General features: G+C 38.9%; 3 protein-coding genes and 1 long non-coding RNA gene across 4 annotated transcripts; 1 reads left to right on the top strand and 3 right to left on the bottom strand.

The window, feature by feature from the left end:
* Window positions 1-29904: 29904 nt before the first annotated feature.
* Window positions 29905-32818, top strand: LOC108957349. Its single transcript, XR_001983905.2, has 2 exons — window positions 29905-31077; window positions 32535-32818. It is a non-coding gene; the product is annotated as an uncharacterized LOC108957349 (long non-coding RNA).
* A 2120-nt stretch (window positions 32819-34938) lies between these two features.
* Window positions 34939-35546, bottom strand: LOC120292544 (ankyrin repeat-containing protein BDA1-like). The gene is made up of 2 exons (XM_039310790.1): window positions 35250-35546; window positions 34939-35184 (listed from the first exon to the last, which is right to left on the bottom strand). The coding sequence occupies exons 1-2, from the start codon at window positions 35544-35546 to the stop codon at window positions 34939-34941; spliced, it is 543 nt and encodes a 180-aa protein (XP_039166724.1).
* A 6277-nt stretch (window positions 35547-41823) lies between these two features.
* Window positions 41824-51110, bottom strand: LOC104428163. Its single transcript, XM_039310791.1, has 3 exons — window positions 50709-51110; window positions 49842-50132; window positions 41824-42747 (listed from the first exon to the last, which is right to left on the bottom strand). The coding sequence occupies exons 1-3, from the start codon at window positions 51108-51110 to the stop codon at window positions 42019-42021; spliced, it is 1422 nt and encodes a 473-aa protein (XP_039166725.1). The 3' UTR covers window positions 41824-42018.
* A 5089-nt stretch (window positions 51111-56199) lies between these two features.
* On the bottom strand, window positions 56200-60974 carry LOC120292545 (ankyrin repeat-containing protein BDA1-like). Its single transcript, XM_039310792.1, has 5 exons — window positions 60677-60974; window positions 60371-60519; window positions 58019-58489; window positions 56495-56607; window positions 56200-56299 (listed from the first exon to the last, which is right to left on the bottom strand). The coding sequence occupies exons 1-5, from the start codon at window positions 60972-60974 to the stop codon at window positions 56200-56202; spliced, it is 1131 nt and encodes a 376-aa protein (XP_039166726.1).
* Window positions 60975-67247: the final 6273 nt, after the last annotated feature.

Below are 67247 nucleotides of genomic sequence, written 5' to 3' on the forward strand. Positions count from 1 at the left end.
TGTGGATCAAAAGCCCCATCAAAATTAACCTTGATTGTGTCTGATTCGGGTGGTCTCCATAGTTCGCCACCGCTGATCCCCTGTTGTGCTTGTGTTGCAGAACAAGGAGAAGATAACATAATTGATCGGGCATGTATAAGAGCTGAGTCCACAATCCGACTAGGATCCAGTTGCTGATGACGGAAAATAAAGTGATTCCTCGCCTTCTAGAGATTCCAAAGAACATAAGCAAGTGTAGCGGAATCAGGTGAGTTCTGTTGTTTAATTATCTGAGCTGCTACCCAATGTTCTATACTGTGCGTAGTGTGTATGTGAATGGGCATATGTTGAGCTAGCATGGACCAAACAGGGACTGTTTTTGGACAGAATAGGAACAAGTGGGTTGCTATTTTAGGTAGGGTATCCTGATAGAGTGGGCAAATCGGATCTGAAGTAATATGCCGATGAAACAGGTTGTCTCTAGTGGGTAAAACATTATGGCATAAGGCCTAAATAAAAAAATTTAACTTTAGGGGCTACTTGCAGTTTCCAAAGATGTTTCCACAATGCTTGAGGGAGAGTGTGAGCAGGCGAAACTTGAGGCTGACTTTGGTGTATTGCAGTTTGCCTCAGAGATTGGTAACCACTTCTAACCATGTAGTCTCCATGAATAGATTTTGTCCAAATCAGCTTATCCTCAGTATGTGAGGGGCTAACGTGGATTGCGAGTATCTCTTGCATTGTATGATAATCATATAGTTCATGAATAACAAAGAAATTCCAGTCATTGGTCTGGGGATCAATCAGATCAACAACCTTAAAAGGTTCATTTTGGTTAGGTGGACCTCCTAGAACTCCTTTGGGCAGCCAGCAGTCTTCTCTTATTCTGATTTTTCAGCCATCATCTACTGACCAACGGAAGCCGTGACTAATGGAATCTCGACCTAGTAAAAGACCCTGCCATCCCCAAGAAGGCCTAGAACCTCTAGCAGTAGTAAGAAAATCCGTAGAGTGAAAGTAAATACCTCTGAGAAGCTGGCTCCATAAAGCCGTTGGATTTTGATGTAGTCGCCAAGCCTGTTTACCCAGTAGGGCTTTATTGAATTGCAATAGGTCCCGAAAGCCGAGACCACCTTTAGATTTGCTACCCTTAAGGTACTCCCATCGTGTCCAGTGAATGCCTGATTTAGAAGAGTCATTCTGCCACCAGAAGCGTGCAATTCTCTTTTCAATGGCTATACAAATGGAAACCGGGATTTTGAAGATAGACATAGCGAACTGTGGGATCGCCTGGACCACAGCTTTAATAAGAACTTCCTTCCCCCCCTTAGATATAAGTCTTTCTTTCCAACCCTCTAAGAACCTAACGGAACTTTGGCAAGAGTAGGTGAATAGGAGTTGTAGTTAGGATTAAGACCTGCTTGCCAACCCCCCCGGTAGTGAGATGCGATCAACTCTTTCATTCGAGTGGGTTGGAGCATCAGTAGCATGGGTCATTAGGGATGTGCTGTCACCCAATGGCCACAGATCCCTTCGAACTTCTTGCCGGCGGTTAAGGGGGGATTGACGTGAGTAAGGCATGGCCGTGGTTACTGGAACATTCCATCCCCAACAAAACGGTGGGTCTTGGATTCCATTGGACTGGCCTTTCATTCCCAATTCCCCCTTTTTATTGGTTGGCCATTACATATGTATTTTACCACCCTTTCAACATAGGGCTTGGGGGATCTCAATAACCAACTTTGATCCCCTTTCTTGATTCATTAATAGAAAATGAATAGGGGTCGATGGGTTGTTCAGATTACTATGAGAGAAGGTCCAGTGAAAGGCTAATTCTTGTTAATGTCAATAAGGCTCCCAACCTTCTTTTCTAAAGTGCTTATATAGAAAGCCTTGACCAATCTTATTGAAAAGGAATAGAACCCGGCTAACTGCCTCTTCCAAAGCTGGGCAATAGAAAAGGGGGCTAGATCGTAGGTTGAGTGATTTCCCTTGCTCGCCTAATCTCGTCTTTCATATGTATATAATAGACTCGCCAAAGTTAGGGCATCCCATTAGTAAATCGACCTAGGCTGATTCATCATATTCTGATATTATCGACCGTTTTTTGCGTATATCCAGAAATCTTTCTCATTATCACAGCGGATCCTAAAAAAAAAAAAGAGTTTATATCGAGTAAAATACATATTTCGACTTTCTTGTGTTAAAACTTTGGCTCGCAAACACAAAAAGATTGTACGTACTTTTAAAAAAGATTAGGTTAGGAATTTTTGGAAGAATTCCTTACGGAGGAAGAAGTTGTTCTTTCTTTGATCTTCCCAAGAACTTATTCTATTTCACGAAGGTTATATAGAGGGCGGATTTGGTATTTGTAAATTACTTCTATCAATGATCTAGTCAATTATGAATGATTGTCTATGAGATCATGGAAATGTAAATTATCCCTAAATAATGAAGAGATAACAAAAAAAATTCATTCATTTTTTTATGAAATATTTATGTAGTAAGAGTTAAGTTAGGGTTGATCGACTGAGTATTCCATTTTTCTTAGAGTCCTTTTTAGGGAAGACACTGAGTTTTCGATGTATATTTAGGGAAAGCCGTGTGCAATGAAAAATGCAAGCACGGTTTGGGGAGGGATTTTTGTTACGTATTTTAACAAAGAAATTATCTACTCCATCCGACTAGTTCTAGGTTCGAGTCCCGGGCAACCCATTTTATATAGAATATCGAAATTCTATATATCCGCATTATCTTTTTGTAACTCACTTCATTGATATTCATTCAGATTCAAAAAATTCGGATGAATCTCCATAGATAGTATCATAGATAGATATCTATGGATATCGATATTGGTTGACACGGGTATATAAGTCATATTATACTGTTGAATAACAAGCCCTCAATTATCTATTTCTATTCTATTTAGAGAGAATTCGTGAGTTCAAATGGAAGAAAAAAATCTGTTGATAAATGAATTCCAATTTGTTGACTATTACCTATCAAATCTTGCTCGATAATCTGGTTTGACTTTGTCGTCCAGATAATCCCGTACCAAGACGTATCTAAAATAGTAGTCATTAGTGAAACCAAAATACTTGTACAAACCAACGAAGTAATCCCATCTCCAACAGTCCAAAGATTCAAATCTTTGTAATATTCTGAACCATTCATGAACATCACAGCAAATAGAATTAAAACGTTTATAGCTCCTACATAAATAAGGAGCTGCGCAGCCGCTACAAAATGGGAGTTTGATAGAATATAAAATAAGGATATACAAACAAGAACCAATCCCAAGGAAAAGCCAGAATAAATTGGATTGGTAAGTAATACCACCCCTAGACTTCCTAATATAAGACCTGATCCCAGAAAAACTAAAAGAAAATCATGTATTGGTCCAGGCAAATCCATTATTATATGTAAAAGAAAAATAAATTGAAATGTTTTTCATGATTTTATTGACTCGACAAGGAATTTTTTTAGGATATGCTCCTAATTGCATTTAATTCAAATCGAATGGATTAAAAATGGGTCTAGGTCCAATTAGTGGACCAATATAATATGGTTTTCTCTTTACCCAAAAAATGGAAAAAGGGTAATTTAGCTCAAAACTGAAATTATATTATTAGATTCAATTTTCAATCTAACTTTAATCGTACTTTTTACCAACTAATCAACAGTTAATTGGAGTTTGCCTAGTTGTTTTAGCGAGTTGCAATAATCGCCAATCTGGAGGAACTTGACTGCACCTTTCCTTTTCTTTCATTTGAATAGAGATTGCCGCGACCCTCCCCAACTAGTGGACTTTTTTAAGATTTGATTAATGAATTACTAAATTTAGACCTAATTTGGGCTCTCCTAAGTTCATACCAATTTGCAACTTAGGTTTAATATTTAACATGTAAATCATTTTGATTTGGGAGGCGTTACTAATATATTTTTGGTGGGTCGATTGGAAACCCAAGTAAAGTATGGGAGAATACTTTACTTTTCCGAATCAAAGATTAAATGAATTCAAAAGCTTGATTACACTAAATTAATCTAATGCCCTTATGGTATCTTCTTTATATTCAACAAAAGCTTTTTTTTAGGTAACCTGGATTAATTTGAAGCCACTAACATGTGGGGCAATCATTTGAGCATGTAATCAAGAAATTCATGCTCAATAAATCAAAGCTATAAATAAGTTGCAAGAAAGAAAGTGAAGATCTAAACATCACTTATTATCACTTTGTTTTTTTTTTTTTTTTTTTTTTTTTTGGGGGGTGCGGTTTCTATTTATCTAACAACAAAGAGTAACCTATATGCAATGTATGTAATGAGAGCCTTTTTTTCAGAAATATAGAAAACTAAGAGATTTCCCTCTGTGCGTTTGGTGTGTGTACATTTCGCGCGGTCATCTTTGCGAGTTGCGACTCGGTGCTTTTCATTCCACCGTGTCATTTTATAAAATTACGTTAGGAAAGAGGCTATTCGAAGTCCCAAATTCAAGCAAAATTAAAGGTCTTCAGTGACCGAGGAATTAATAGACCAGTCTACTACACGCAACCAATATAAAGAGTCCCTTTCCTGCAAACCTTAAGATAAGAAACAAAGATTGGATGCACACGTGACAAGAATTGTCAAAGTAAATAATACTTGCGAAGTACTTTCAATCCTTCAGTCCTAGAAAGTTGCGACGCGCCTCCCTAGGGCATCGATTCGCGGTCGAGCCACTATGTGCTTCATCCTCATGCCCATGGAATGACAAAACCCGGCGATCATAAAGAACACACAAAGCGCAAGTAGGGAATATACTGTTGCCTCATTGTTTTTGTGAATTTGGATGAAAGAAGACATACCGAAAGCACTGCAGAGAAAGGTTAGAGCGGCGAAAAACAAAGGATTGGCCTCTACCGTAAAAGTGGTGACCCAGATTGTAAGAATGGAGATGAAAAAAGCCAAGCTATTGCAGATCTCGTATACATATAGTTTCAAACCGCTCAGGATAATTTCTCCGGCTTGATGTGGTTTTTCAAGAGCAATGCTGCTGGAATTGGCTGCGATGGCAATGAAATTGGGTGGGGGATTTGAAGAGGAATCCTGCCAATATCCTCCCGGAGGAGAGAGAGCAGCCTGGTAAGTGGCAGCCGCAGTCAAGGTTGACACTACAAGGATTGCATTGCGGGCGGATTCATCTGGGACTCTGTATAAATTTGCACACTTCTCGGAGACACTTAGTTCCCTGCTAAAAAACTCTGACAGAGAGAGGTTAGGAGTAATAAGTCTTTTTGGACGTCCTGCACTACGAAACCTCTTCGCAATATCCGGACTGCCACTAGGATTCAGTTCGAAGATTTCCAAAGCCGTATGACCCTGGAAGTTATTTTCATTTACATCCATGTAACCAAGCAATAGGTCGATGATCTGGAAGAAATGCAAAGGCTACAGAATGAAATATGCATCCCTTCAATTTCATTCACTACTTTGTCACAAGCTTTACTATTGTGCACAAAATGAGCTTGCGCCATATAAATTTGAATGATGATAATGATGTCACAATTGATGTAGAAGGGGAAAAGTTTAATAAATTTTATTTATCAAATGCAATCATTGAAAAATGTAATGAAGTCCAAAATCTTTTCAAAAATTACGATTTAGTCCTTTTCACCTGAAATTATTTATCTAATAGGGTGAATCCACAGAAGTAATGAATGCAGTAACTATGATTTCTCATAAATGTTTAGGACTAAACCACGGCAAATTGATAGGTCTATAATTAAATTAAATATTTTTAGGTTTTTTTTTTTTTTTTTTCATTTCGTTATGAAGAGAAAGACTATCTTAGACAAGCACATTTATATCCTTTATGCATAAGATTCAACTGATCAGCGAGCAATTGTTCTATCCACAAAGTGATGATTTTTTGGTTGTGTTGATTGTCCTTGTTAGCTTCCATTGTTTTTTTTTTTTTTGGTTGAATGTTAGCTTCCATTTCACTAGCTTCTATCTTGTATCATATGGTTGGGTGGACTGATTTCAAAGAAATTTTACTAATCAATTGAAAAATTAAAAGAATAGAAAAAATGAATTAAGTTATTTAGGTGGAAGTGTCTACGATGGAAAGAGTTGAAAGGAAATTATTCTTCCAAAACCGTCCAACTTAGATTTAGAGCTCACAAAAAATCGAATTTTATTGGGGTTCAATGGGAGACAAATTTTATCATACCTTCTCTCCGCTACAACTATCTCCTCTAGTCTAAACATTGTTAGGCCAATTAAAATGAACTCAAATTAGAAGCATCACCACCTTAAAATAATTTTCGCACTAGTAGTTTTAAAATGAAAATATGGGTTTATTTTGAAAAAACTGAAAAAATCACGTTAGTGTTGATAATTCTAAGTGCTCAAAATAGAAACAAAAAAATCTTTTGCAAACTCAATATTGAATATGATTAATTTCTTAGCAAATATAACTGTGATTACTATTGTTGATAGGTTTATACCAATTGATGGGGAAGATTTTAATTACTATCAATTATATTGATTACTAGATTAATTGAATGTTTTGGTTAGATTGGGTCGTTTGAGTCAAATACTTAATAAATTTATCATACAAGTTTAATCTCATCCACCGCTAAATTTTTAATTTCAATAATTAATTGGATTTTCAAAAATGCGAATCTGTATATATTAAATTAAAATAAAAAAATCAAAAAACAATCTGCATGCTCATATAATCACTATCTTCATATGAGTATTTGACTTCTTCTTTTTTTTAATTATAAAAAGCACTAATTGTTGACCTAATTTTTATAACCCATCTGAATGGCACGAAGACTATTACATGTTTGGATGGCGAGTGATTTGGAGAGAAATTAAATGATTAGAATAATCACTAAGGAACCTAATGAAGATAAAATAATGGATCCACCTGTGTAAAAACTGCGATCAATACTAGGGTGGAGCCTACCCCCGTGACAAAGTGCACGGGGAATTTGTCAGGAGAGAAATGGAAGTAATAAGATTGGGAGGGAAGGACTAAGGAGCGACATCCAGCCCTCCTAATTCCTTTTCTTCTCTCCTACGAAAGAAACCAAACAAGGTGGTGCCGTTCAAATCTACTCATTCTGAATGATTTCTAAAAAACCGCATTTTTTTAAACATTACATTTGTTTTTGGATAAGATTGTGTCGAATTGAGAAAGATTGAACAATAAAAGCATGAATAACCATAAAACCGATGAACTATACCTTAGATTTCCATTCAAATGCAGCAATATGTAAGACAGTGTTGCCATCTTGGTCTTTCCAATTCAAAATTTGTGTAAGGCAAGCCCGCTTGAGCCATCCAAGCAAAACCTTAAATGCTCCAATGTTGCCTGTTCTAAGGGGAATGTGAACTGCAGTCTTGCATTGGCTTGTCAAGTCTTCGATGGACAATTTGCAGCAGATAGGAATTCAACCAGGAGTTCCAAGAGATCCATATTCTCCTTCTCACTCTTTCCTCTTTCGCCGGCTACAAAATGCAAAGGGGTGGTCCCGCCTCATCCACGCACTCGGATTAACTCGAGGTTAAGGCTCATTAGTGCTCTCGCTATGTGATAATGCTTCTGGTGCAAAGCCAAGTGCATGGGGCTGAAACCTTCTTGATTAAGTTTTCGAGCAAACAATGACTTCAAGATAGCTATCTCCATGGCCACTTTAATTCTCCCCTTGTTTGCGTGGCATTGTGTAGTGGGGTATGTTGGAATATAATCCAAAAGAAAACACAAACTGTTTGTTGCAATCAGAACATGAAATTGGAGGTGAGGTACGGATATCCAAATCTCCTTAAGGCAATTAGTTCCCGCCAATGGTGCTCCGCAGATTCACGAATTATGCCTCCCAAGATACAACACCTCGAACCTGTTTGGATTAGCACTATGCAAACAGACTCGTCGAACCGTTCAATTGAACCAGACACTCGGAAAATTCAGAAGAGTAGAAAAGTGTATCAGAGCCTTTTTGGAATCGAGTCGGAAAAACCAAAAAACCATTATGAAGCTCTATGCTCCCATCTATTTATAGATATTTTTAGTTCATGTACAGAAGAGATACATGAATTAAATAGACGCATGTATCCACGAAATTCATGAATCAAGAGATACATGAATTCAAGAGATTCACAAATCCAGAGATACGTGAATTCAAGAGATTCGTGAACTCAATAAATACATAAACTAAAAGATACATGGATCTAGAAAATTCATGAATTCAATAGATACATGAACGGAAAAGTTTAAGAAATTCATGAATCCAAAAGAGATACGTGAATAGAAAAGACGTATCTTAATTTATTGGCATTCGTCGATCCATTAACCATAATTATAACCATAATTATAACAGGGTATTTGGGAAGGGGCCCTCGTGTCCGTGATCTAAGAGATTTTCGTTTCCCTTAATTAAGCTGTATAATTCATCAACATTATCAGCTGCTATTGCTTCTTGAAGGGTCATTGTTGGAGGAGGGAAATGAGGAGCAGAGGGGGGTTTGCTTGTTGATGATGGATTGAAGAAATAGTGGCAAACTTGCAAAATCATAAATAGTGTCCTAGTCGATCAAAATATGATTAGGTGAGTCATTGTTAATGATAGATCCCAAAGAAATTATTTAATTGGTCGGGGAATCTTTCTCTATAGAGAACTTGCATGCTAAGTTTCGTTATGCGGGAGCCAAGACAGCAAGAAAATCTAAATTAATCGAAAAAGTCTAATTGATAGTAATACTCACCCAGTAATTTGCTGTCTGATTCTTTTTTTTTATTTTTTATTTTTATTTTTTTATAGTATGGTTGGGTGTCATGTCTCCGGTACTGCATGAAGTTGTGGGGAGTAGCAGCTGAGGCTGTCTTGATAAATCATAATCACATCCACCGGTTGGCATAAATGCATAAGAGTTTCGATCCTTGAATTTCACTAACAGCGAACTTCGATAATTCGATGAGAGCTTCTTTTCTTCTTCTTCTTCTTCTTAAATAAATATTTTAAGTCATCGAGTGGCCAAAATAAGAATTTGACTCTTCAATCTACTAAATGCCCACACTTAAGCCCATTTCTACACTTATCTCTATCACATCAAGAAGATTAAATCAATATCTGTAAGCCGGTGTGTGTTCTTCATCACCTGTTCCTCTTTAATGTAATTGGCAATTGAGTTTTCCATAATCGTAAATCGGACGGATGATATTAGGAGTGAGCAATTAGGCCAATTCAATCCGAGATCTAGCACGAGCTGGCCTTATCAGTTTCAAACTCGTTCACAAGGGAATCGGTTCGATTTCCGGATAAAAAAATTGAGAACTGGTGTTGATCAATTCGGTTCCTGATTCTATACCCTCAACCGATCAATTTTATCGAGAGAAAAAAAAAAAACACAACCGGCCTTACAAGACAAAGTTCTAGGTTGAACCGGTATTCAACGGGTTCACTGTTAATCCCAAGTTATTTTTTAACTCTTTTATTAGAAGCCTTGCTGCCTCTCTCTCTCCCTGTCTCGGTTTCTCGCTCTCCCTCTTCAGTGGCTCGATCTTGACTTCCTTCATGATTTGCCACTCTCTTCTCCACTCTGAGTTACCCTCTACGTTGGGTCTCGTTTTCGATTTCTTCATGGAATGGCGTCTGAATCCCCTGAATCCTGTGAGGAGCACCAATGTGGTGGGGTAAGGTCAAGATTTTATTCATTTAGTGTCGATTTTATAGGCCGAAAGGTATCTTGGAAAGCTGAAGAACTCTTTTGAGGATAGAAAATAGGCTTTTCTTACCTCTCAGTGCTCTCTCTTTTCTTTTACTTTTCTGTTTCTCTTTACATTTTTTACATGTGAGGTGGGTCACAAGAAGGGGTGAGCAAATTGGAATTCAGATTTTTTTTTTAATGTGAAATTCAGATCTATGATCTATCTGTAGTTGACACAATGTGGTCTATATGAAAATGTTAACAACGTTCTTTTTTTCTTTCTTGAATGCTTTCACCGATAGTTTAATGTTTTGATATGATATTTGAGGAACTTGTTCTTGTTCTTAAGTCAGTGCATTGAATCACTTTTTATAACCCTTCAGCCTCTGGACTTTGGATCTACTTTTTAAAAATCATTTCATGATCTCCATTGGAATCTTGACTACTTTCACCTGTAGTTTGATCCTGTGATAGGTGACTCATGCTTTTCACCTCCACTGTGGGTCAGCTGGTGTTAGAATCATGGGAACTTGATGTTTAGGGGAAAATTGTCCAAAAAGACCAAATCACCATTTGGTCAATTTAATTATAAACCTTTCACTTGTGCCAATTAAGTTTTAAAACTTTTCATGTTTAGCCAAATGAGTCAATTTTAACTTGAAATCACTAACATGGACATTGGTAGTATGACGTAGCACAATTGACACCGGCATATATAATTTTTTTAAATATTTTTTAGATTAATTTTTTATTTTTATTTAATTTTTTTCTTTCTTTTCCTTTCTTTTCTTACCAAGTTCAATTGACCCTTACCTCTGAATGACGAGTGTTGGCTAGTGGCCCTTGTTGGGCTTGGAAGGAAAAAAAAAGAAAAAGAAAGAAAAAAAAATTATAAAAATTGTTTATGTTGACGTTGACCATGTCACGTAAGATGGCCAGCGTTTACATTAATAGTTTTCGGCTAATCTTGGCCCGATGTACTATATTGGCAAAATGTAAAAAAATTTAGAACTCAATTGGTAAAAGTGAAAATTTTAGGGCCAAAGTGCAATATTGAGCGCCATAATTTGGACATGTTGAGGAAGACATTCTAATCCTACACTCTCTCTATCACGGTTTTTTTAGAATGGAACTAACTTTGTTTGCGAAGTACGTAGGTTGTATCGACATGGAAGATGAATCCGCTCTCGAAGTAATATTTGTAGTGTTGACCTTAATTGTAGTTGCAACTTGTCAAGCTGCTCTCACTCCTCCGGAAGGATACTGGCAGGATTCCCCTTCAAATCCCACGCCCAATTCCACTGTCATTTCCGCCAATTCCAGCAGCATTACTCTTGGAAAACCACGTCAAGCTGGAAACATTATTCTGAGCAGTTCGAATCTATTTTTTTACGCGATCTGACAGGAAAATGAAGGTGAAAAATGGCTTTCATGTTCAGTTGGAAAGACACAGTGTGCCAAAAAAGGAAATGAGCTGCAGAAGAACCTCACTTAGTGAACTCTTCCATTGACATTGTCGTTGGGTACAGTGAACGAAGTGCTCGCGGCGTCAACATCAGGCTTAGAACGATGCTCGTTGGTCCTGTAATTAGAGAGACAGCAGAAAAGCAGAGATGAACGACCTCCACAAAATCAAGAACCATGTTCATGCTCCTTTATTTCGTGTTGGGAATAACAGATCCCCGAAAACCGAACTCGACACTAAATCGAACCCCTAAAGCAATGCGAAAGACGAAACCCGGGAAAAACACGTATCACTGATCGTAAAGCACACCACGGATTCGAGCGTACTTTGTTAGCCACAGATTAGACACCGATGCCGAAGATCAAGGAAGAAATTCTAATCCGATGATGTCAATTTGCCTTGAAAGGAAAACGGCGTCGCCTTAAGCGTTTGGAGGGAAAGAGAGAATGAGGAACGTACGTTAAAGTGGCCAAAGGGTGCATTCTCTCTCTCTCTCTCTCTCTCTCTCTCTCATCCCTTTTATACGTTACCTTATCAATGGGCCATAATTTCGTGGGTCGGGCTTTTAGGCCCAACATGGGCGGACGGGCCTTAAGCCCATCTCATATAAAACCATCATCTCCCACTCACACATGGTGGGCCGAACAGAATTCTCTTTACCTCTCTTCAAACATTCATACTGGTGAATAATCCGTGCGACCAGCATACTTTGAGAGCTTGTTGCCATACATATGTTAGGAATATATAGCAGCTCATAATGGGAATCACACTCTGAGTAGATTTAGTATGCAGTACCCTAGATCGATCGATCACATTCATATCTCTCTTGATCTCTTTCAAATAATGATATATATTGTATTTACAATTATGATTATCACAAAGACGGTCATAATTGGTTAACCGGTGAATACAAAAACTACAATGTGATTCTCCAAATTCGATCTTCCTCTTCCCTTCAAACTCTCAATTTCAGTTCAGCTTGCCTTTCTAGAAATGCCCCATTAGATCAAATCAACTCATAACCATTGGCAACATCCTAAGATAGCAAACACTAAATAGAAATCTTGAGAATAAGTAAGAGTCATGAGGGGACTAAAAATTGAGGAACTCTTTTCCTCAAGAGTCTCACACGACATAAAAGTTAAGATCAAACTTTTGCCACTCTTATTGGTCGTTTCATGCATACGTAGTATAAAATACGTATTATGGTATTAACTCATTTCCCATGGAGCGAATGTCTATACCTTTCAATATCGCACATATGATAGTTCCGACATACCCAATGTCTAACTTGAGTTCACGTATCTACTCATTTACAAATTCATCAGAACTCACATCTGGCATCTTAGACAGATAAAGTAAAATATGTGGGGTATTTTATTTTCGGACATAGTAAGTATTATGTCCTCATCGACATACGTATTTTAAGCTTGAGCTCTCGATTATCACCTAGATAATAAGCTTAAAAACAATCTCATATCTATTTATCACACAATAAATAGAGGCGATTACCCGTGTGAGTGGGCTAATCTTATATCTGTCCGACATACTTTCTCAACTTAAAATAATACACTAAGCATTAAGATGCATAAAGATCAAATAAAGATACATAGGCATTAATGATAAAAAAAACACAAATTCATCAAATGTGAACACTTTTGTGAAATTACAATCCAGTACATCAGACTCTACGCAATCCTAGAGATTTTACATGGCCACAAAACACATCTCTAGATTTTTGTTTTATTATAGGATCTACTACCATTCTATATGTAACATGTACTGTAAGTTCACATCTTTTCATGCAATCATATTCTTGACAAAATTATACTTGGTATCTATAGATTTGGTCTTGTAATGATATTTTGGATATTTTGTGTACACTTTTGCTGCTTGACTATCACAGTTAACCAACAATGAATCTGTAGCACTTCCAATAACACCTAAATGATCCAATAATCTCTTAAGCCAAATATCTTCTTATATTGCTTCTGATAATACCACGAACTTAGTTTCCATCGTGGACAAGGCTATACACTTTTGTTTCTTACTGCTCCAACATATGGTACCATTATTCAATAAGAAAACAAACCCAGAGGTAGATTTCCTTTCATTTAAATCTCCTCTCCAATCAGCATCAGAATAGCCTTTGAGTTGCAGATCCTTTCCATAATAACTCAACGTATAATCAGCAGTCCCCTTTAGATACCTTAGTATTTATTTAACGGCTTTCCAACGTGCTTGATCTGGATTGGATTGGTATCTACTCACCATTCCAATTGCATAACATATGTCAGGTCTTGTACACATCACAGCGTACATAAAGCTTCCAACAGCACTAGCATAAAGAACATGTTTAATTTGTTCCTTCTTTTGTGGAGTCCTTGGACACAGTCTGTGGCTCAATTCCTCGCCTTCAGTAATATGAGTATCTATGGGTTTACAATCCCATATCATTCATCTCAAAGTTGGAAGACAACCGACTCTTGACATTATTAACAAACTCCATATTACTTCCGGCAATTAGTATATCATCAACATATAATGATATGATCACAAATTGTTCTTTAGATTTTTTGATATATATACAATGATCCTCATCTATCATTGTAAAATCATATGCCATTATGGCATTATGAAATCGTATATACCATTATTTTGACGATTGCTTAAGGCCATATATCGACCTCAAAAGTTGACATACATTTTCTTCTTGGCCTTTCACTGAAACCAGCAGGTTGTTCCATATATATTTCTTCCTCTAATTCTCCATTGAGGAAAGCAGTTCTTACATCCATTTGATGTAACTCAAGATCCATACTAACCATTATTGCCAGAATTATGCGAATCGAGGTAAATCTCACTACAGGAGAAAATGTTTCTTCACAATCAATCCATTCCTGTTGATTATACCTATTCGCCACAAGGCGAGCCTTATGCCTTTATATCGAGCCATCAACTTTACGCTTTATTTTGAGAACCCACTTGTTCCCAATAGCTCTGCGTCCTTTTGGAAGGTCAACCAGTTCCCAGACTTGGTTTGATTTCATTGACTCTATTTCCTCTTTCATTGCATAAATCCATTTTTCCTTACTAGGGTAATTTAGAGCCTCATTAATATTTCTTGGCTCATTCTTATCTTGCGGAGCAATCATAAAAGTTTCCCCTTTAATGTCAAAAACGTCGACGGGGAAAACTTTGGCGACTTGTTCGCCATATGGAAGATTGTACACTTAGCACATCATTCCCCATTATGCTCCCACTTGGATTAGATAATGATGACGTCATCTCATCATGTGGTTGCAATTGAGAATGAGTTGAATCCAATTCATCACTTCTCATATTACTCCCACTTGGATGAACTCCATTAATATCATTATCTTGATCCAAGGTTTCAAATAGGGGTAATCTTCCCCTATTTCGCCCTTCTTAGGAAATTCATCTACTAAGAATGTGACATCCCGTGATTCAAATTCAGTTATACTCCCACTTTCCTACTCACATATGAACACATACCCTTTTTGAGTATTCAGAGTATCTCATGAAAATACTCTTATTTCCTTTGGGACCCAATTTCCCAAACTTGTGAGAGGACTCATGAGTATAGGCAGCACAACCCCATGGCTTAAGAAAACTTAAGTCCGGTTTTCTACCTGTCCATAACTTATATAGAGTGGAAGCAACTGATTTGGAAGGCATCTGGTTAAGTATATAGGCAGCAGTTAACAACGCATTACTCAAAAAAGTGATAGGCAAGTTAGCATGCGCCATCATGAACCTAACCATTTCTAGTAGGGTTATGTTTCTTCTCTTTGCAACACCATTTTGTTGAGGAGTATTTGAAATAGTCAACTGTCTTTCTTTTCCTTTTTCATCACATAATTTTCTGAATTCATCAGATAAATATTCTCGACCTCGATTGGATCTCAATGCTTTTATTTTCTTGTCTAATTGATTTTCTTCCAAGTTCATAAACCTTTTGAAACAACTTAATGCTTCATATTTATGAGAAATCAAATAGACATATCCGAATCGAGTATAATCATCTATAAAAGTGATGAAATAAACAACCCCATGCCTTCTTCTCACATTCATTGAACCACAGACATTATAATGGATTAAATGCAGAGAAAATTCAGCTCTTTATCTTTTCCAAATAGTTTCATTGTCGTTTTCCTTACTAGGCAATGCTCACATCTGGGCAAATCAACTTTTTCAATGTTGCCCATTAAGCCCTTTTTTGGCTAGTCTATTTACACGTTGTTGGCCAATATGACAAAGTCCAGCATGCCACATAATCACATCATTATCATATGAAGTAGAAGACGTGAAACAAGGGAATAACAAATATTGACATCACCATAGTCAACATTTAGTACAATTAAAACCATCCAGAAAATGACCACAACTATAGTAGTTTGTATCCAAATACAAATCTACATCGCTATTATGAAAGTTCACATTAAAAACAAGCTTAACCAATATCAAAACAAACACTTAAATTTCGACGAATCTCCGGAGCATATAGAATATCATGTAGGAACAAGGTGCGTCCACCACGCATATTCAATTGGTAGGTGCCAATTCCTTTAACTTCATCTCTTGAGTTATTTCCTACATAGATCCACTTAGTTCTAGTTGGCACTCGTCGGAATTCCATGAAGGATTCTCTATCCTTTGCTGCATGGTCTGTTATTCCTGAATCTATAGTCCACAAAGGATTGGATTCAGCCAATAATACTGAACTTGACACATAAGCAAAGTTCTCAAATGTACAAGAGGTGTTTACCTTCTTTGGCTCACAACAATCGCGAGCATAGTGACCTTTCTTGTCACAATTGTAACACCTCACCCTTGACATTTTCTTCACTTGAGGACGTTTTCCTCTCTTGTGTTGGTTAACTCTTGATCTTTTGCAATAAGGACTTGATCCTTTGCATTCCCACATATTGAACGAATCAATACGCTTGCGCTTAGAGCTCAAAATCCTTTCTAAACTAGAACCATCATTGCAAATATCTATTTTCGGATCACATGCCGTCAAGTGGTCCTCTACCAGCTCAAGGTGGCGCACAGCATCCTCAAGATCTTTCATAACATGATCAAGAGCTTCTAGTGTTTCTTGCTTTTCCAGCACATATTGAATCTTCATATTCAATATTTCACAATTATTGCCGTTCACATCAGCAATTACGTTCTTAGTTGCTGAAACCATCAATCTGAACACTTCAGACATATATGCATGAATAATTAATGCATATCATTTATGCATCTACTTTTGTTGACACCTAAATTTTGCCTAATCATTTAGTAATTAATTGCATAAAAATTTAGGGATTAATCTTTAACCCCTAAGAAAAAAAATAGTAAAATTGCATTTCATGTAGTCGCATTTGCATCGGTACTAAAAGCGCGACAAGACGCAGCGGCTCGCAGTCGATTAGATGCACAAAGGGAGGGTCTCTCTCCACTGGTCTGAACATGCGAAAGAGCTAAAGTCAAAAAAAAGAGGAAGGAAGTTCTTGCACGTCCGTTGTCTCTCCCTCATTAATGCATGCGCATGCACGCACAAATTCGGCGGACGAGAGGAATCCTCAGAGAAGCAAAATGAGCCCATGATATAATATTATATAATATGCTCTCTCTCAAGTGTGGGTTGTCAGGAGAAGCAACGAGAAATTTGCTGAAGGAGGAAGCAAATAACAAGCAAGAAAAGTCAAAAGTTGTGGCTGTCCTATAGAAGGGAGAGACAAGTAGCCGTATAAGAAACCCCCAAGCATGCAGAAGAAAGAAGAATCCAACGTCCATTTTCTTCCCCCTCATTAATGCATGCACATGCACGTATGGAATGGGGGACGTGAAAATTCTACAAACGCTCGCAAGAAGATTGGACTAACATTTTTATAATATTTTCCTTGCTGGAGAGAAGAAAGAAAGAGGTCTGGAGAAGAAAGAAAGCAAAGTTCAACTTGGATTTTGGAAAAGTTGCGGCTGGATCTTTTCACACTAAAGTCGGCTATCTTCAAGAGGTGATGGAACGCCTATAAATAAGACCACGGGAGGAGTGTGATCGGGGGGAGAGGAGGCCAGAGAACACAAAAATCCATGAAAAAGGCCCGTTGAGAGACATACAGACGAGTGAAAAAAAAAAGAAGAAGAAGAAGAAGAGATTAAGAGAGATAGAGTCTCATTAGAGAAAAGCAAGAGGGTGAAGTTAGAGTGGGGGAGCGGAACGAAAAAATTCATTTTGAGAGGTTTGTTAGAGAAAAAAAGAAAATGAAAAGAGGTAGAGAGTCCGTCAGAGAGAAACCCAAAAGGTGAAGCAAGAGGGAAAGAACGTGAGAGAAAAAAAATAAAAATAAAAAAGGGAGGGGTTGTCTTCTTCAAGTGGGGGCTTGAGCCACGCCGCACCTCCGCCCGGCGTCCATTGCAGCCCGCACCACCGCGCCGGTCCGAGACCGTCGCTGCTCGTGACCTCACAGCCCTGCCCTTCGCCGGAGCTCCGAACGCCGTCGCTGTTGCGGTCCTCAGCTCGAGCTCCACCCTGCTCGTCGCGCCTGCAACTCAGCGCCTGACGCCCTCAGATCCAACCTGCGACGCCCGCGTCTCTGCTCGAGCACCACCCTCCGACAACCGCGCCCCGCAATGCGTCGCCCTTCCCCCCGTCGTCCGACGCCGCGAGCACCTGCCTCTGAGTGCCATCTACGCACCTGTCACCGTCGCCTCCGCTCACTCGCCTCTTGCAGCTCGAAGCCACGAGCGATGCCCGCAAGCTGCAACACCCGTTGCTGAGTCCTGCCAGTCGCTGCGCCCACTGTCGCACCACCGAGTCCTGTCCGTCGCTGCTGCCCTCCGCCCGACGCCTACACCCGTAGCCACGCCTCTGCTCGCCCGTCACAGCTCCTGCGGCCGCCGCTGCCCGTGTCCCACACCAACAACGCCGCCCGCCTGCACGCCTGGCTTCAAGTTCCAGCCTTACGAGCCATCTTTAGAGCCACGGCAATCTGTTGCAGCTGTAACATGCCCCCGAGTCCGAGCTGTCATTCCTAGACGTGAACCACATCCATACGGCCTGTTAAGCCATCCGCGGAATCCCCGGCAATAACGGCGAGCTGCTGTCTAAGCTCGAGCCAGATCATTCTAAACTGAGAAGTCGCAGTACCGGTGAATCACTGTTCTTCTGAAGTCCACCAACGTAGAGAAAGGAGGGGGGGGGCACATAAAGAGAAAATTAAAAAGGGGAATAAAAGACCACTTTCCTTTCCTTTGCAGGACATTCACGTTGACTGGTGAAGTCCTGTAGTTATGCTTTCAACGAGGACTTTCCTTCCTCGTAAATTTTGTGTTGCAGGTCATCCCTTGCCTTTTGGAGAAAGACGTTTCCTGCTCGAACCAAACACTGCAGCTTATCCCAAGCCACCCGTAGAGCCTCTGGCGAGCAACTGAATCGCAGGTCCCCAAGCTTCGTGGCCGTGTAATCGCTGTCGTTCGTGAGTCCCTTGTTGCCGGTCCCGTTTTGGAAACAAATCATCAAAAACTAGGTAGTTTTCTTGAACCAAATTAGATAGATTTATTTTATCTCTTTATTTGAAATATTTCTAGATGCATGATTGAAATCCCCGACTATCACCTAATTCGCAACCGCACAATGATTTTTTATTTCATCTATAAGGCCTTAGATGAAATAATTAATCATGCGGGAATAAAATTGATATCTTGGTCTTTAAGGCTTAAGATCAATTTATTGATTTTATTAGCGAAGCAACCATGGAGGATTTTGTTTTTTTTTATTGCTTTATTTATTTCAAAAAAATACAAAAAAAATTGCATTTGCATTTCATGTAGATTAGAATTGATTTTCCTAGATAAAATTACATGATAAAATAGATAGCTTTTTTTAAAAATGCATGTTTAGATGGCATTTAGGTTAGATAAAATCTTTTGAATTAAATTGCATGATGAGATAATTTTCTAAGTTGAGATAGGAGTTAGATTAGTCTAATCCTAACTTAAAATAGATAATGTCTCGCTTTAGTTAGATTTTTTTATATTTTAGCAATTTTAATTACAAATCTTCATTATAAAAGAAAAATCATGCGCATGTTATGTAGAATTAGGTTCATGAAATGCAAGTCATTTAGTGATTATCGCTAGGTTCATTTAATTAGAAATTGATCGTCATTAGAATTAGGCCATTTGGTTAATTTAGATTGCACATTTAATTATTGGACAATTTTCATTTCGAATTTCATGAAAAATACCAAAAGGAATTGTCTTAGAATTAATTTATTCTCTAGGATATATTGCATGCTTATTAAGAAAACACAAAAACATCGCATTTGCATCATATAGTTTAGGCCATATTATCATGTCATATTATTCCATGTTAGATTAGTAGCATGCATTGCATATTCCATGATTTTTATTAAACAAGTGAAAACAAAAACAAAAAATTACGTGTTAATTATAAATCATATCTAGATCTGTTGATGTGAATTATGATCTAATAATGCAGATGCTTTCGTTGCTACGAGATAAGTCTCCGCATTTTATTTATTTGCTTTCCTCGGGTGTTAAATTGGTGGATTGCGGATCCGTATGATCACATTACATGTTAGGGAAATTGATTTAAAATCAATCCAAAACTGCCTGCAAAAAAACATTTTTGAAAATAAAAGAATGGTACCGAAAGGGCATTAGAGAAATCTAATGTAACCAAGTCCCTGAACTCACAATCTCTGGTTCGTAGGAGTGAAGTAATTATCCCATTACTTTACTTGGGTTTCTAATCGACCCACCAAAAATAGATTAGTGGCGACTCCATGATAAACATCATTTGCATATTAAGAACTTGAACCTAAGTCGCGAATCGGTATAGGCTTGAGAGAGCCCGAGTTAAGTCTAGGCTTAACAATCCATTAGCCGAACCCTTAGGTGGTCAGACCCACTTCGAGGAGGTCGCGACAACTTTACACAGACCCATCATATCAATGAATAGTTTCAAGTAAGGTTTTAGAATCAAAAGATCACTAAGTTTCTAATCATCCTCCAAAAATCCTAACTTAAAACTATCATTAATATAATTGTCTTATGCAAAATAAATTCTATGAAGTTACAAAAACTTCTATAACTACCCACAGCTAACTACCTACAGCAATCAGCAATAACAGAAAGCAACAGATAATTGACATCCAATAAAATAATAATGCTTTCAACTAATACAACAATCCATTACACTAAGTAATATATCCAAAAAGAAATATCAACATAGAAAGAGATATTCAACACTAAAAAACATCTCAAACTAATCTAAGAAATAAATAGGGAAAGTCCCTTCTAATCTATCAGTCAAAATATCTGGAAAAATTGAAGGCACATTTGCCAAACATGGAAAAACTTTTGGAGAGCTCTCATGTCGCCTCCAAGGCGCATTCACTTTGCGCCATGTGGCGCTCAATCTAAGGGTTGAAGTTTTGGTTAACTCAACCCTATAGTACTCTCTAACAAAAGCTACAATTAGCCTCCCATAATCCGGGACCACGTTGACCTCCCATAGACGATCCAACACTGCTTTCCATTCAGGTGGAAGAGTGTTCATCAAAGCCAGCACCTTCTCAAAATCCGGCATAAGATAACCATTCCTGATGATTTCCTGTATCATCTGATTGACCTTGACCATGTGTGATACTAAATCACCATCAAGCCACCGATAATCAGCTAACTCTTTCATCAGCCTTTTTAGTCTAGCTCTTCTTTCGTCCGTTCTCGGGATTGCAGGTATCCGTGCATGACGCGTCATAGTTCCTGCAACGAATGCATAACTTAAATGGATCACTTATAATCCACAATAAACAAAATGGAAAATACATAATTTTCCATGATTCATGTAACAAATGTAGAATAAAAAATGGATTACCTCTAACTCACACAGACATTTTTTAAAAAGAAACAAATCCTTTTCTTTTTTTTTTTCGAGTCAACGGTAAACGGTCAACGGTCGTCGGTTAACGATCAACGGTCAGGTCGTCGGACCGGTCGGACCGGTTGGACCGATCGGGCCGGGTCGGACAAACCGACCGCACGTGCCGCGTGCGTGCGTGAGCTGACGTCACGCAGACGTCAGCCCGGCACGTGTCGCGCGTGCCCGCGCGTCTATGGTTGGGTCGGGTCGGATCGCCGGCCGGGTCGTCGGCGGTGACCGCCAGCCAACCATCGTCGCACGCGCGTCGCACGCGTCGGTCCGTTGACCGGCACGTGCCAGTTCGCCACTGGCGTCGTGCACATGCCAGTTCACCGACTGGCACGTGGCACGCACGTGCTGGCTGATGCTAGCGCTTCAGGCGCGTCGCGCCCATGCGCAGCGGCTTCTGGCCGCGTGGGTGGGCGTGTCACGCCCATGCGCAACGGCTTCGACCACGCATGTGGGCGCGTGTGGCGTCGCCCGATGGCGCACGACATGTCGTCGGACTCGCCTCGACGACCCCTTTCTCCCTATGCTATCAAAATTTGATTTTGACTTACGAAAACTCGGAAAAATGGGCGAACAGTGCTCGGGTGTCGGGATTTCTCGCCCCGATCCGTACGGCCGAATTACTTTCGTGAAAAATCAATCAAAAAACATCAAACAGGTTGGGAAAACATGAACTAGGGCTCTGATACCAATGTTGGGAACAACGGATCCCCGAAAACTGGATTCGACACTAAATCGAACTCTTAAGGCAATGCGGAAGACAAAGCCCGTGAAAAACACGTATCACCGATCGTAAAGCATACCACGGATTCGAGCGTACTTTGTTAGCCACATATTAGACACCGATGCCGAAGATTAAGGAAGAAATTCTAATCCGATGATGTCAATTTGCCTTGAAAGGAAACGGCGTCGCCTTAAGCGTTTGAGGGAAAGAGAATGAGAACGTACGTTAAAGTGGCCAAGGGTGCGTTCTCTCTCTCTCTCATCCCTTTATACGTTACCTTATCAACGGGCCCTAATTCCGTGGGCCGAGCTTTTAGGCCCAACATGGGCGGACGGGCCTTAAGCCCATCTCATATAAAACCATCACTTCGGAACTAGGCAACAGTCAAAGCGAATGCCAGCTTATTTTGTGAGTTAAATAATGAAATCTGACCGCGAATTATGAAAACAGAACAAGTTTTAAAAGACACATCTAACAGATGTGTTCAGAGACGATTCGGGGAGGCTTGTAGATGGGTTCACGAAATTGGCAAGGGCTTCTACGGTTTTGCAAGTAGAAACCCCAGCAACCTTGGAGGCTCTGAACTTTCTCAGCAAACAAACTGAACTCACTTTAAGTATGGAGTCAGATAGCTTGTCTTTGGTTATCTTCCTCATAGATTGCGATAAGCCACGATGGGATGTACTTCCTCTAATCTCAATTGCAAAGCTTTGTAGGGCAATTTTAAACAAACCCCGCTAGAGCATCGTGTAGGAGAGGCCAACCAAATAGTGGATTGGATCATTAAAATCCATTAAATTAAGGCCGTGCCATGTAATAGGGTTTCTAAGCCTTCTATGGGACCTATTATGTATGGAGGCCCATCTGCCTTATGATGAAAATTTATTTTAAAGAAATGATACTTTTTCGACCCAAAAAAAGAAAAAAAATACTATTCAATTAGGCTCGCATGCTACTCAAAGTCTAATCAAGCTTGAGCTGTATTTACTCAAACCCCTAAATCTAAGCTAAGCTTGAAATCCTTCATTTAAGTTCAAGTAGCCTCATCCGTCCTACTGAGGAACTCCTTCAGTCTCACTAAATATGTTTTGCAATGTAACCATTATTGTGGTACGCGGTGTTTGCTTTATGTCATTCAAACGACAAGCATATATTATCTGTTTTTACGCAACTTTCTGAAAATCTGTAGATTTTCAATTAAAGAAGTTCCTTTTGTTTAATAAGAAATTTTGTGACATCCCTTGGCATTCAAAAATATACTTTGATTTTCTTGTTTTGACAATGTTAAAGCCTGTCAAGATGATTATACTCTATGCCTAGATATGATATTGTTCTCGATTGACGTTCTGGATAATTGAATTTGTGCAATGCATCTAGTTCATGCCACATGAACTGACGTACTCTAGAAATAATCGAATCCTTGCGATGCATCTAGTTCAATGCCAGAACAAGTTGAAGTGAATGGAGTGAGGCAGAATTGGAGCGAACTGAGTAAAGTACAAGAAATTACTTACTTAAAGTGATACTGTAATTATTTTTTCCTTGGGGAAAGTCCTGAGGATTCCTGCATGTTCCGCTAGGTGAAGCTATACAGACGATCTGATCCACCGAACTACTCTGCCCAGTCCGACAGCAGCGAATACAGCAAAAGTCATAAAGAAAAAACCTGCAGTCGGATCAGCATCGAGGAAAACCAAGAGTGGAGAAGCCATGCCAGTCGTTCAGCAACTGCGGCATCTTACTGCAGATCTTTACTAGATTCACGTTGTTTGTTTGAGATTTCTGATTTTGTCGGATGAAGGCTAATTTGTGGAATTTTGAGTTATTTTTTCAATAACAGTTACCACGAGTGTTTTCAATAGGAAGTAGAGATATTAATAGTCAGAGAAACTAAATTCGATATCACAATTAATTTTACGATTACATTAGGCGTACAATACGGCCAGGAAAATCATTAAGTTAAAGATAAAAAAGGAAGGTCAGGTCAAACTGCTTGTGATTTCAAGATTTTAATCTTCCCAGACCATAAAAATAAATGAAAAATATTTTAATCTTTTAATCTCCATGTATGAACTCCAGGGTGCTGTTAGAGAGGCTTCCCATTAATAAAACATGTATTTTTTTTGTTAATTATAAAAATTCTCATTATATTAGTCAGGACATTATACCGAAAGCATCAAAAGACCACGGCCTAATTGTGGAATTAATTTGATGTTGGCAAAACAACAAGCGGTTTCGCATGTTGTGCATTTCAATTGATTTGCTCCTATTTGGCAAGAGGCAGCTTATTTAATTACATTCGGTACTTTCCTTTTAAAGGTATACTTCTCTTTAGAAGAATAGATCAATATATAGGTAACTTCAAAATGGAGAGATGATTTCGGAGAAGAAGCCCCTTTCATGTTGATCTGAATTTAAATACAGGTGAGATTCAGGCGGAAATATTCGAAGCGACGGAAAATGAAAAGATGCCACATTTTTACTTGAAACAATAATTTAAGAAGAATTTATAAAAATAAATAAAAGAAACGCATTTTTTTTAATTGTAAAAATTCTCATTAGTCAGAGCGTTATATCGAAAGCATGAAAAGAAGACGGCCTGATGGGTGAAACTCATTTACTATTAGCCAAAAAGAAAAAAAAACCGAGTGTTCTTGTAAGTTGTGCATATCTTTTGGTTTGCTCCTATTGGTACGGGGCTGCTTACTAAGAGAAAATGACAAAGAATTCTTGAATTTTGGTCAAATGTACAATGTTGTCATGAACGTTAAATTAGTTCAATGTGGTCCCGGAAGTATTAATAAATGTTAAATCTAGTCCCTATATTACATGAAAATATTTAGTGTTGCCATTTTGTTAAGTCAAGTTGAATGGAATATGTTGATATGGCTTCCAATTCATTAAGTTTGAATGGTAGACAAAAATAAAAGTAACATGTAGATTATTTTACGTAAGATATTCATATATATATTTAAAATATAATAATCGACATTATAAAATAATGATGGAAATTTTAATGCCCTAATATTTTTTCCCTTTCTAAAGTAGTGGATAAAAAAAATGGATATGTTGATTTATCATTTTTAAAAATCCAACTCAACATATAATAATACACATTTCTAAATAATGTTTGATTTATTGTTTGAGCAAATGGAAATATTGCATTGAGCATTTATCAATGGTTCAAGGATCACATTGAACAAAGTAAACTTAGAGATTATATTACATTTGAACCAAAGTTCTTGTTCAAAAAAAAAAAAAAAAAACCAAAGTTTCTAGTATCATTTGTGTCATTTTCCCACTTATTTAATTACATTGGGCACTTTTTTTTCCCTAAGATCTATAGACTCAATATGTTCCATTAGGTCATTATATGGGGGTAAAATCATCAAGACTTTATCGATGGCAATTATTCTTCTATTGTTGTAGATATTTGGTTAATAGGTTTCCATGTCATAAATGTGTGGTAATAATACTATAAATATTTTAGTAATTCTTATTCTCTTTAGAAAGGACATCAATATATACGAAACTTCAAATAAAATACAACATAATTTCATTTATAAAATTCGTCAATAGCACGGGCAATATAACTAGTTTTTATCTATACAAATGTCCTTGACCTTATTTAAAAGCCCAAGAATGAAGAAATTTTTTTGGAGATGTTAGTTCTACTAGCACAAGGATGCTATTAGCTAGAGGCTAGGAACCTTTACATTATAACTTACTAGATTATTGCAGTGTGTAGAATAAACTCATGTTAGCATTCCCAACACTTTTTGTTAAGAAACTAGAAAATGCAACATGTTTTCAACAAAAAGTCCAAAATATTGACCTTACATCTCTCACTAGATATATTTAGAATTATAGAACTTGATATTCTAAGTATTTCTTTTCTGTTATGTTATTGAGTTGTAATTTCTAGAAAAGGCTTGCATCCATATTTATTTGTTGTGCTTTATCGGATCCCATAGTTAGCCTCCTTCCATAAATAAAGAAAATCAAGAGATTTCCCTATGTTTGTTTTGTACGTGTACGTTTTAGGTATTCATGTTTGCGAGTTGCGACTCGCTGCCTTTTGTTTCCACTGCATCAATTTATGAAGTTGAATTAAGAAAAAAAGCTGTTAGAAGTCCACACTTTAAGCAATATTAAAGGTTCTCAGGGATTATGGATAAATAGATAAGTCCATTACACGCAACTAATCAAAAGAGTCTAGTTCTTGCAAGCCTCAAGACTAGAAACATAGATTACATTGTACACACGAGAAGAATACTTAGAAAGTACATAATCCTTGCAAACTATTTCCCATCCTTCGGTTCTAGGAAGTCACCACGCATTTTTGTGGCATCGATGCGTTTCCGAGCTCGAATGTGCATTCCATGCACGCACCAGGGGAGCAACAGCACGGAGATCAGCGAGCACCCAAAGAATGCCCATAAGAGAATTGCCGCGACCTCATTCTGTTCTGGGAATTCGACCATAAGGGAAATAATGTAGGCACAGCTGAGAATGGATACAGAGAAGTAAACCATGAAGGGTTTGGACATTAATGAAATGCCTATGACATCCCAGATTTTCGACCCTGTTTTCTGCTGAATAAATCGGGCATTTCATTGACGCGCCTATAGGACTGTTCTCAGAGCTGATCACTCTCGAGATAACTAGACTATTTGGGGAAGCCATTAAGAATTTTAAAGCAAATGGACTTGAGAATTCGACCATGAATTGACTTCTCAACCGTGCTCATCTGTCGAGACCATTACGGCACATATATAAATTGATTTGAGATCATATACAGGTTGGTTCGATTAAGATGTGTGGCTAATCGTGGGTGACACCACTAAATTGGAAAGTTCTCGTCGATAAACACTAGACTGATTTTCTTATCGTTTTGGTACCCTGTGTCCGTACTTGAATTCTCGAGATTTTCACGACAATCGAAAGTCGCCAATGAGTCGAGTGGGTTCATTGTGGCTCGAAGAAAATCGACCACGGGTCATTTGCATTGAAAAGTTCTGAAAGTTAGCCGGTAGTCTAGGTCACGCTAAAAATGCGCCGAATGGAAATTAACCGTGAATTCGAACCCGATTTCAGAAATTAAAAGTTCTGTGGTGTCACGAGCTATTTTAGGAACGTTGATTCAGTCTCAGAAGATTTTTCGAAGATTTTGAGATTTTTACGGAAAAATCGAATCGGACGTCGCGGAAAATTATCGGAAATTCGGATGGACTCATTTGAAAGAAATTTGGACTTCCATACTGGGCTATGTGCTGATAGGGATTTGTATAAATTCTATGGGCTTTTTCCACGATGAAATTGGACGTCGATTTGAGAAATTTCATGAAGATTTGAAGCTCAAGTTGTGAAATTCGTATGATAGGATGAGGGCAGCAATCTCTCTCTCTCCAAGATAATATTCTCGTTGTACAAGAAGTCCTCCATCATTTTCGCACACACCAGACAACAACCAATTTCAAAGCTATTTGAAAACTGATATGAAAAAAGCCTATGACCGCATTGAATGGGATTTCCTAAGAGATTACCTCCTCAAGCTAGGTTTTCACCCAAAATGGGTAGGGTGGATCATGCTTTGTGTTACTACTTCAACACTTGGCGTGAAATTTAATGGCGAAATCCTACCTTATTTCTCTCCAACTCGAGGCCTGCGCCAAGGTGACCCCATTTCACCCTACCTATTCATTCTTGTTGCAAATGTTTTATCCTTGTTAATCCATCAAGCAATCGGTTCTGGTCATATCAAAGGCTTACGTTTGAACAGATGGTGTCCTACGTTATCACATTTATTTTTTGCTGACGATGCCCTATTCTTCTTATCTGGAACGACTTCTGAATGTCACAATCTAGCAGAACTTTTAAACATCTATTGTATGGCAACTGGTCAGTTGATAAATCGCAACAAATCTGGCCTGATTTTCTCCAAGAACTGTCCTATTACTTTACAGCATAACATGGCTCAGGAGTTTCGGGTTCCAATTCTACAAAGGTTTGGAAAATATCTAGGCCTACCATCGGATTGGGGACGATCAAGGAAGGACATGTTCTCATGGATTATTGCTCGAGTCAATGCAAAGCTTGAGGGATGGAAGGAGAAATTCATTTCTAAGGGGGGTAAGGAAGTCCTAATTAAATCTGTTATTCAGGCTATTCCACAGTATGCGATGATGATATTTCAGTTGCCTATTTCCATTTGTTCAACTATTGAGAAATGTATAGCGCGTTTCTGGTGGAGAACTAATCAACAAAAAGGAGGGCTGTATTGGAAGAGTTGGGATGTTATGAAAACTCAGAAAATTCAAGGGGGGATGGGCTTTCGTGATTTGTTATCTATGAATAGAGCACTTTTAGGAAAGCAGGCTTGGCGGCTGTTGACTAATCCTGATTCACTTTGGGGCACTCTTTTTAAAGCATTGTATTTTAGATCTTCCACTTTTCTGTCGGTTGTCCGAGGAAATAGGCCTTCATGGGGGTGGCAGAGCATTCTTAAAGGACGGGATACAATTCTACCTAATCTGCTACGGTCCTGTTGGGAATGGCACTTCTATCAGAATTCGGGGGGATCACTGGCTTCCAATGGGAATTATCTATGGACCTACAGCTCGTGAGGAACCACTTAAAGTAGCAGACATTATGGATCAACAAACACAATCATGGAAGATGGCTTTTATTAACCAATTTTTTGAAGAACAGGTTGCTCAACAAATCCAATCGTTACCTATCCGGCCACTATTTTCCGAGGATAAACTTATATGGTCAGCAACATTGACTGGCATATACTCGGTTAAAAGTAATTATCATGCACTTCAACAATCATACCACCCTCATCAAGAGTTACAGGATTTAAGCTCTTACCGGATGAATAAGCAGCTCTGGCGCCAGCTATGGATGATGAAGATTACCCCCAGAGTCCGTATCTTTCTCTGGTCTATCTGCCATAATGCTCTTGCAACTCGTGCTAATCTCTTCCACCGTCGAATTATTCCGGACCCTTTCTGCTCTATATGCTGCCAGTCTACTCCTGAAACAATAGAACATTTGTTAATCCAGTGTCCATGGACAAAACCCATCTGGTCCCACTCTGACTTACTTTAGCCTCAAAGAACCAATTCGGTTACTAGCATAAAACAAAGGGTTACCGGAGTATGTCCTTTTACCTGCTCATTCTCCCCGGCTTGAGGTCGTTGCCACCATCTTCTGGCAGATCTGGAAGAAACGAAACAACTCTGTTTTTCGGAATCAGAGTCCGAATTCATCCATGGTTGTGGAATCGGCACTGGCTCAGGTATTAGCATACCAGTCCTCGTGCTTGCTACCTCTCAATCACGTTCACGCCCGGTATTGCCACTGTACCACCCGATCAGCTATGGCGACCTCCGGCGACTGGTGTTCTAAAATGCAATATCGATGGCAGTTATAAAGAGGGCTCCTCCGAAGGCTCTATGGCAAGTATTTGCAGAGATGATCGAGGTAACCTTACCGATCTCTTTTCCAAAGGTTTCCCAGCACATTCACCCTTTGAATCGGAGCTTCAGGCGCTGAATCTATCCCTCCAACATCTATTTCACCGAGGACTCCATCTCTCCTGGATCGTTCTTCATACAGACTGTCTTCATCTTGTTGAAATTGTGAAGGGGCTTCGCCTGCCGCCATGGGAGCTGCGTCCAGTGCTTGACGAAACCCTACATTGGCTCTCCAATTTCCCTTTCCTCTCTTTGCGACACTGTCGTCGCTCGGCCAACCTAGTGGCGATCGGGGCCGCCAAAGCCCAGTTGGCTTTCCCGGCCCAACGCCTATCTCTTTCTTTTCCTCTTCCGCAGGACCTACTACATCTTATGTATTCGGAAGCTATAGCTGCAGGATGTAATCTTCCTCTTTAATCAATATATATGTGTTTCCTTGTCAAAAAAAAAAAATTGGTTTATTTGTGAGTTAATAAGCTTGAAAGTGATTGGGGGGGACAAAGAGGATAACATTGTGGGCTTGTGGGGCCAAGGTATTAATGTATTGGCTAAGGATTGAGGAGTTTTATTTCATCTTAGCTGGCTTCCTTCCATCGCACGCCTGTCCACCGCCTCCCTCCATTTGTGCGACGTCTCCTGCTTCTGCCTCACTTTTCTTTTCATCTCGTCAAAGCAAACAGCGGTTCCACGATCATTCCCTCTCCATCTTTGCGGTTCTGCTTCGCTTTCATTCCTCTTTGCAAAGAACCGCCATCTCTACCGAAACCTTCTGCCCCTTTTTGTTCTTTTTCTTCGACGTATCTTCATCCAACTTCATGAAGACGAGCCGCTGAAGCAACCCCAACTCAACCGAAGCTGACTTCGGTTTGCAGACCCCTCCATCTTACAGCCACGCGTCCCCACAGTCAACACCAGTTAAACCCCATGTTCGAGTGTTGACTCCAGCAACATAGACCGTAGCTGCTACTTCCTTCGTCCGCGTCTCCCGGCCCAGCATCATCGAAGACCACAGCCCCGTGATCTCTCTCCCCCTCTTGCTGTCTCTCCACCGAAATTCCTTGAAGCTGTCAGCGAAGCCGAAGTCCATCCAGCTTGTTCGGTCAAGCTTATTTCAACGAAAGAAGTCCACCGAAGCTGTCGGTTGTTGACCAGCAAACCGCTCGAAGCTCCCACCTCCGCTCGTCTCTGCGCACGTCTCTCTCTCCCCCACCGATCTTCACTCCACGCGGTCAAGAATCCAGCTGCTTTCCTCGCCGTTGACCCCGCATCCGTGGATTTCCTTGCCGAAGCAATCTGCCAGCGAAACTGCCTACTCCAGTAACGTTGGTCTTCAGTTTTCGTGGCCCAACAGCAGCCTTTGCTGCTTCTTCGATCGGTCATCTCGTCCGAGTCCATCTCATCCGAAGACAAGCGTACAGCAGCCCACACGAAATTGTCGCAGCCCAAGTGAACAGCAGCTTCATTGAGCCCACGCCATTTGAAGCCCAAGCAAAGTCAGGCCCTCAAGAAATCAGCCCAACAGTTTCTTTAAAGCAAGATCAGCCCAGTAATTTGAGGCCCAATTCAGCAGCCCAATCTTGAAGCCCAAGCCCGCTAAGCAAGTCAACCCAAGCTCAGGCCCAAGTTCAGTCCAAGCCCAGAATTTTCTGTGGGCTTGCGAGGCTTTTAGGCCCGGTCCGTGTGCCCGTCGATATCGCCGAAAACCCGAGTTTCAGCTGTTGTCGCGTTGCCATCGTGGTGATTCGGTCTCCGCTTTTACCAAGTGAGTTTTACTCACTAATGCTTTCTTAGTTTGCTATTTATGCTTAGGGGTTGGTTAGATTTAATTAAGTGCAATTAGGTGGTTAGATTAGTTTAGGACAATTAAATTAGTGACTTAATGATGCATGTTAGGTGGTTAGACTTAGTTATTAGCAAGTAGAGACGTACTTCTATTTATTGAATGCATCTCGGGATTTTTCTCGATCCGTTCTGGCGTCCAATTAGGCATTATGGGCCTAAATTGGATTTTTAGTATTTAATTATTAATTTTCGAAATTAATTTAATAAATTATTTATTTTCCGGAAATTAGGCAAGGATAGCCGACGACTGGAATTTTATGCTGATGATCGTGGTGCAGTCCATTTATTTAATTGAGCTTTATATTGTGCTAAATTGAATTTATTGTATTTATTTATTTATTTTCCGAAATTAATTATTTAATTATTTATTTCCCAGAAATTCAACTAGGATGACCAGCGACCGGAATTTTATGCTGATGATCGTGGTGCAGTCTGTTTATTTAATTGAGCTCTCTTTCATGCTGAATTGAATTATTTGTGAAAGAGGGAATTATTCTTTAATTGGATAATCATTGGTTATTAATTGAAAAATAACCGGGCATCGATTAATAATGCCAAAAATATTTGAGTGGACTATAGAAAATGTGGGAGTTATGGAAAGGAAAATATTATATTTTAGCTAAAGCCAACCGTGTCCCCACACACGGCTATTTTATCGATAAGGATAAAAGATGGAATGGATTGAATGGTCGGATAGTATACTATATCATCCTACGGGCTCTGATATGTCAGCTTAGAGAGAGCAGTATACTGGTGTACTATATCAGCTTACGGACGATATGTCAGCTTAGCGCGAGCAGTAAATTTTATCAGCTTAGTGTGAGCATCGGGGGTATACCATATCAGCCCGTGGGCAATATGTCAGCTTAGTGAGAGCAGTATATCGGTACACTATATCAGCCTACGGGCGATATGTCAGCTTAGCGAGAGCAGTATACCTTAACCCTATCAGCTTAGTGCGAGCTATACTACCTATATATCAGCTTAGAGTGAGCAGTCCTGAACTATGGTCAGACTTATAGATAGTATTAAATGTGCCGACCAAGCATAGGTCATGATGACATGTAATCGACTAGGTCGATTGATCATTGCTTTGATATGATGTTGTGAATTGACTGATTGATCGGAAATGACCATAAGATGGTCTAATTAACATGTAATCGACTAGGTCGATTTGATCGATGCTTCGATCAGTAATGTGATTACTTGGGTGCCTACTGAACTGTGCTAATATGCAGGTGGAATCTGAGGCCAAGGTAAGTCCTCTGACTCGTATGTGTATAGGTAGCCCGGTTAGCATATTAGTTTACTAATCGAGTCTTAGGGGGTAGAACTTGCTGAGACGTGGTCTCAATGGTTATTGAATAACCATTTCAGGACCCTGATGAAGAGCCTGAGGAGAAGGAACCTGAAGAGGAGAACCCTGATCTGGAACCAAATGAGGAGGAACATTTTGGAGAAGAAGATGACCACGAGGAGGATCCTGAGTACAACCCGGATGAGGACTGAGATCCCATCTTGTTTTGTCAGACCTTGATTATATGTGGAGAAGTGTTAGATCAGACCCCTGTGAATAGTATTACATTATATATTATGAGGTGCTTTGTCTAAAAGAGTGGTTGTGAAGTTCAGTATGGAAATTATGGCCCTACTTTTTTATCCCATTGTTTTGTTGTCTGGGGATTAATAACTGCTTCCGCATGTGCTTAATAAATGAAAGGGTCGGCGATACGTAGTCCTGGGATATCGCAAGTTTAAAATCGACCGAATAAAATAAGGATGGGCACGTGACCAAGGATCGGGGCGTGACAATGCCAGTAGCCCAGATTGTGCCGATGGAGGTGAAAAAGGCCACGTTGTTGAGGACCGTGAACAAATATAGCTTCCAGCCGTCCAGGATCATGTTTCCTGCGTGATGTGGTTTTCCATTAGCAGCGCCACTGGGATGGGCGGTAATGGCGGTGGAATTGGCTGGGGGACTTGAAGAGGAATCCACCCAGTATCCTCCCGGAGGAGTGAGGGCGGCCTAGTAAGTGGCAGTTGCGATTAAGGTCGACACTAGAAGGATTATTTTGTGAGTGGATTTATCTTGGATGCCAAAGAAAGATGCATGCGTCTCGAAGAAGGTTAGTTCCGTGCTAAAAAACTGTGATAGAGAGAGGGTAGGAGTAAAAAGTCTTGCCAAGCATCTTTGACGGCATAACATCTTCACAACATCTTGATTGCCAATAGGATTTGCTTGGAAGATTTCTAGGGCTGTCTCATCCTGGAAGTTCTTTGCATTTATCTTCGTATACCCAATCAACAGCTTGATGATCTACAAGAAATGCAAAGAAAACGAAATGAAGTATGTACCCATTCAATTGCAATCATTGCTCTGTTACTAGCTTTACTATCATGCACAAAGTGAGCTCATGCCATATTAAGTATGAATGATGCTAGGAATGCAACGACAGATGTAGAAAGGAAATTAAACCTTATTTATCAAATGCAATCATTTTAACCAATGTTACAAAGTTCAGAATCTTTTCAAAAAGTGCGATTTAGTCCTTTCACCAAAATAATTTGCATGATACTTAGGAATTGCCCATGCGAGTTGTGACATAGGTGAATCCATAGAAGTGATGATATGAATGACTATGATTATTTATAAAAGTTTAGGACTTAACCACGTCAACTAAAAGATTCATAATTCAATTATATGTTGTATATGAGTTTGTTTTTTTTTTTTGGCTATGAAGAGAAAGACTACCTTAGACATGTATACTTATATCCTTTCTACATCAGATTCAACTGATCAGAGAGTGATTTCATTTTTTTTTTTGTTCTTCTCTAAATCCTCCAACCAATACTTTTTCATGCCAATAAAAATAAACACAAATTTAAAGCTTAATAGTTGTCCAGTAGCAAATTTTGAAATAAAGCTATAGACTTGTTTTGATAAAATTGAACAATAAGTGCTGGTGTTGATAATCTTAAGTGTTGAAAAGAGAAGTAAAATATTGTTTGATAATAATTAAAAATACATCACTGAATATAATTAATTTGTCACCAAACATGGAACTGTGAGAGTAGGTTTTAACAATATAATCGGGAATATTCTAAATTCATCCATTTTTCAGATTATTAGATTAAGTGAATGTTCTGGCTCAATTGATTCTTTTAAGTCAAATACTAATCACGATTATAATACAAGTTTAATATCATTCAGTGCTCATCTTTTAGTTTCCAACGCTCAAATTGAATTTTCAAAGATCTCCATATGTATCTACTGAATTACACAAAACAACTAAAACTAATCTACATATACATATTATCACTATCTTCATATGAGTGTTTGACTTTTTTTTTTTTCATAAATAAACACTGCTTGTTGACCTAAATTGGACAAACCATCTGAAGTGATTTGGAGACATAATCACTAAGGAAATAAACGAAGATAGAAGAATGGATCAACCTATAACACCAAATTCAATAAGAACCTCCCCACACGTGACCTTGTGCATGGGAAAGCTGTCAAAAGAAAATTTGGAAGTAGAAGATTGGGAGGGAAGGAGTGATATCAATCCCACCTAATTCCTCTTCTTCACTTGAATATAAGAAACCAAATAAGGAGATCCGTTCAAATCTCCCTCCTCTCTAAACAAATAAAAAGAAATTTTCCCCTCTCTGAATGTTAAAACCATGTACTTTCATATTTCGTTATCATAACATTTTTATTATGCTAAGTCGATTTCAAGGATCAAACAATAAAAGCATAAATAACTGCAAAATCAGTGAATTATACCTCAGGCTGATTTTGGGAGGCAGCAATATGTAAAACGTTATTACCATCTTGATCTTTCCAATCTAAGATTTCAGTCATGTAGGTTCGCTTAAGCCATCCAAATAAAACCTTGAATGCTTTAATGTTGTAGTTCTTGACGGCAATGTGAACCGCAGTCTCGCATTGGCTCGTCAAGTCTTCGATGGATGATTTGCAAGCGGATAGGAATTCGGCCAGGAGGTCCAAGAGCTCCACATTCTCCTGCTCATTTTCTCCCATTTCCCTAGATACAAAATGCAAAGGGTGATCCAGCCTCGTCCTCGAACTCGGATCAACTCAGGGTTGAGGGTGATCAATGCCCTCACAATGTCATAATGCTTCTTTTGTAATGCCAAATGCATGGGGCTGTAACCCCTTCGATTCAGCTTTTGAGCGAATGACGAGTTCAAGATGGCTATCTCCATGGCCACTTTAGTTTTCCCCTCGTCAACGGCATAGTGTAGTGGAGTATTTGGGAAGGGGCCCCTGGATCCTTGATCTAAGAGATCTTGATCCTGTTCAATCAAGCGATATAGCTCATCAACATCATCATGGTCGATTGCTTGCTGAAGCCGAGTGTCCATTGTTTTGACGAGGGGAATGTAGGAGAAGAGGGGCTTTGCTTGTTGATGATGGATTGATGGAAGTAGGAGTAGCGAACTTGCAAACATCATATGTATAGTGCCATAGTCAACAAAAATTTAATTAGGGGAGTCATTGTTTATAACTTATCCGGCAGGAATGGTTGATCTTTCTCGGTTAGAAAATTTTAGCGTGATCCAAGTTATCTAAATATTATAACATTATGGAAGAAGTGCACTCAATGTTAAGCCGATAATTTGTGGTCTGACGATTCCTCTTTTTTCTTTTACCTTTTAATATTGTTGGGTGTCATTTTTCCTTTAGCACTTGAAGTTGTGTGGAGTCGGTGTTGAGGCTGTCTTGATAAATCACGACCACACCCATCTGGCACGCAACGATTGTAGCCACTTAAACCGTGTGGAGTACGAGAATTTCATTGCTTGAATCGACGTTTGGTTGAGCTTTTTCAAAACTTTAAGCATTCACGTCAAAATTTCTGAATTTCTTTTTCAAGAACAGGAGGATTTCGAGCTTGAGGAAGATTATCAGGGTGAGCATGTTTTCCATGACAATGGAGAGATGATTTTGGAGAAAAGACCTTCCTATGTTGAAATGAACTCTGGATAAAGACGAGATTCTGGCGGAGAATGAGAGCAGCTATAGAAAATGGAAGGAAAGACAGTAGATCCAAAATTGATTTCATTTTACCAGAAAAATTCAAAGAATAAATTGACGGATCGATCTTGAAGTTTGGTTGACATCTTTTATTAAAACAAGAAATCTTGATTGATTTTGCAGATGTTGCTCCAAAGTCAAAGAGTACTGTCGCAGAGATTTGTTACCTGATAACCTGACTTTTCTAAAACTTGAGGTTTAGCTATTGTCCAATAAAGGGAGACTGATATGGGGCACATCAAGTTTGGGTTTACATCTTTTGTTTGATAAATTTAGGATTTTAAATTTGATTTTCCTTCTTTAATTAAGTTAGTTTAGGATATTCATTTGGTAGGTTTATTATTATTATTATTTTTAATTTTTTTAATTTTTTAGGTTTAGCCGGGCTTTTGTTATATTCTCAGTATTTCCTTTTGTATTACCTTATTGGGTAGTAATTTCTAGAAAATGATTGTAACTCTATTTATTTGTTGCCGTGTTTTGTCGGATCGCGCAGTTTGCCTCGTTTTAGAAATACAGAAAATTGATTGATTTCCCTACGCTAGTTTCGTGAATGTACGATTGAGGCGTTCGTGTTTGCAAGTTGTGACTCAGTGCTTTTTGTTTTCACTGCATTATTTTATGAAGTTGAATTAGGAAAAAAGCTATTAGAAGTCCCGAGTTCAAGCAAGATTAAAGATTTTTAGGGAATATGGATAAATAGATAAGTCCGTTACATGCAACCAATCAGAGGGGTCTATTTCTTGCAAACCTTAAGACTGAAACATAAATAATATGCACAGGCGACAAGAATAGTTAAGTAGATAATACACGCAACTTATTTCGGATCCTTCGATCCTAGGAAGTCACCACGCCTCCTTGTGGCATCGATGCGTTTTAGAGCTCCGATGTGCATTCCATGCACGCACCAGGGGAGCAACAGCACGGAGATCAGCGAGCACCCAAAGAATGCCAATAAGAGAATTGCTGCGACCTCATTCTGCTTTGGGAATTCGACCATAAGGGAAATTATATAGGCAAAGCTGAGAATGGTTACAGAGAAGTAAACCATGAAGGGTTTGGACATTAATGAAATGCCGGTAGCCCAGATTGTGCCGATGGAGGTGAAGAAGGCCGTGCTGTTGAGGACCGTGAACAAATATAGCTTCCAGCCGTTCAGGATCATGTTTGCCGGCTTGATGTAGTTTCCCGTTAGCAGTGCCGCTGGGATGGGCAGTGACAGCGGTGGAATTGGCCGAGAGACTTGAAGAGGAATCCACCCAGTATCCTCCTGGAGGACTGAGAGCGGCTTGGTAAGTTGCAGTTGCAATTAAGGTCGACACTAAAAGAATTATTTTGTGAGTGGATTTATCTTGGATGCCAAAAAAACTTGCGTGCTTCTCGAAGAAGGTTAGTTCCATGGTAAAAAACTGTGATAGAGAGAGGGTAGGAGTAAAAAGTCTTGCTAGACATTTTTGACGGCGTAACCTCTTCACAACATCTTGATTGCCCCAAGAATTTGCTTGGAGGATTTCCAGGGCTGTCTCATCCTGGAAGTTCTTCGCATTTATATTTGTATGCCCAATCAATAGCTTGATGATCTAGAAGAATGCAAAGAAAATGAAGTGAAGTATGTACCCCTTCAATTAAAATCACTGCGCTGTTACTAGTTTACCATTGTGCACAAAGTGGGCTAGTGCCATATTAAGCATGGATGATACTAGTGACGCAACTACATATGTACAAGGAGAAAAACTTCACTAAACCTTATTTATCAAATGCAATCATTTCAACGAATGTTACTAAGTCCTAAATCTTTTTAAAATGTGTGATTTAGTCCTTTCACCAAAATAATTTGCGTGACAGTCAAGAACTACCCATGTGAGTTTTGACAAAGGCGAATCCACAAAAGTAATGATCTGAATGACTATGATTATTTATAAAAGTTTAGGACTTAACCATGTGAACTAAAATGTTAGAATTTAATTATATTTTTGTGAGTTTTTTTTAGCTATGAAGAGATAGACTACCTTAGATAGGTATACTTATATCCTTTATACATTAGAATCAACTAATCAGTGAGTTATTTCCCATGAAGTGATTATGTATGGTTGTGTTGGATTGTCCTTGTTAGCTTCTACCTCACACAAGATGTTTGGATGGACTGATTTTGGAAGAAGGAAAGAAATTTTTGCTAATCAATAGGAAAAATAAAAAATTAGAAAAGAAAGAATTAAGATAGGCTCATGCTATTTCCACCTCTAAAACAGATTTAGACACACAGTAAACTCTATATGGTTGAAAATAGACCTCACTAAAGCCTTAGTGATGGTAAAATTGATAAAGGAGAAGGAAAGAATACCTTTAATGTAACTTGATCAATCTAATAAATTTTATCAATCTTTTCTAAACTATCGTTTTTTCTTCTTTTTAGTCCAAATTGGAGAAGTTACATGTTCATTGATTTTCAACGATAATCATCTAAGATTTGATAATTTTAATAAATTAAATAATTACAATTCAAATTTAAAAGAATATTTATAAAATATGTTTATTCACAACGTCTCCCTAAAGTTCATTTACAAAAAGTCCTTGTTATATGCAATTACTTAGTTCGAGTTATTTAGGGGAATTCTATGGTTAAAGTTACAAACTCTTTATGACTATATTCTATATTTAATATATGTTAATCAACAAAGATCAAGAACAAGGTTCAAACTCATTATAAACAATCACTTATCGGAATTAACTTAAGCACAATAGTAAGAAGAAGAAAAAAATGAAGTTTGCTTAAAAACAAACGGAAAATTACATTAAGTGGTGGAATAAATCATAATTGCTTTGATATATAGAGACCGTTTTATATTTTTATGACAATATGGTTTTTTCACATTTTCATAAATAGCAACTTTCATCCTTTCCATTTGTGATTTTGATTACTTAGTTTTTTTTTCTTGAAATTATTTTCATCAATTCAATAAGTTAAGAAATGTTATAACCATTTAGAGCATAAAAATAGTACAAGTCATTAAGTTATTGTTGTGCTAGGTAAGAAACAAGGCGATCTCTATATCCGTCCTTTGTTTTCCTTTTCTTATTTTTTTTTCCTGTAAATCCTCCAACCAAAACATTGTTATGCCAATTAAAATGAACTCAAATTTAAACCTTAATAGTTTTCCACTAGCAAATTTTGAAATGAAGCTATAGGCTTGTCTTGTCTTGATAAAATTGAAAAATAAGTGCTGGTGTTGATAATCTTAAGTCCTGAAAAGAGAAGTAAAAAATTGTTTGAATATGATTAAAAATACATCACTGAATATAATTAATTTGTCACCAAACTTTGAACTGTTAGAGTAGGTTTTAACAATATCATCGGGAATATTCTACTTATTATCTATTATACTGATTACTAGATTAAGTGAATATTTTGACTCAATTTTGTCTTTTAAGTCAAATACTAATTATGATTATAATACCAGTTTAATCTCATTCAGGGCTCCATTTTTTTTAATTTCCAACCCTTATTTGAATTTTTAAACATGCCCAAATGTATCTATTGAATTAAACAAAAAAATTAAAAGTAATCTACCTACTCATATTATCGCTATCTTAATATGAGTATTTGACTTTTCTTTAATAAATAAACACTCCTTGTTGACCTAACTTTGACTACCCATCTGAAGTGATTTGGAGACCTAACCACTGAGGAAATAAACGAAGATAAAAGAATGGATCAACCTATAAAACCATATTCAATAAAGGGGTCCAACTCACTCATACGCGACCTTGTGCATGGGAAAGTTGTCAAAAAGAAAAATAAGAAATATAAGATTGGGAGGGAAGGAGATATCAATTCCTCCTAATTCCTCTTCTTCTCTTCAACAGAAGAAACCAAATAAGGTGATTTGTTCATATCTCTTCTCTATCAGAACCATGTACTTTCATATTTTATTAGCATAACATTTGTTATTACGCTATTTCAAGAATTAAATGATAAAAGCACGAATAAGCATGAAATCAATGAACTATACCTCAGGCTGATTTTCGGACACAGCAATATGTAAGACGTTATTGCCATCTTGGTCTTTCCAATCCAAGATTTCTGTCATATAGGTTCGCTTAAGCCATCCAAACAAGACCTTGAATGTTTCGGTGTTGCATTTCTTGACAGCAATGTGAATGGCGGTCTCGCATTGACTTGTCAAATCTTCGATGGACGATCTGCAAGTGGATAGGAATTCAGCTAAGAGCTCCAAGAGGTCCTCGAGCTCTTGCTTGTTGTCTCCTTTCTTTCCAGCGACCCAATGCAAAGGGGTGATCCCACCTTGTCCTCGGACTCGGATCAACTTGGGATCAAGCGTTGCCAGTGCCCTCACAGTGCGGTAATGCTTCTTTTCCAAAGCCAAGTGCATGGGGCTATAACCCTTTTGATTAAGCTTTTGAGCGAGTGACGGCTTCAAGATGGCCATTTCCACAGCCACTTGAGTTTTCCCTTGGTCTGCAGCATCGTGCAGTGGAGTATTTCGGAAGGGGTCCTTGGATCCACGCTCTAAGAGATTTCCGTCCCCCTCAATTAACCTGTATAGCTCATTAACATCATCATCTACTATCGCTCCTGGAAGGTCCATAGCTTGACGAGGGAAGTGTAGGAGCAGAGGGGCTTTACTCATTGTTGATCGGTGGAAGTAGGAGTAGCGAGCCTGCGAAATCATAAATAGTGCCACGGTCCACGAAAACTTAATTAGGGGAGTCATTGTTTATGATATATCCCGCAGGAATCGGTGGCCTTTCTCTGTCAGAAGATTTTAACCACCACGTTTTGCAATGCGTGAGACAAGTTATCAAAATAATCTAATATCGAGGAAGAATTGTAATCAATCTCAAGCCAATAATTTGTGGGTCGACAATTTTTTTTTACCTTTTTAATATAATTGGGTGTCATTTCTCCTTTACTACTTGAAGTTGTGTGGAGTAGAAGGTGAGGCTCTCTTGATAAAGCACGGCCACACCCACCTCGCACGCATCGATTGTAACCACTTAAACCGTGTGGAGTACGAGAATTTCATTGCTTTAATCGGCGTTTGGTTGAGATTTTCCAAAAATTTAAGCATTCAAGTCGCCAAGACAAAATCTTATATCCTCAATTGATGAACTACCGAGCCTTAAGTCCAGTTTCTAAACTTATCCCTATTACCGTCAATAAGATCAAATCAATATACCTAAACTGATAAGCCATTGGTGGGTTCTTCATCACTTGCGCCTCGTTAATGTAATTACAATTGAGTTTTCCGTAATCACAAATCGGACAGCTGCTATAATGGTTTCGCCTGCTTTTAGTCCCCAAAGCTATTAACCCAGAAGTCTCAGGAATACTCTTGTGAATTATAACTGCATGTTGTTGTAGGAAAAGATAAAATAAATAAATAAATAAATCTTAACCGTAATGCAAAATTAGATAACAGAGCTATTAGATAACTTTGGGGATGAGTTATATATTTAAGTTATAATAGCTCGTATCCTATGTGTATTAAAACTCGACCTCTAGTCATAAAAGACGCATCACATGAAGATGATAATGAAAATATGGAGAGACAAAGAGAGCTAAAGAAAGGAAATGCACTGTAAAAACACCTCGCCTCGTGAGTTGTATTAGGAAATCCAAATCCCGACTTCACGCAAAGATTAAAGGTCTTTAGGCATTAAGGAACTAATACATGAGTCCATTACATGCAACTAATAAAAAGAGTCTATTTCTTGCAAACCTCACATGCGAAAAAAATAGTTAAAGTAAATAATACTTGCGAATTATTTCCGATCCTTCTATCCTAGCAAGCTGCCGACGCGTCTCCTTGTACCATCGATTCTGTGCAGAACTTGGTTGTGCTTCGACCACACCGATGCGGGGAGGAGCAACGTGGTGACTAGCGAGCACTCATAAAAACCAAATAGGATCTTTACCACGAGCATATCAGATTTCGGTATTTCGATTGTAACAAAAACAAAGTAGGCAATGCTGAGAAGGCATAAAGACAAGTAAACCATTAAAGTGTCGGGGTATAGTGTCATCGCGGTGGCCCAGACCGTGCCGATGGAGGCGGTAAAAACTAAGCTGTTGAGGATAGTAAAACACAGTAGATTCGAGCCGCTCAAGATAAGGTTTCCAGCTTGATGTGGTTTTCCAATAGCAATGCTGCTGGAATTGGCTGGGTTATTTGAAGAGGAATCCTGCCAGTATCCTCCCGGAGGAGTGAAAGCGGCTTGGTAAGTGGCAGTCACAATCAAGGTAGACACTATAAGGACTATTTTGCGAACTTTTTCATTTTGGGTGCCAAAATACCCTGCACACCTCTCGAACACGGTTAGTTCCATGCTAAAATACTGTGATAGTGAAAGGGTAGGAGCCAAATGTCTTGCTTGATGTTCTTGATGGCGTAATCTGTCCTCAACATCTTGATTGCGATTAGGATTCTCTAGGCAGATTTGCAGAGCCGTCTTATGCTGTAAGTTCTTCGCATGAACATTTGTATACCCAATCAATAGCTTGATGATCTGGAAGAAGTGCAAATGGAAATCTAGTTAGATACGATACATAATTGATCTCTGAATGATATACTGGAATCTTCTTGCGTATCTTCCAACACTCCCCCTCAAGCTGGTGGCTTGTAGATATCTAAGACGCCTAGCTTGCTTAGGAGATACGCGTGCTGACTTTGACACAAAGGTTTGGTGAAAATATCCGCCGGTTGTTCTTCTGTTCGAATTCCCAATGTCTCAATTATTCCTTCCTGGATTTTTTCCCGTGTGAAATGGCAGTCTACTTCTATGTGTTTCGTCCTTTCATGAACAATTGGGTTTGAAGCAAGTTTGAGGGCTGCATCATTGTCACAAAACAATTTCGTTGGCCCTTGAACTTGTACTCCAAGATCACGAAGTAATCCACGTAGCCACACTATCTCACACGTGGTCTTTGCCATTGCCCGATATTCTGCCTCTGCTGAGGATAATGAAACAGTCGATTGCTTCTTTGTTTTCCATGAAAGTAAAGAATCCCCAAACTTAACACAGAAACTAGTTATGGACCTCCTACTCATCGGACAGGTTGCATAATCCGCATCACAATATGCTGTCATCCTCATATCACATTTCTTGGATAGAAGGATCCCAAGTCCAGGACATTTCTTCAAATATTTTACCACTTTGAGTGCAGCATTCATGTGAGACTGCTTGGGATTGTGCATGAACTGACTGAGGGTTTGAACAGCATAAATAATATCCGGCCGAGTCATAGTCAAATATATGAGCTTCCCAACTAGTTTCTGATAACTCATTGGATCTTTAAGTACAGGATCAGCCTTTTGAGAGACTCTGGCATCATAATCTGCTGTGGTCAGCTTGATGTTCTGCTCAATTGGAATTACAGCTGGCTTACATCCTGACAATCCTGCTTCTGATATGATTTCCAAGGCAAATTTCCTCTGGCTGAGGGATATTCCTTGGTCTGATCGAGCAATTTCTATTCCAAGAAAATACTTTGGCAAACCTAGATCTTTTATATGAAAAGTAGAATGCAGGAATTGCTTGAACTTTTTGACGGCTATCTCATCATTGCCCATAATCAGTATATCATCTACATATATCATCAAGTATATAGATGACGTACCTTTAGTCCATGTGAAAACGGCATAATCAAATTTGCTCTGTTGAAAACCAGCAGCTATCAAGGACTCAGAAAATTTTGCATACCATTGTCTAGATGCTTGCTTAAGCCCATATAGGGATTTGCGGAGACGACATACTTTATTCTCCCCCTGTCTCCGTAAACCCTGTGGAATGTCCATATAAATCTCTTCATCTAGATCTCCATGAAGGAAGGCATTGTGAACATCCATCTGATGTAAGGGCCAGTCTCGATAAGCTGCTACAGAGAGGAAGGATCGGACTGTAACATCTTTAGCCACAGGAGAGAAGGTTTCATGATAATCAAACCCTTCTTTCTGTGTGAAACCTTTTGCTACCAACCTGGCTTTGTATCTTTCAACCGAACCATCAGCTCGATATTTGATCTTGTAAACCCATTTGCATCCGATTGGCTTACGATGCGGAGGTAAACTGACGAATTCCCATGTATGATTATCTATCAATGCCTGCAATTCTGCTTTCATAGCATTCTGCCAACGCTGATCTTTTCTTGCCTCGTCATAACTTGAAGGCTCGCGTTCTTCAGAAATACGAGTAATGCAACATCTATGTTCCTCGGATAATCGATCGAAGGAAACATAAGAAGAAATAGGAAAAAGAATACCTGATGGATTTCTCACTCCACATATGTAATCTTTAGTCCAAGTTGGTGGACGTGTGGCTCGTCCGAACGTCAGGATGAATATCGTCGAAGATGGTTGGTTTGCTAGAGGCTCCATAGGAGATGGCGAGTCATTGGAGGTTCCACAGGAGATGATTCTAAAGAAGGTCCTGTATATAAGTGCTGATCCAAGTCCGTTGCTAAAGGTGTTGGTGCCATAGGATATAGAACATATCCCAGATCATGGGTAGACTCTTCGATATGATGAGCAAGAGAATGTCCCGCTCTATCTTCGCTTGATTCTGGGCAGCAAAAGGAAAAGAGTCTTCGTGGAATTGAACATCTCTACTAACAAAAAAATCACCTGTAGATGGATCAAACATGCGGTACCCTTTTCGTAGGGTAGGATACCCCATGAATATGCACCGACGAGCTCGTGGACCCATCTTATCCTTAGGTCCCACTATAGAAGCATAGCACAGGCACCCAAAAATCCTTAGATGACGAAGATCTGGTTTCTTCCCAAAAAGAAGTTTGAAAGGACTTCGACCGTTAAGAATCTTGGTCGGCATACGGTTGATCAAATATGCTGCAGTTAAAATACAATCTCCCCAAAAAATATCTGGAATAGAAGCCTGGAACTTTAAAGACCGGGCAACTTCCAACAAGTGACGGTGCTTCCTTTCCACTATTCCATTTTGTTGTGGTGTGTAAGTACATGAACTCTCATGTAGAATCCCTTGGGATGATAATAAAGCCGTGCATTCATAATTAAAAAATTCTTTTCCATTGTCTGCATTCGAATTTTTTGGACAGTTTTTCAATTGAGTCTTTGACAAGGAAATGAATGTTCTTAAGTGTGACACGACTTGACTTTTGGATTGCATGAGAAAATCCATGTGGCCCTTGAATGATCATCCACAATGGTAAGAAAGAATCGAGAACCATCATTATTTAGAGTATGGTATGGTCCCCATATATCAATATGAAGTAAAGAAAAAACATCAGCGCACGATTGCGTTGCTTATTGGAAAGGAGGTACGCGATTGCTTTGCAAGGGGGCAAATGTGACATTGAGAATAGGGAAATAAAGAACTATGACCCATTCTAGAATGAAAAATGAAATTTTTATCATTGGTAGTCGAATTACACAATAACTAAGCTTATTACAAAGAAATTGATCTAGATGCTTGGCTGAACTTCTCCAGAAAAATAATCCTTCTGATAGATTACCCCATCCCATCGGTTTCCCGGTCGAAAGGGCCTGAAATTGACAACTATCAGCATTGAAGGAAACTTGACATGAATTTTCCTTACGAGGCTCTAGACACAGATATAAGATTGAATTGGAACTCAGAATATATAGGACATTTGTGAGAACAATTTGAGAACTAAGATTTGTCCCAGTTAGAGTGACGTGAGTAACGTTGCCGTTTGGCAATTGTACTACAATAGGGCTATCTAGTTCTTTATTAATGGCAGTAAATAATTTCTTCTCACATGCAATATGATCACTGGCTCCAGAATCAACAATCCAAGTATTTCTCGATATATTGTTTATCAGACATGGAGAAATACCTGTAAAACTGCTCCCTCTCTTTGGAACTTCTAATTTTTGCAGTGCCTGCATCAACTGCTCATATTCACCATGAGTGATGAGTTGATTCGCATCGCCTCCGTCCCGTGATACGATATGCCGCCTTGATATCTCCTTACCCCTTTTTCGCTAGGTTTGCCATGCAACTTCCAGCAATTTTCAACAAGTGTGATGGGGTCGCTTGCAAAATTCACAATACAATTTTCCCTTATTTTTGAACTCGGCCCATAGGAATTAGGCCCATAGGAGTTCAGCCCATGAGAATTCTGCCCATTCGAATTGGACCGGGAAGAATTCGGCCCATAATTTCTCGTGAAATTCCCGCCGTTGGATCCTTTAATGATAGTGAAATCTCCACCGTCCCAGATCTCGAGGAGTTGCGCGCCCATTGTGAGCCGTCCGATCTAGACGCGCGATCGTGGCCGTCCGAAGAAGTCCTTTAAAGGCTTCGACCGCAAACCCTAGCGCCGCATCTCTCTCTTCTCTAGGGTTTGCGGAACCCCTTTCGATCCTTGCGGCCAGGGCTAGGGTTTCGCCCCTTTCCCTTCGGTTGAGGCGAGCCTTTGGCTTTCCTCTTGCACAGCAAGCTGGAATATACGGCCAATCGAAGGCGCAGCTCCATGGCAAGTATCGTGACTGAAATGGAGGTAAGATTCGTTAAGAATGAGTAGAAAGCGAGTCGCCTTCTCTCTGTCTTTTATCGCCTTGTGTTGTTGGATAGTGGTTTCGGGCCCATCGAGTTTCTCTTCCGCTGCCTCCAGCTCATTCCAGAGGGCTGAAAGTTTGTTGAAGCACGTCGTCACAGACGTGTTTCCTTGCTTCAGTTCGGAAAGTGCTTGATGTAGTGAGAAAATCCCCGCCCGATCCAGTTTTCCATACATCTCGCATATATTGTCCCAAAAAACTTTTGAATCCTCGTGGGAGGCAATCCGGCAGCTATTTCGGGTTTATACAATTTCCTATCCATGTCCCGACTAACTGATTACACTTTTTCCATTGTCGCCTAATTTCTCATCAATTGGGACGGAATGGTGCCGTCGATGAATCCCTCCTTATCTTTTGTTATGAGGGCTCGACGGAAGTCACACGCTCAATTTGAGTAATTCTCCGGCCCTGTGAGGGGGTTGTTGATGAGCTTCAACTCTGGGCCGTCGGCGTTGGAGACATACAGCGCGTCGCCGGGTTCTGGGCGACCCATGGCGGCCGCAAAAGGAAAAGGTATAAACCCTGTTGGAAATCCCGCATTGGTTGTAGTCTGGCTCGGATTGGTTGTAGCCCGTCCGATTCGAATTCCTGGTCCGCCCGTCTCGCTCAAGGCCGATGGTTGAGCTCGCTGAGCATTGGTTGGTAGGCCTCCATCGGTCTGCAAGCTTTGTAACCCGGCTGTGATGCATCGCGGATTTGATCCATGAATCCATGGGTACGGCATCCACCGATAAGGATAGCCGAGAGAAAGGTAACCCGGATTGAACTGGCCGGATTAGGTTGCCAAAGCGTGTGTTGTGCGTGAATTTGGCTTTGGACTGGGTTGTTGATCAGCTGGCGGATTGATAATGGACTGAGCCGGAGATGGCGAATCATGAGGCGTCACATTACCTTCGGTAGGTGAAGTATGTGGATCTGTCATGATGAAGAGAAACTCTGCAGTAACTCTGTTTTGCAGGTTGGTTTGCAGTAACTCTGCAGTAACTCAAGAATTCCTGCCGGATGCTGTTTTGGTTTGCAAGTGGAGCAAAGACCAAGAGCAGAAGATCACGGAAGGCAATTTAAAAAAACGCGGAAGCTATGTCAGAACCAGAAAGGCTCTGATACCATGAAAGAAGTCGAGAGAGAGGAATTTGAGAGAAAGAATTGTGGGAATTTTCCTCTGTATTCACTGCTTTGATTCAATGTACATTGTCCTATTGTTATAGTACAAAAGAGTGTACAAAACAGGTAACTAAATATATTACAATTTGTATCTAGTTAGATACGATACATAATTGATCTCTGAATGATATACTGGAATCTTCTTGCGTATCTTCCAACAAAATGGAACACAATGAAGTATGTATCCCTTCAATTTCAGTCACTACTTTGTGACTAAGCTTTACCATTGTGCACGGAGTGATCTCATGCCATGTAAGTTAAAACGATGCTAGGGATACATATACAAAAGGAGAAAGTGTACTAAACCTTATTTAACAAATGCCATCATTTCAACTAATGTAATGAAATCTCAAATCTTCTCAAGAAATTGTGATCTAGTCCTTCCACCTGAAATTATTATGTCATAGATAGAAATTGCCCATGTGAGTTGTAACATTGGTGAATTTTGCAGAAGTGATGACTCGAAATATCAGATTTTCCTAAAAGTTTAGGATTTAACTAAGTCAACCGAAAGGTCTTATGATTTAATTACATTTTGTAAATGAGGTTTTTGTTTTCTTTTTTTTTTGTTATGAAGAGAGAGACTACATTAGACATGTTTATTTATATATTTTATGCATAAGATTCAACTAATGAGGGAGTAATTCTCATGTCCACGAGGGGATTATTTTATGGCCACGTTGAATTGTCCTTGTTAGCTTCCATTTTACTAGCTTCTATCTTTTGGACGGATTAATTACGAAAGAAGGAAATAGGTTTTGCTAATCAATAGGAGAAACAAAAGAATGAGATTAAGTTAATGTTTTGTTACGCAGGAGTGACTACGATGGAAAGAGTTGGGGGGCTTAGAGCTCACTAAAAACGAAGTTTCACAGGGGTCAAAAAGGAAACAATTTTAATCATGCCTTTTATCTCCATCAAATTAGAAGCATCGCGAGCTTAAAATTGTTTCCCCGCTAGCAGCCTTGAAATGAAACTATGGGCTTGTTGTGTTAAAACTGAAAAGTTAAACGCTGAAAAAAGAAGATGACCATTAAAAGTACGTTAGTGAATACAATCAATTTCTTACCAAAAATGGATTTGTGATTACTATTGATAGGTTTTAATTTAATAATATAATTGCGAAGAATATAAAAACTATCTATTATATTGATTACTAGATTAAGGAAATGTTTTTACTGAATGGAGTCTTTTAAAGTCAGATATTAATTAGGATAATTATAGAAGTTTAATTTCATTCAGTGCTTAACTTTCAATTAGCAACGCTTAATTGGGTTTTTGAACAGGCCTATTGTATCTAATGAATTTAAATGAAAAGAATAAAAAATTATCTACATGCTCATATTATCATTATCTTAATATTAGTATTTGAATAATTTTTAAAGCCAAAAAAAAAAAAAAAAACTTGCTGACCTGATTTTCACAACCCATCTGAATGGCATTGAAAGTCTACTATGTATGTTTGGGTGGAGTAGTTTGGAGAGAAATGAAATGATTAATCACTATGGACAAACAAAGATAAACGAATGGATCAACCTGTAAAAACTGTATTGAATATAAGGGTCGAGCCCACCCTTCCGTGACCTTTGCGCACGGGAAAATTGTCAAGAAGAGAATTGGAAGTAGAAGATTGGGAGCGAAGGAGTGATATCCATCCATCCCATAATTCCTTTTCTTCTCTCCTACGAAAGAAACCAAACAAGGTGATTCCGTTCAAAACTCTTATCTTTGAATGTTTCTAAAACCTTGTATTTTCAATCCCTACTATTTGATTACCATAACAATTGTTCTTGGATTAGATTATGTCGAATTCAAGGATCGAATAATAAAAGTACGAACAACCACAGAATTGATGAAGTGTACTAGCATGAACTATACCTCGGGTTGCTGCTCTCTGGATACAGCAATATGTAGGACAGTGTCACCCTTTTGGTCTTTCCAATTTAAGATTTCTATTAGATAAACTCGCTTAAGCCATCCAAACAAAACCTTGAATGCTTCGGTGTTGCCTCTCTTGATAGCAATGTGAACCGCAGTCTCGCATTGATTTGTCAAGTCTTCGATAGACGATTTGCAAGCATATAGGAATTCTGCTAGGAGTTCCGAGAGCTCCACTCTCTCTAGATCATTGTCTCCTATTTCCCTAGCTACAAAATGTAGAGGTGTAATCTCAGATCAACTCGGGGTCAAGGATCATCGGCTATGTAGCACGGACACGCGACACGCGACACGACACGACACACGATACGTCATTTCTTAAAAAGTAGAGAATTCTGACACGTCCCGACACGTTATATATTAAATAAATATTTTTATTTTTAATTAATTTAATTCAAATTTACAAATAAATAAGAACTTACAATAAATTTACACTAATAATATTAATAAATCTATTCATAAAAAATTTAAAAACACATTCATAATTAATACGTGTGCATATTTAAAAATATATTTTTATTTTAATAAAAATTATTCCCCTCAAATCCTCTCTCCTCATTTCTCTCTCCCCTCTTTTCCCACGCCACCACCCCAAAATCCTCCTTCGATTTCTGCGGATCTGCCCCACTCTCTCTCCCCCTCCCCTTCCCCCTACACCCCACCTTGCTCCCCTGCGCCCCCATCAATCACCCCCAGCCCCCTCGGTCTCTTCCCCTTCTCTCTCTCTCTCTCTCTCTCTCTCTCTCTCTCTCTCTCTTCCCCTCCCTTTCCCCCTACGCTACCACCTGCTCCCTGCGCCCCCATCACCTGTGCCCCCATCAATCGCCCCCATCCCCTCGGTTTCTTCCCATTTTCTCCTCTCTTCTCTCCCCCTCCCCTCCCTTTCCCCCCACGCCACCACCTGCTCCCTGGAGGCTGCGCCCCCATCAAATCCCTCCATCCCCGTTCTTCCCATGCTCTCTCTCCCCCTCTCCCCCTCCCCCTCCCCCACGCCACCACCTTCTCCCTGCCCCCTCGGTTTCTCACGATCTTCTCAACTCTTTTAGTCGCCTCATCGCTGTCACCTCCACCCTTCCTCCTTCGCAGCAACTGCAGCCTCGCCGCCAACCCTCCATCGTAGCATTGCCTTAGTTTATGCTCTTCCTCTCGCCGTCGCAGCCTCACCTCCGCTTCCTCGGCCTCTTCCTTGACCTCACCTCTACCCACCATCGTCTTCTTCAGCAATCTCTCTCGGACACGCATGTCGAGAAAAGTTGACCATGTGTCGGATTTCTCGACACGCGTTGACTGCGTGTCCGAACGTGTCCGAGCGTGTCCGACACGTCGACACGTCAACACGTGTCGGACACGACTCGGAAGGCTCGGCAACGTGTCCGTGCTTCATAGATCATCAGTGCCCTCGTAGTGTGATAATGCTTCTTTTGCAAAGCCAAGTGCATGGGGCTGTAACCCCATCGATTCAGCTTTCGAGTGAACAATGGCTTCAAGGTGGCTATCTCCATGGCCACTTTAGTTTTCCCCTCGTTAGCGGCATAGTGTAGTGGAGTATTTGAGAAGGGGCCTCGTATACATGATCTAAGGGATCTTCGTCCCCCTCAATTGAGCTATATAGTTCATCAACATCCTCATGGTCGAATGCTAGTTGAAGCCGAGGGTCCATTGTTTTGACAAGGGAAATGTAGGAGAAGAGGGGTTTTGCTCATTGATGATGGATGGATGTAGGAGTAATGAACTTGCAAACATCATATATAGTGCCGTGCCATAGTCGACCAAAATATAATTAGGCGAGTCATTGTTCATGATGTATCTCGTAGAAACAATTCAATTGGTTGGGGATCCTTCTCTTTAGAGAACTTGCATATTAAGTTTTGCAATGTCAGGAGTCAAATCGTTAAAGATACTTTAAATTGATCTAACAAGTGTAATTACTCCAATTGGTCGAGGTCTGAATTTTTTTATTTTTGTTAATATCGATGGGTGTAATATCGAAATGGCCTCAGGTTTCGATAAATCATAACTATACCCACCGGGTTCCGGTTTACAAAGATGGTATCTACTTATAACTGTGTGAAGCATAAGAATTTCAATGCTCGGATTCCACCAACAGCGAACTCAATAATCTAATTAGAGCTTCTGACAAAAAAAAAAAAAATCTAATTAGAGCTTCTTCTTTTTTCTTTTTTAATTTTAAGTTATCAAGTGGCCAAACTAAAACTTTGATTCTTCAATTGACTATATGCCTAAACTTAAGCCCTTTTTTACGCTTATTTCTATTACTGTCAAGAGAGTGGGTTCTTCATCACTTGTTCCTCTTTAACATAATTGGCAATTGAGATTTCCATAATCCTACATAAGACGGATGCTAGTAGGAGTGAACAATAGGACCGATTCAATTCGAGAACCAGCTTGAACAAGCTTTATAGATTGCAAGTTGGTTCACATGAAAATCGGTTCAATTTCCAGATAAAAAATAATGGGAACCGGCCTCATTCAATTCGGTTCTTAATTCTTTACCCTGAACCGATTGATTTTACTGAAAAACCGGCCTAGCAAGACAAAGTTTGAGGTTCAACCGGTTCACTGCTAACCCCAAGTGAATCTTTTACTCTTTTGTCAGATGCCTTGCCTTGCTACCTCCCCCTCTCTGCTTCTTCATTTCGAAGGGAGACCTTGCCATCTAAGTTACCTACTCTCCCTCTTCGTCAAGGTAAAGGTCAAGATTTTATTCTTTTAGTGTCGATGTCATATGTCGAAAGTTTCTTGGAAAGCTGGAGAATTCTTTTGAGGAGTGGAAATAAAAGAGGCTTTTCTTACCTCTCAGTGCTCTCTCTTTTCTTTTGCTTTTCTGTGTTTTGGTTCTTTAACGTGAGGTGGGTCACAAGTAGGGGTGAGCAGATATGAATTCGGTGTCTTTTTACTGTGAATAGTTAATGCTGGGAGTAGGTAGAATGTGAGCCTGTGTGGTAGAGTTGGAAGAGGTTCTTGTCTATTTGGAGTAGAATTTTCCTTTCCTTGTGCGAAATTCAGATCTATGAAACAATGTGGCCTGTAAGAAATCTGGGCGTGTTTTGACAATAACTGTGAGTTGGATGTGTTGTTCTTTGGCTGCGTCTTTTTTTGGCCAAATCAAACTTCAAAGAAGTTTCTCTTTACATTGAGTGAAATCTGTAAAGCAGAAGGAAGTTTCTTTTTCTTCTGCTCTGGGTATCTGAACAGTTTGAGATCTTGAATGCTTTCAACTGCAGTTTAATGATGTGATATATATTGAGGAACTTGTTCTTGTACTTATATCAATACATTTAATTGCTTATTAGAACCCTTCGGCCTTTGGGTTTGGATCTACTTTTTAAAAATTATTGCATGATTTGATACCCGAGGCGAATGGAATTACATATTTTTCTGGATATCGTGACATCTTAGGCTTCACGGGATAAAATGGATTGCTAGGGATAACAATCATTAATATCATTCTAAACCTTACTGGACGCACGGGATTGGCTTGCTAGAGGGAATACTTGGATCTGTTTTGAAGGATGAAACATAGCTGCATCCGTATACTGTCTTCCTCAAGCTAAGTATGAATTAAATAAATAAATAAATAAATAAAGACGTAGGCCGGTTGTTAGGTTTACCTTAAAACTGGCCAATTTGGTTCCAAGTGAGTTCTAGGGTCGGTTTGGTTTCCTGTTCCAAAAAATAAGAATTGGCTTTAACAGATTGAATTCCATATTCCTAGACTAGAACATAAACACCTTGAAACCAATCACTGCTAAATGCTATAATAGTGCATTTGCTATTAATCTCAAAGCTTTTAACCCAAAAGATTCGGGAACTCTCTTGTACTACATATTGTTTTAGAACAAATAAAATATAACTGTAACACAAAATTAAATAATAGGGCTACTAGCTAATTTTGGGGATGGATAATATATTTAAATCTAAAAACCTAAGATCCCATTACTATTAAGACTTGACCTTCAGTTATAAAGGGCCCATGATAGGAAAATGATAATATAAGATGGATTCTAATGCTCGGCTGGAGAGACAGAGAGCGTGCTAAATAACGAAAATGAACTGCACAAAAGCATCACTTGATGAACTAGTTCATTGAGATGGCAGTTTGAGTACAGTGAACAAAATGCTCATGGCACCAACCTCACTTGCTCAAGATGATGAGGCGAGTACATGAGACTGATTGTCATGCATATCATAAAAAGCCACTATCATGATCAGGGAGCCAACATATATGCACGGTACTCTTTAAAAATAACAGTAACACTTTGCTTAAGGATGAACTCTGCACCTCTAGACTCAAGTGGAGTACTGACTCCAACAAGTGACAAAATGATGCAGGAAAGTCCTGAGGATACCGACGCTTGTTCCACTAGTCTGCTAGGTGAAGCTATACACAATATCTAACCCACCGAACTACTCTACTATGAGTCCGAGTGAAGCGTATACAGTAAAATTTATAAAGAAAATCCAACAGATTTTAGAGGCTCGGCAAGCTTGCTGTTCTTAGCGTGCACAAAACTTGGGGCAAACATTTGTCCAAGACAAGGTAGCACTAATGATGGTCGCCATTATTAGGATAGACGGACGGTCGACATAGTGGAGCTTGTCACGTAGATCGCTGCCAAGAGTTGTCATCATTACATTGACGAGCAACTCTTTTAGCTTGTAGATTGAAGGGAGATGATTTCTTTTTTCTTGTGGGATCAAGTGCAGGTTGAACGAAAAAGAGCAGGTAAAGCTTTGAATATGCCATTTAATGGGAAAGACGGTGATCTTTATGGTTTGATGATCGAGTTTTCGTCCAAACAAGCCAGTTTCATGTTATCATATGTAATAACAACTGAAAACAGATTGACACTTCCATGGTTTCCGTTAATAAGATTGGTCTTGAGCCTCGAGAGCAAGAAGTTGAAGTTTTAGAATTTCCTTTCCAAGAACCGGAGGATTTTGAGCTAAAGCGAAGAATCACAGGGCGAGCATTTCTTTCCCATTAGGATGGAAGGATGATCATGGAGAAAAGCCCCTCTCATGTTGATATGAATTTAAATAAATGTGAGATTTTGACAAAGAAATTTGAAGCGATAGAAAATCAAAAGAATTGCATAAGATCTAGAATTGATTTCGTCATACCAGAAAATTTACAGAATCAATTGACGAATCCATGTTGAAGTTTTGGTTGGGATCTTTTCCTAAAGCAAGAATATTTCGATTGATTTCGCGGAGATGGCTCTGAATTCCAAGAGTATTATGGTAGATTTGCCTTGCCAGACGACCAACATTTTAAAAACTCAAGGATACTTAGTATTAAGGTCTGGCTTTTTTATCAATAAAGTGAGAATGACGTGGGGACACCTCAAGTTTGGAATTATGCCTTTTATTGGATGAATTTAGGATTTTGAATTTTGATATTTGCTTCTTTAATCAAGATAGTTTAGGATGTTCATTTAGCATATAATAGTTGAAATTAATGTTTTTAATTTTTATTTTTTAAAATGCGCAAAGATATCTTTTCTTTGATTGGAAGATCCCACATGATCTAATAGTTTTTAAAGGTTTTGCTATGCTTCTGTTATATTCCTAGGATTTCTTTTTCTATTACTTTGTCGAGTAGTAAATTCTAGAAAAAAAGGGGTTGCAATCTTGAATATTTGTTTTTATTTATTTATTTATTTATTTTGGTAAGGACAATCTTGAATATTTGTTGTGTTTCATAAAATCACACAATTCATCCCTTTTGGAGATACAGAAAATCGAGATATTTCTTTCTTAGCTTAAGGTGTACATACGTTTCGGCATTCATATTTTCAATTCACCACTTAGTGCTTTTCGTTTCTGCTTCTGTCATTGTAATGAAGTTTTATTAGGGAAAAAGCTCCCTTAAAGGTCTTTATGGTCTTTAAGGAATTAGTAGGTAAGTCCATTGCTTAAAACTAATGAGAAGATTGTCCATTGCAAACCTCAAGGCTACGAACACAGATTATTTGCACACGCCACAAGAGTAGTTAAAGTAAACACTACATGCAAACTAGTCCTTTGATCCTAGGATGCAGCTGAGCCGTCTCCTTGTGGCATCAACTTGGTAAAAAACTCGGATGTGCATCAGCTATCTGATTTGGGGAATTCAATCGCAAGGAAAACACAGTAGGCAGCGCTTATAATAGTCAAAGAGAAGGAAACGATGCGAGTGCGGGGCCATAGTGAAAAAGCAGAGACCCCGATTGAGGCGACGGAAACGAAAAAGCCGTGCTGTTGAGATATGCGAACGTATATAGATTGGAGCCACTTAATATAATGTTTCCAGCTTGATGTGGCTTTTCAATGCCAATGCCGCTGGAATTGGCAGTAACAACAGAGGAATTGGCGGAGGCATTTGAAGAGGAATCCTGCCATTATCCCCCCAGAGGACTAAGAACGGCTTGGTATGTGGCAGTTGCAATTAAGGTAGCCACTGTAAGGATTATGTCGCGAGTGGACTCATCTTGGATGCCGAAAACATATGAGTACTTCTCATAGACAGTAAAGTTCCTTGCTAATAAAATTGTGATACAGAGAGGGTAGAAGTGGATCTTTGGCCTAACCTCTTCGCAACATCTTCATCAAATGGAGCACTCACTTGGAAGATGTCCAGAGCTGTTCCATTCAGGAAGTTCTTCACATTTACATTCGCATGTCCAATTGATAGCTTGATGATCTGAAAGAATAGCTAATACTTGAATTGCTGTTGAAAAGCCAATTCCTCCGTCAAGGCCGTGAGGAGCGGGGGGCACAAGAGGAGTCAGGGCCGTGTTGGCTGTCGGGTCAAATCCGGGTCGGAACCAAGACGGGCTTGGCTCGCCTGTCGGTCAGTTGGTTGGGCCAACTTTTGTTTTGTAAGCTTAGTTTAGTTTGTGGGCCGGGCTATTGTTTGCTAATGTTTAGTGGTTGGGCTAGGTTGATGTCCCAGGCCGGGCTTAATGTCTATTTTTTTAGATTTGTTTTTTAGGGTAGCCGGACTGGGCTCATTCACTGAGCCCAGTCCAGCCATGGACCTGAGCCAGTCCTGACTTGGGTCGGATGCGGAGGATCCCTAATATAATATTAATAAAATTTAAAAATCTGAAAATTCTTGGAAAAATATTTTATTTTTTCTAAAAATGAGGAAAAAGCTTAGAAATTAGATCTTGAGGATTTTCATTTAAAAGCGAAAGTCTTTTTTTTTTTTTATTTCAATTCAAAATTGAACAAGCCCTTAAAGCTATGATTTGTTTTTAAAGACAAATAGTAGGTCATTATTTGTACATTTCTATTTCAATTATTATTTGATACACACTTTCAATATATTGATTAAAAACCCTCATAGCATTAATTTGACTTAACATCGAATGCCTAAAAGTCGCCCGGGATAAGGGTTTAGGAGAGCCCACGCCTAATTGAGTGCTTTGGGCACGCTTTTAAGCAATATCCCTAAATTTATTTATTTTCCTCTTCGGATGGAAAAGTTAGATGGTGGCAGCTATATTCTTAGTATATCTCTTTTTTCAACAATATAGAAAATCAAGATATGTCACTCTTTGCACTTGTGCCTGTATGCTTCTTGCATCCATCTTGCGCTTCATCATTTTATAAAATTGAATAAGGAAAAAAGCTATTCGAAGTCCTCAATTCAAGCAAGAGTAAAGGTCTCCAGTGACGAAGGAATCAATGGATATCTCCATTACAAGCAGCAAAGTTGGATTCTGGCAAACCTTAAAACAAGAAACATAGACTAGATGCCCTCACGACAAGAAGTGTTAAAAGTAAATAATACTTGCGAAATTACTTTGAACCCTTCAATCCTTAACTTGTCTCCACGTGGCATTGATTCGTCTTGAATCTCTTCGGAGCATTCCTGGCACGCGCGCGAGATTCCCCAAGGTGGTGCAAAATAAAATGAAAAGGAACGCTAGAGATGATCGTGCTGCCTTATTGGTTTTGGAAATTTGGATTAATAAAATAGAGGAGTAAGAAAGACAGAGAAGCAATATAGGCAAAATGATGGAACCTGCGAAACGGCCGGACTTTAGCGAAAGAACGGAGGCCGTGATTATGGCAATCGAGGTGAAAAAAGTCAGGCTATTTAAGACCGCGTAAAGAAATAGAATCGGATCACTCAAGATAAGATCTCCGGCTAGGTGTGGTTCTCCAAGAGCAATGCTGCTGGAATTGGCGGTAACAACAGTGGAATTGGCAGTATCAATAGTGGAATTGGCCTGGGGATAAGAGGAGTCTTGCCAGTATCCTCCTGGAGGAGCAAGTGCAGCTTGATAAGTTGCAGCTGCAATTAAGGTTGACACTACAACCACCATTTCGCGAGTGGATTTATCTAGGCTGTAGATGCTATTTTTGTACTTCTCAGACAAGGTTAGTTCCGTGCTATAAAACTGTGATAGAGAAAGTACAGTAGTAGAAGAACGTCTTTCTTGACGTCCTTTTTGGTGAAACATCTCTGCAACATCTGGATCGCCACTGGGATTCAGTTGGAAGATTTTCAGAGCCGTGTTACCTTGGAAGTTGTTTGCATATACAGCTGTATATCCAAGCAAGAGCTTGATGATCTAGAAGAAACACAAAGGGAACGAAATGAAATATGGTTCCCTTCAATTTTCAATCACTACTCTGTCATAAGCTTTACTATTGTGCATAAAGTGAGCTCATGCCAAATAACTATATAAGTTTGATGGTGCAAGTGATGCAATGACGAATGTGCAAAGGCAAAAGTCTATTTAATCTTATTTATTAAATGCAAATTGTATGAACCAATATAATGAAATCTAGAGTCTTTTTCAAAAAGTGCAATTAAGTTCTTTCATTTAAAAATTATTCATGTGAGAGCTAGGAATTGCTCATGTGAGTCGTAACATAGGAATTCCACAAAAGTGATGGCCCAAATGATTATGATTTTCCATAAAAGTTTAGGACTTAATCACATCAACTTAAAGACTTTGGATTTAATTATATTTTGTACATATGGTTTTTCCTATGAAGAGAAAGACAACCTTAGATAGGTTCATGCGCGTGGGATGTGCGTGCGTAATATTCAGTTGGTCAAAGAGTAATTTTCTTGTCCACAAAGTGATTATTTTATAGTTGTGTCAGATTGTCCTTGTTAGCATCCATTTCACTAGCTTCTTTCTCGTACAACATGTTCGGGTGGACTGATTTTGAAAGAAGGAAAGAGATTTTGCTAAGCCATAGGAAAAATGAATTGACAGAAAAGAATGAATTAAGTTATCATCGTGTTACGTAGGAGTGACTGATGTGATAAGTTGGAAGGAAATTACTCATAAAAAATTATGCAACCTGAAAGAGTTATAGCACACTAAAAAATAATTTTTATTGGGGTTCAAAGAGAAACAATTTTAATCACAACTTTTCCTTCCATTTACTAAACTATAAACAAGGTGATCTCTCTGTAATCCATATCACTACCTTTCTTTTCTTCCTTTTCAGGTCTATATCCTCCAACCAAAACATTGTAAAGCCAATTAAAATAAACACAAATTGGAAGCATCACAAGCTTAAAAAAGTTTTCCCGCTTTTGAGGTGAAACTATGGGCTTGTTTTGATAAAATTGATAATCTTAAGCACTAGTATTGACAATCTTAAATTGACAACAAAAAAAAAAATTTCTTGATAATTAAAAATACATAATTAAATTTGATTTATTTCTTACCAAACATGAAATTGTTGTTACTATTGATAGGTTTAACAATATAATTGGGAAGATTTTGATTACTATCAATTATATTGATTACTAAATTAAGTGAATGTTTTGGCTGAATCGAGTCTTTTAAGTCAAATACTAATACAAATTTAATCTCATTCATTGCTAAATTTATTATTTCGAGCACTCAATTTAATTTTCAAACATGCCAATATGTATATATTAAATTAACGAAAACAGTTAAAAACAATCTACATACTCATATAATCACTATCTTAATATGAGTATTTGACTTTTTTTTATTATAAAAAAGCACTACTTGTTGATCTAATTTTTACAACCCATCTGAATGTAATAAAAAAGATTTTTGGATGGTGAGTGATTTGGAGAGAAACGGAATGATTAGGTTAATCACTAAGGAAACAAACGAAGATAAAAAGAATGATCCACCTGTGTGACAACTACTTTGATTACTAGGATAGAGCCAACCCTCCCATGACCAAGTGCACGGGGAAATTGTCAAAAAGAGAAGTGGAAGAAGAAGATTAGCAGGGAAGGGAAGGACAAAGGAGTAATAATCATCCCTCTTGATTCCTTCACTTCTCTCCAACAAAAGAAACTAAACAAGGTGGTCCGTTTCAAATCTCCTCATTCTAAATGTTTTCAAAAAACATGAACTTGTTACCATTATATTTGTTCTTGAATAAGATTGTGTCAAATTGAAGGATCTAACAATAAAAGCACGAATAACCACGAAATCAATGAATCATACCTCAGGTTGCTTTTCAGATGCAGCAATATGTAAGACCGTGTCACCATTTTGATCTTTCCAATTTAAGATTTCTATCAGATTGACTCGCTTAAGCCAGCCAAATAAAACCTTGAATGCTTTCGTGTTGCCCATCCTGACGGCAATGTGAACTGCAGTCTCGCATTGGTTCGTCAAGTCTTTGATAGACGATTTGCAAGTAAATAGGAATTCTGCGAGGAGTTCTAGGAGCTCCATGCTCTCTTTCTCATTGTCTTCTATTTTCCCAGCTACAAAATGCAAAGGGGTGATCCCACCTCGTCCTCGGACTCGAATCAACTCGAGGGTCAAGGGTCATCAATGCCCTCACAAGGTGATAATGCTTATTTTGCAAAGCCAAGTGCATGGGACTGTAACCCTTGCGATTCAGCTTTCGAGCGTACAATGGCTTCAAGGTGGCTATCTCCATTGCCACTTTAGTTTTCCCCTTGCCAGCAGCATCATGTAGTGGAGTATTTGGGAAGGGCCCGTCGCATCCATGATTTAAGAGATTTTCATCCCCCTCAATTAAGCTATACAGCTTATCAAGATCATTATGGTCGACTGCTTCCTGAAGCTGAGGGTCCATTGTTTTGATGAGGAAAATGTAGGAGAAAGGGGGCTTTGCTTGTTGATGATGGATGGAAGTAGGAGGAGCGAACTTGCAAACATCATATATAGAGCCATAGTCAACCAAAACATAATTAGGTGAGTCATTGTTTATGATTAATCCCGTAGAAACAATTCAAATGGTTGGGGCATCTATCTCTTTAGAGAACTTGCATGCGAAGTTTCGCAATGCCAAGAGTCAAGTTGTCAAAGATAATTTAAATTAATCTAACAAGTGCAATTGATTCTTAACCAATAATTTGTGGTCTGATTTTTTTTTTTTTTGATATTGGCTCGTGTAATATCAAAATGGCCTCAACAATTTCGAGAAATCATAACTACACCCATTCGGTTCACAAAGATGGTATCTATTTAAAATTATGTGAAGCATAGAAACTTCATTGCTCGAATTTCACTAACAGCAAACTCGATAATCTAATTAGAACCTTTTTCTATTTTTTGAATTTGAAGTCATCAAGTGGCTAAAATAAACATTTGACTCTTCAATTGACTAAATGCCCAACCTTAAGCCCTTTGTTTACACTTATCTCCTTTACTGTTGAGAAGATTAAATCAATATTTATAAATTGGTGAGTTATTAGTGGGTTCTTCATCGTCTATTCATCTTTAATGCAATTGGGAATTGAGTTTTCCATAATCATAACTTTGATGGATGCTATTAGGAGTGGGCAATCGAGCCAATTCGAGGTGGCTTACCGGTTCCAAGACAGCTCACACAAGAATTTGTTCACTTCTCGGATAAAAAGATTAGGAACCGGTCTTGACCGAATCTGGTTTCTAATTTATTACCCTGAACCAATTGTTTTAACGGAAAAACCAGCTTCGCAAGAGAAACTTCTAGGGTTCACCGTTGATCCCAAGTTAATTTTTTGACTCTTTCATCAGATGCTTTGCCCCTCTTTCTCTCCCCCACTCTGTTTCTCACTCTCCTTCAGCTGCTCGATCTCGACTTGTTTCGCGATTCGCTACTCTTCTCTCCGCTCCGAGATACCCTATTCGTTGGTTTCTTTTATCGATTTATTCGTGGAATGGCATTTGAGCTAAATTTCCTTTGCCATCTATGGGATAATCCCCTTACTCCGCTCGAGGAGCGCTAGGGTGGTGGGGTAAGGTGATCGTTAAAGCCGTAAGAACTCTTGCCGCTTACGCACTGACTTTTCGAGAGAACGACTTTTGAGGAGTAAAAATAGGAGAGGCTTTTCGTACCCTCTCAGTGCTCTCTCTTCTCCTTTGCTTTTCTGCTTTTTGGCTTTTAAATGTGAGGTGGGTCACGAGTAGGCGTGAGCAAATTGGAGTTCCGTGTCTTTTTACTGAGTAGTTAGAATGTGAGCTTGTGTGATAGAGTTGGTTGAGGTTCTTGTCTACTTTGGAGGGGAATTTTCCTTTCCTTGTGTGAAATTCAGGTCTAGGATCTATCTATAGCGGAAACAATGAGGCCTATAATAGATTTGGGAGTGTTTTGACAACAACTTTGAGTTGGATGGGTTGTTACTTGGCTGTTACTGTCAGTAGTGTTCTTTTTTTTCGGCCAAAACAAACTTCAGAGAGATTTCTATTTGCATTCAGCATCAAGTGATATTTCTCTAAAGCAAAAGGGAAGTGTCGTTCTTTAGTTTCTTTTGCTATAGGTATTTAAACAGTTTGCGATCTTGAATACTTTCACCAGTAATTTAGATGTTGTGAATGCTTTCACCAGTAATTTAGATGCTGTGATATGATGTCTGAGGAACTTGTTCTTGTACTTCTATCAATGCATCTAATCACGTCTTAGAACCTTTTAGCCTCTGGGCCTCGGATCTATTTCGTTCAAAGTCATTGCATGATCCAATACTTGAGGCGAATGGAATTATATACTTCTCTGGATATCATGACGTCTTGGGATTTATGGATTAATTGATAGCTGTGGAGAACAATCAACAACAGCACATGGAATCAGCTTACTAGAGGGAATACGTGGATCTCTTATGAAGGATGAAACATAGCTGTGTGCGTATACTATCTTCCTCAAACTAAGTATGAAAAAAAAAAACAAAAAAAAGATTTAGGACAGTTCTTCAGTCTACCCTGAAACTTTGCCAGTTAGGTACCCCAGTGTACCTCGAAACAACTTAGTGGCTTCGTGGAATGGTACGTGTGGTGAATTTCCTACGCCATCTAAGGGATAATACTTTGACTCTGTGTGAGGGTGACTAGCGTGGTAGGGTAAGGTCAAGATTTTATTCATTTAATCACTTCTTAGAACCTTTAAGTGGACACATTGCTTCCACTAAGAAAGATCATAGATTTTATTCATTTAATCACTATGAAACTACATATTGTTTTGGGAACTTGTTCTTGTACTTCTATCAATGCATCTAATCACTTCTTAGAACCTTTAAGTGGGCTTTGGATCGATTTCGTTCACAGTCTTTGCATGATCCAATACTTGAGGCGAATGGAATTGCATACTTCTGTGGATATCATGACATCTTGGGATTCATGGATTAATTGATAGCTGTGGAGAACAATCAGCAACGGCATTCTAAGCCTTACCAGGCACATGGAATCAGCTTGCTAGAGGGAATACTTGGATCTCTTATGAAGGAGGAAACATAGCTGCGTGCGTATACTATCTTCCTCACACTAAGTATGAAAAAAAAAAAAAAAAGATTTAGGCTAGTTCTCCGGTCTACCCCGTGGCTTCGTGGAATGGTATGTGTGGTGAATTTCCTACGCCATCTAAGGGATAATCCTTTGACTCTGTGTGAGGGTGACTAGCGTGGTGGGGAAAGGCCAAGATTTTATTCATTTAGTGTTTGTCATGTGCCGAAAGGTTTCCTGGAAAGCGGAAGGACTCTTGTCGCTTTTCAAGAGAACGACTTTTGGGGAGTGAAAATAAGAGAGGCTTTTCGTACCTCTCATTGCGCTCTCATTCCTCTTTTACTTTTCTGTTTTTGGATTTTTTAATGTGAGGTGGGTCACGGGTAGGGGTGAGCAAATTGGAATTTGGTGTCTTTCCAATGTGAAAACTCCATGTGACCGCGCGTGGAAGACTTGGTAAAGGTTCTTGTCTAATTAGGAGGAATGGAATTCCGATTTCCTTGTGTGACATTCAAATCTATGATCTTCCCTAGTGGAAGCAATGTGTCCATTATGAAACTTAGTCGTTAGTCGTGTTTGTAAATTGGATTTGTTTGTTCTTTGGCCATTATGGTGAATAGATTTGTTCTTTTTTTTGCCAAGACAAGATTCACAGAGGTTTCTCTTTGCATTCAGCATCAAGTGAAATCTCTTTGGCTATCCGAACAGTTTGGGATCTTGAATGCTTTCACTTATAGTTTAGATATTGTGATTTGATAACCAAGGAACTTGTGATTGCACTCATACCAATGTATCTAATCACTTTTTCGAACCCTTCGGCCTATGGGCTTTGGATCTATTTTTTGAAAAGATCATTTGATGATCGTATACTTGAGGTGAATGAAACGTTTCTAGATTTCTTGACATCTTGAGATTCATAGGGATAAACCGATAGCTATGGAGAACAATCATCTACAGCATTCTAAAACCTTAATGGACCTATGTCATTGCTTGCTGGAGGGTAATACTTGGATCTATCATAAAAGAAAAAACATAGCTGTGTCCGCATACCGTCTTCCCCAAAACTAAGTAAAACTAGAAAAGAGAAAATGTAGGCCACTTCCCAGTGTACCTTGAAATTGGTTGATTTGATTACAAGCCACTTCCAAACGTTCATCAGTTTGTTTTCCGGTTCCACAAACTGAAAATCAGCTATAATAGTTAAGTTTCAAATTTCTACTTTCAAACCAATCACTTCATAATGCTATAATAGATTACTTGCTTTTCATCTCAAGGCTTTTAACCCAATATTTTGAGGAATTCTCACGAACTACGTATTGTTTCGGGAACTTGTTCTTGTACTTCTATCAATGCATCTAATCACTTCTTAGAACCTTTAAGTGGGCTTTGGATCGATTTCGTTCAAAGTCATTGCATGATCCAATACTTGAGGCGAATGGAATTGCATACTTCTTTGGATATCATGACATCTTGGGATTCATGGATTAATTGATAGCTGTGGAGAACAATCAGCAACGGCATTCTAAGCCTTACCGGGCACATGGAATCAGCTTGCTAGAGGGAATACTTGGATCTCTTATGAAGGAGGAAACATAGCTGCGTGCGTATACTATCTTCCTCACACTAAGTATGAAAAAAAAAAACAAAAAAAGATTTAGGCTAGTTCTCCGGTCTACCCGTGGCTTCGTGGAATGGTATGTGTGGTGAATTTCCTACGCCATCTAAGGGATAATCCTTTGACTCTGTGTGAGGGTGACTAGTGTGGTGGGGAAAGGTCAAGATTTTATTCATTTAGTGTTTGTCATGTGCCGAAAGGTTTCTTGGAAAGCGGAAGGACTCTTGTTGCTTTTTCAAGAGAACGACTTTTGGGGAGTGAAAATAAGAGAGGCTTTTTGTACCTCTCATTGTGCTCTCATTCCTCTTTTGCTTTTCTATTTTTGGATTTTTTTAATGTGAGCTGGGTCACGGGTAGGGGTGAGCAAATTGGAATTTGGTGTCTTTCCAATGTGAAAACTCCATGTGACCGCGCGTGGAAGACTTGGTAAAGGTTCTTGTCTAATTAGGAGGAATGGAATTCTGATTTCCTTGTGTGACATTCAAATCTATGATCTTCCCTAGTGGAAGCAATGTATCCATTATGAAACTTAGTCGTTAGTCGTGTTTGTAAATTGGATTTGTTTGTTCTTTGGCTGTTACGATGAATAGATTCGTTCTTTTTTGGCCAAGACAAGATTCACAGAGGTTTCTCTTTGCATTCAGCATCAAGTGAAATCTCTTTGGCTATCCGAACAGTTTGGGATCTTGAATGCTTTCACCTATAGTTTAGATATTGTGATTTGATAACCAAGGAACTTGTGATTGCACTCATACCAATGTATCTAATCACTTTTTCGAACCCTTCGGCCTATGGGCTTTGGATCTATATTGTGAAAAAATCATTTGATGATCGTATACTTGAGGTGAATGAAACGTTTCTAGATTTCTTAACATCTTGAGATTCATAGGGATAAACCGATAGCTATGGAGAACAATCATCTACAGCATTCTAAAACCTTAATGGACCTATGTCATTGCTTGCTGGAGGGTAATACTTGGATCTCTCATAAAAGAAAAAACATAGCTATGTCCACATACTGCCTTCCCCAAAACTAAGTAAAACTTGAGAAAAGAAAATGTAGGCCACTTCTCAGAGTACCCTGAAATTGGTTGATTTGATTACAAGCCACTTCCAAACTTTCATCGGTTTGTTTTCCGATTCCACAAACTAAAAATCAGCTATAATAGTTAAGTTTCAAATTTCTACTTTCAAACCAATCACTTCATAATGCTATAATAGATTACTTGCTTTTCATCTTAAGGCTTTTAACCCAATATTTTGAGGAATTCACATGAACTACATATTGTTTCGGGAACTTGTTCTTGTACTTCTATCAATGCATCTAATCACTTCTTAGAACCTTTAAGTGGGCTTTGGATCGATTTCGTTCAAAGTCATTGCATGATCAATACTTGAGGCGAATGGAATTGCATACTTCTTTGGATATCATGACATCTTGGGATTCATGGATTAATTGATAGCTGTGGAGAACAATCAGCAACGGCATTCTAAGCCTTTTGGGCACATGGAATCAGCTTGCTAGAGGGAATACTTGGATCTCTTATGAAGGAGGAAACATAGCTGCGTGGGTATACTATCTTCCTCACACTAAGTATGAAAAAAAAAAAAACAAAAAAAGATTTAGGCTCGTTCTCCGGTCTACCCCGTGGCTTCGTGGAATGGTATGTGTGGTGAATTTCCTACGCCATCTAAGGGATAATCCTTTGACTCTGTGTGAGGGTGACTAGTGTGGTGGGGAAAGGTCAAGATTTTATTCATTTAGTGTTTATCATGTGCCGAAAGGTTTCTTGGAAAGCGGAAGGACTCTTGTTGCTTTTTCAAGAGAACGACTTTTGGGAGGAAAATAAGAGAGGCTTTTGTACCTCTCATTGTGCTCTCATTCCTCTTTTGCTTTTCTATTTTTGGATTTTTTTAATGTGAGCTGGGTCACGGGTAGGGGTGAGCAAATTGGAATTTGGTGTCTTTCCAATGTGAAAACTCCATGTGACCGCGTGTGGAAGACTTGGTAAAGGTTCTTGTCTAATTAGGAGGAAT

This window comes from Eucalyptus grandis, chromosome 4 (genome assembly GCF_016545825.1).
Source record: "Eucalyptus grandis isolate ANBG69807.140 chromosome 4, ASM1654582v1, whole genome shotgun sequence".
NCBI classification, from domain to species: domain Eukaryota; kingdom Viridiplantae; phylum Streptophyta; class Magnoliopsida; order Myrtales; family Myrtaceae; genus Eucalyptus; species Eucalyptus grandis.

Bases quoted from the DNA above. Each gene is read 5' to 3' on its own strand.
- LOC120292545 (XM_039310792.1), bottom strand. From the start codon at position 60,974: ATGGACCCTCAGCTTCAGGAAGCAGTCGACCATAATGATCTTGATAAG. The intron at 56,608-58,018 runs GTCTTAAATAGC...CTATTCTTTCAG, and splicing joins CGATTCTATTTCTTTACGCG to ATCATCAAGCTATCAATTGG. The intron at 56,300-56,494 runs GTTAGGCCAAAG...GGATAATGGCAG, and splicing joins GATGAAGATGTTGCGAAGAG to GATTCCTCTTCAAATGCCTC.
- LOC104428163 (XM_039310791.1), bottom strand. From the start codon at position 51,110: ATGGTGGGTAGAGGTGAGGTCAAGGAAGAGGCCGAGGAAGCGGAGGTG. The intron at 50,133-50,708 runs GTGATGGGGGCG...AGTTGATCTGAG, and splicing joins GGCGATTGATGGGGGCACAG to ATTACACCTCTACATTTTGT. The intron at 42,748-49,841 runs GTATAGTTCATG...CACTTCTTCCAG, and splicing joins CCAGAGAGCAGCAACCCGAG to ATCATCAAGCTATTGATTGG.
- LOC120292544 (XM_039310790.1), bottom strand. From the start codon at position 35,546: ATGGACACTCGGCTTCAGCAAGCAATCGACCATGATGATGTTGATGAG. The intron at 35,185-35,249 runs GTTCGAGGACGA...GAAAATGAGCAG, and splicing joins TCAACCCTGAGTTGATCCGA to GAGAATGTGGAGCTCTTGGA.